Source organism: Mercenaria mercenaria, chromosome 6, assembly GCF_021730395.1.
Source record: "Mercenaria mercenaria strain notata chromosome 6, MADL_Memer_1, whole genome shotgun sequence".
NCBI lineage: Eukaryota > Metazoa > Mollusca > Bivalvia > Venerida > Veneridae > Mercenaria > Mercenaria mercenaria.
The window spans coordinates 10,441,192-10,513,280 of NC_069366.1; the positions used below are offsets into that span (position 1 = coordinate 10,441,192).

Here is a 72,089-nt window from a genome sequence, read left to right on the forward strand (position 1 = left end):
TACTTTTTCAGTGAAATATTGCATTCGAAATTTAAAACATATGATTATGCCATATCAATAGGGAAGCTGTTTTATAAGTCGGCATCAACAAATTATAAAGACAAACCTATTATTCGGTTGAATCTTACAAGCAGATCATTAAATCGTTTCTGGAAATAATGTATCCGTGGGTAGACCTCCCAGGAGGAAAACACATGTTGATATGTTGGATAGACACTCATCTAGAAAATATAAAAACAAGATTTTATAACATAAACCGGTAATTCAATGATATTTTATTATTTATAAATGTAATATCATGCGATAAATACAAGACATATATCTAAAATATGCCCTTAAGTTCAGATAATTATATAGAATATAAATCCCACGTATATTTAGACTTTTTCCGATTCGAAGGCTTTGTGAAACTATTATTACTCATATACCATTGTATTTTTTTTTGAGAAAAAGTTGGTTTAATTTACTATTCAAATCAAGGTATATGTAGAATAAAATGATACAACTTTTGACTTAATATTACTTTTAAAAAATCAGCATTCAGGATTAAAAACAAACAAAAAGATTTACCTTGCTTATATCCTTGTCACATATGATTTAAACTTACCCATAAAGCGCATTTCGAAATTCGGAAATACCAATCTATTTTTAGTTAAAAAGACGCATAACCACCTGCTCTTATTTAAATAGACTACCAGAGGCGTAGATTGATACGCACGTCAATAAGGGCGTATTTCCCTAATCATTATCAATTGTTTTATCTTAAAGCTGTACGGTAGCTCTGCATGTAAGAGTCAGTGTAGAATTTGACTAAACACTGAATGTTCAAAACCTCAGAATATACTTAGAAAATTCGGCAATTAATAATAATGAAAAAATAAATCGACTGGGTTGTGTGCTCGATTTATTTTTGTTAGATTGGGTCAAAATTCAGCTAACATCAGGTTAAGGAAAATTCTGGAAACAAAAGTCCTCCAATCGATATTGTTTATGTACAACCTATGCTTTTATGAGCCGCACCATGAGAAAACAAACCAAGTGGCTTTGCAACAAGATGGATCCAGACCAGCCTGCGCATCCGTGCAGTCTGGTTAGGATCCATTCTGTTATTGCAACTGGAGAAACCTTTTGCGAACAACATGGATCCTGACCAGACTGCGCGGATGCGCAAGCTGGTCTGGATCTATGCCGATCGCAAAGCCACTATGTTAGTTTTCGCATGATGTGGCTCATATGTTTGCGATGAACATAATTATGCGATTACCTTTAGAAATTAAAGGTTGTCTGTCCATATTGAAGTATTTACTAATGAACACATACTTTTAAATAGATCGTTTTAATATAAACACTTGAGCGTCAACGCATTATTTATGTATGTGATACCGTGTGCACAAATGCGTGCTAATTATATTTGATAATGAACCCCCTACTGTAATGACATGCAGATAATATTGTTGCGCGCGGTAATGCACATCGTAAAGAAGTTTTAATTCCGTTTATCCTTATTTTTAAATCTCTTAAGAACAGGGTGACGTCAAGTTTTGGAGGTACATTACCTTATTTTTATTTCCAATGCCTTTGAAAAAGATCGTCACTTGGTCACGGTGAGGATTTGTTAGAGTCTCTGTCTTAAATCAAACAGATTGAAAAATCGTGTGTTTTTTTTCTTTGCTCTGATATCTGAAATAAGAACTTAATCTGATTTATAAGGAGGTCGCAATAATTATTCTCCGGATTGCGGCGTCACGGGTTCGATCCTCGATCCATGTGTAATTACGATTTGATAAAAGGCATTGTGTCCTCCCCCTCTGATTCTTGTGGGGATGTTAGCAATTACTTGCGAAGAACAGGTACAGAACCAATGATCATTGGTTAGGTTAACCGCTCGCCGCAAAATAACTAAAATAATGTTGAAGCTCGGCGTTAAATCGAAAACAACAACAACAAAACCTGATCACATATATATTTATATATTACTCTAAGAACTTCATCCATTTATTCTACATCTACTGCAATGTATGTCTTGTATTCTGCCCTTAATTCTGTTTTAATTACAGATTTTATCTCTTGTACACAGGAATTCATTTATCAGATAGAATTGGCGTCTTATTTTAAAAGAAACAAGCAGAGTTAAACAGCTTCCCTATAGTAATTAAGTTGAAATACCATGCATGCTCAACAAAATTATTTTAAGTCGGCAAGTCATAAGCTCTTAATATAAATGATAGTACTTAAAATGGCCGCCAATTTTAATTTGCCACGGACAATAATTGGCAAAAACGTCAAGTACTTCTACAAAAGCTTTGAACTTTTAAATGGTACTGAATGATAGCCCATATCTACCATATAGCAGCCAACAACTTTCATCATTCTAGTCTTATTATTTTAATAAATATTGCTATTATAATATTCTGTTTCCCATGGGAAATGGCCGATTTCCTATGGGAAACGGTCATTTCCCATGGGAAAATGGCTTTCCCATGGGACGGTATTTTCCCATGGGAAACATTTGGGAAATCTTTCCCATCGGAATTTCCCATGGGAAAACCTTATTTTTTTATTTTCATATAAACTATTAGAAAAACATCATAGCTGTTTTATAAAAATACTTTTATAGCACTGGCTAGTTTATTTGTTTGAAAAAAAGATAATTTAGTTTTCCCATGGGAAAGAATACCTTTGGGAATCCCATAGGAAATTGTTCCCTTGGGAAAAGTTTCCCATGGGAATGCTTTCCTGTAGGAAACTGTTCCCAAGGGAAGCGTTTCCCATGGGAATGCGTTCCAATAGGAAATATTTTCTGTATGAATTTTTTCCCTAGTGAAGAGTTATGCAAAAAAAATGTAGCCAGCCTGCTTAGTTCAAAAGTGACAGCGCAAATCTACAGATCGCGTGGTCGTGAGATCGGTCCTCGGGCGAGGCGCCATCCGCACTATCTTCTCCATGACGATTTGATTATAGACATTGTGTCTAAAAGCGGAAGTGTTATAAATTTAATCCTTTTTAGGCTTGCTGAATAAAACAAATCGTTGACGCTTAAAGATATAAATTTTCTATTGGGGTAAAATACACTTTCACTTTCAATAATGACCTTTTGGGCGAGTTCATATACTAAGATTGATCTGGTAGTCGGATCATCTCGGCTGATGATTCACTTGAGAAAATCTAACAAAGAATGCACAGTGCATAACGTGTAGGTTCGAACCCATGATGATTTTTTAGTGTATTAGCAATTATAATTCAATTAATACGTATCATATTATATTGTTTTGAATACTATATTCGAACCCATACCTACAACAAAGATATGGTGTTCGGCGTTCAGTCTAAATCACTGCAACAAGTTTAGTACATTAGATTGGTTAATGTCATTTTAAGTATAAAACATGTATTCAGATAACTATAGCACCCTTAATTACACAATTTGAATAAAATAATAAAATGAAAGGCTCTATGGGAAGAATTTTTATCACAGGCAAGATTTATTATGCTGAAACATCAAAATTTCTTCTTTCTTTGTAGGGATAACGCATGTTTTTCGTGTTGCAACATATGCAGAATCCCGAGGGGTTCTAAAGATGTTATTACACGAAATGGACATGAGTTAAAACTATTTAAGCATAAAGCGCATAAACGAATGCAGAATGAATATATAAACTCTACCTCAACGTAATTTAATTTCAATGAAATGCGCAGGGATATCTGTTGATTTTTTTCACGTTGACGTTATTTCAATTGAAATATAAATCCGTTATGGGCCGTAATACCTTAGCGCTTTACCACGGAACGTGCATATATTAGAATGTTTTATAACAGCACCTGAATCTCTCTGTTAACACATGTTTTATGCTAGAATATCTACGAGCGACCAAGTAAATCCGAATTAAAATGACGCTGACGTCAGAACTGTATTACACTAGTTTATTTATGGCTTTATTACATTCACATGACGTCAAACCATCAATAAAAATGTATGTGTAATTGCAAATGTGTAGGTACATACTTATATATTAATTTACTCGTGTACGTTCATATGTGCATGCATATTTGCAAATATACAATCACTCAGAATAAAGCGTGCATGCATAAAATTAAACGCCCATTATGGAACACGTATATGCGCACGAGTATATATATACAATCACATAGAATTTCGCATGCGCGCGTTAAATTATACGCGTGTGTAGATATAAATTTACGCGTACACTTTAATTAATGTATAAGTAAACGCGTATATCTAGTGCAGTTAGAATGTGCGTGCACGCTTAAAAATAATATGTCCACCTGTCCACCCGTGCGTTAAAATGTTGGTGCACGTGAACATGGATATGTCTATATAATTTCTGGCAGCAGGAAATCTTTCGACTTGCTGTTAATTTCATTTTGGACAAGGAATCGACACTAAACGAAAGGGGTGTGGGAACGCTAAATGATACAACTTCGCTAAATGAAACAACTGACGTTAAACGATACAAAACTGACACTAAATGATACAATCAACGCTAAATGATACAAAATCGAGTCTCGCTAAAAGATACAAAACTAACGCTAAATGATACAACATTTTAGGCTCGCTAAAAGATACAAATCGTTTACGCTAAAAGATACAAATTTTCTATAGGGGTATATGGAGAATTTCTACATTTGTTGACGATTTCATGAAATTATTATCTCATTTTATGAAAGATATGTGTATATGTTTCCCGCTAAATAAACATATACATGATCCCAACTGTATTTTTCTGGAGTACTCACGAGTAGCATCCGTGCACTCATTGTATTCATAAAACTAGTTACAAAAACTAGTGAAAACTGAAAGGAAGTTGAAGACATAGGCATATGAGCCAGAAATACAGGTCATATATATCATATTTTGTCAGTCCGTCTTGCAACAAGAGAGGACGACTGAATTTACAGACTGCCTATACATAACTTTAGTGTACAATCTAGGTCGAAATCTGATTTGCGTGTGCGCACATTTCAAAATACACGTGCAATTATATACACTGTAGAGGATATTACATGAGTGTCCTGTCACATGAATTTATTGCACGAGTTGAATAAAATGATAAGATGAGAAGCTCTGCCAAGCATTTTATGAGTTTAATAAATTCTATGCGGGAATATTATTCTTATCACATGTAAGCATTTTTCTGCTTCCGAGGGATTATGAAGATGTTATAAAACGAAATGAACATGCGCTAACGATATTCTGGCATAAAGCGCAAAAATACTTGAATACACTCTACCTCAACGTCATTAAATTTTAATAAATACGCAGGAATACCTGCGTTGTTTTTTCACGTTGACGATGCTTAAATTTATAAACAAAATAAATACATATCTTAAACATACCACGGTAAGTACGCACGCATAGAATGTGTGTTCTTGCCTTCCTAGAGGGGAAAGTATACATTTGTCCGGGCACGCGCCGGGGACAGATATTCCTGTCTTTCCCTAGGGAAAACTCTTGTCTGAAATAGCGCGCACTAGGGTGACGTCACATAGTACTGGCACTATTGTGATGTCACAAAACTATATTATAAGGATCTTACATGCCTGCCTGTGTAAGACGGGGTTTTCAGTACCCGAGGGACAGTGTGGAATGGAAAACCGAGCGTCAGCGAGGTTTTTTATCCATGCTGTCCCGAGGGTAGGGAAAACAGCTGTCTTACACAGGCAGACATGTTAGATCATTTTTCTTGCCTATCATGTTCAAAATAGCTCGTGGAGACGAATAGGTTTAGGTATTTCTTGACATTATTTATAAAGTTTATGACGTCACAATGGTACCAGTACTATGTGACGTCACCTTACTGCACGCTATTTTAGACAAGGTTTTTCCCTAGGGAAAGACAGGAATATCTATCCCCGGATAAATGTATACTTTCCCCGCTAGGTAGGCAAGAAAAATGAAAGCTATCAGAAAATATCTAAATCCACTTGTCTCCACGATCTATTTTGAACGTGATAGGCAAGAAAAATGATCTAACATGTTGCCTGTATAAGACAGCTGTTTCCCCAACCCTCGGGACAGCTTGGATAAAAGACCTCGCTAACGCTCGGTTTTCCATTTTACACTGTCCCTTGGGTACTGAAAACCCCGTCTAACACAGATGGGCATGTAAGATTCTTATATTCTTGCCTTCCTAGCAGGGAAAGTATACATTTGTTCGAGCACGTGCCAGGGATAGAGAGATTCTATTCCTGTCTTTCCCTAGGGAAAACTTTGTCTAAAATAGCGTGCACTTTGGTGAGGTTCTTATATAATTAAAAAAAAGATTGATCCGCTCATATGAAAATCCCAACTCAAATGCGCGTTTAAAGGAAATTTAATCTGCCGAATAGAATTCTGTGGGATTGAGTTGGTCCGGAGAGATCTTCATGTCATACGTCACATGATTAACACGATTAGGTATATCAACAACTCACCAGTAGAATGCAGAGGAGCACAGACTGCGAGAAACTTGGGACGCTAGACCCTGCGGCCGTGGTAATAGCTTTAACACTTTCTTGAAATTGGCGTCTTCACATCGCTTTAATGATAATGTGTAAATCTGCAATTAATCTTATCTCTTAGATTTTTGTTTACTTATCTATCCACATATTAAACATAGTAACAGGAGCTGATTATTAATAGAGCGTAGCCTGAAAAGTCCGAAAGAGGTTTTTATTATTATATATTTTAATAATTTATCTTATATTATTTAGTTTATAATAAAAGTATATATACATGTATTTCTTATATTGTTTTATAATAAATAGCTTAAAGACCTTTACTGTAACTATCACTTAAAATCTTTAAACTAGAATAATTTTTCAAAAAAAGAAAATTGAAGAAAACATACGTAATTTTAAGCCATTTTAAGGATAATTTTAGACTACAATTTTAAAACTAAGAGACATTTCCTTGCACCCACTTTACATATCGGCAATGATGGTCACCTGTTTTTACTACATTAGTTTTAAATATAATTTTATATCAAAATTTTAAAACTTTAGGCACAAGAAAAATCAGAAATAAGAGTCTTTGTGTTTTCGTTCTTCAGCATAGGCCGACTCTGATTTGATCAAATTTTAGCTAGTTTTAACAATTTTAACCAAATTTTACACAATTTTAACATGTAATAATAGGAATCAAGAAGTAACCACAGATAGTAAATATTATTTAAAATAAAGTTAGGCCATCATTTGTATATATAATAATGTTAGGGACATATGGTGAGATAAACAACATGCAGACCGAAGTAACAGGTATAAGTAAAAGGCCACCATAGGATAAACTAGTAGTAAATCCAGTAGGGATGACGTGTAGTAAACAAGCAGACGACGACAGGCAACTGTAAGCATGCAACAGGTAAACAGGTAAATTTTAGCTAAAAATTATATCTCGGAATTTAGGTGTCCCGTACACAGGAAACGCGTGTAGAGCTTTTATTATTCAACAAATTTGCTTTAAACTTTCAGCATTGATAAAGGACAAATATAGCTAGAATATCAGGGCATTTTCATTAAGATATAAACATTAGATTAAACAAAAGTACATAAAAACGGCCGATTTGCAGTAAAATTACCGGGAAAATTTCATACAGCGCGATCGTAAATAGTTAATATGTTTTAAAAGTAGATAACTTAAAACTACTGCGATCATTTAATTTAGACTTTTGGCTGGAAAAGGCAAAAAACAGAATAGAAAAATCTTTAATAATGAAAAAATGCCATCAATTTAAAAACATACAGTAAGGCGAAATTGTTAACTATAGTGCGAACAGTAAAGTGCATAGAGTAACATATTTATCGATATGACATAGGCGTGGCGTGTAATCTAAAAATAAACCTGTGTATGGAAAAGTATCGGACTTTTATAAAGTTGTTTATAAAATACGGTGTTCCGTTTGGACAATCGTGACGTTTTATCTAATACTAAACCGCGATGCACGATGGTACGATGATGAAACAACAATGATATGATGGTGAAAACGCGATGGTACGATGATGAAATCGCGATGGTACGATGGTGAAATGTCTATGTAATATCGCGTTTTCACTATCGTACCATCGCGTTTTCATCATCATACCATCTTGTTTTCACCATCGTGTCATCGCGTTTTCATCATCGTACCATCGCATTTTCACCATCGTACCATCGCGTTATCACCATCGTACCATCGCATTTTCACCTTCCTACCATCGCCTTCCGGTGGTCATGCGCAGTGGTACAGTATATGTGTCAGTAAAATACATATAGCTCGAGTCCTATGGCATTTTTAGTAATATATTAACGTAAAAGAAAGCAAAATTGCATAAAAACGGTCGATTTGCAATTAATTTACTTGTAAAATTTCATACAGCGCGATCGTAAATAGCTATCTTGTTTTATGAGTAAATCAATCTATACCGCTACGATCATAAAAATTAGACTTTTTGCTGGAAAATGCAAAAAAAGACAGAATAGAAAAACATTAAAAATTGACAGAATGGCAACAATTTAAAAACATAGAATAAAAACGATACCGTCAAAGTACATAGAATGGTATATAAGAAGTATATAGAGTAAGCAAATTTATCGATATGTATATTAAATAAACTTGTGTACTGGCAATACTACTAATCGGTCGTAAATAAGTTGTTCTTATAAATGTTTTTTTTTTTGGATATATTATAATGGTTTTAAAGTTTATAAAACATAGATAAGATGAGTATAGACGTAGTTCACGGACAGTGGCAGTCTTTATCTTTGTGTCTTATGTGTAAGTCAGGAAGGGAACCGCAGTGAGCTTACAGCGCATAGAGCTTAAATGTGAGCTCTATGCGTCAAACAGTGACGCATAGAGCTTACATGCGAGATAAGGTCTATGCGTCGAAAAGGCATGATCGTCACGTATAGAGCTTACTTAGGATGATGATGCGCTATGTGAAATTATGCCTAGGTAATACGGTATAAATGATTTTATTGAAAGGAATCAGGGAGCATCGCTATGTCCGCCCATCTGTATGTCCAGAGCTCTTTTCAGGTATGTTTCCTGCGGAACTCCACAGGAAACTTCGCTGTCACAAATATATGCGAATATTACAGGCCCGCAGAACGAGGTACTAGGCACGCGATTACCCAGCACCACTGCCAAACCAACGTTTGCTACATACAAGATGACTAAAGAAATTACCGTTACATCGGACTGATAAACATTGGATCTGTGGTCTAGTCTTTAACACATTGGACTTTCATTCAAGGGGACACGACTTCGATCCCCCGCGAAGATAAGTGTCAGTTCAATCAGTAAAAAGATATAGATATAGTTGTGCCAGTGTATGATCACAGTGTCATAGCGATGTCTTCATAAGTACAGGGTCTAAGTGTGTTTTCTGTCTTTATTTAAAAGGACTGGCGAATATGGGCTCAAACCCATGGAATTCATTAGCCATACATGCTGTGTCAACCCTTACGGTACACATACCTCCAATTGGAGCGCGGCAAAATTGCGCAATTCTTTGCATGTCCGCACCAATTTAGAATATAATACGCACAACATACTGACTAAAGGTTAGAATTACTATCACTATGGTTACAAAATATAAAATCTAAGATATTTTTTGTTTATATTGCTTGAATCCGGTTTAGATCTGATACCGGAGTCTGTAATATATCACAGGCGCACCAGATTTGTTTTTAGTCGCGGCCAAAAGAATCTTGTTGGCACGTTTTATGAATTTATGTAACTGATCCGGGGTGCCCTGTTTCTCATGCAGATAACCAGTCTGCGGACTGTACATAAACCGGAACCGGAAAAAACATCTAAAAATTGCCTCAGTATATGCAGACAACAAAGATGAATAACTATATACGGACGTTACCGTCTCGGGATTTTCATCCCTTTATATGAATTAAGACACCGCCTAGAATGGGAATTTATATTTTATATATTCGCCACTCATAAGAAAGTGAAACATCGCTCGAAACAGTTAACATTTAGTGGTATCATCCTTGTTACAGCAAATAACATACTTTGAAAAATTTACGGGCAGCTGGTGTGACGGTGACGTCATTCACCGCGTTCCCGCACTGTCATTAGGATTTTTAGTATTGTTTGCACTCGGCGCAGAAACTTGACATCCTTTACACTTCCCTACTTTTTTAAAAAAGGTGTTTTTTCCGTTGCATATATACAGTTTTCATTACGAAAACATGTTGGCACGATTTAGGAATATCTGTGACTGATTCATGGTGCTGTGCTGTTCTTGCAGACAACCAGTCTCCGGATAGTACATAAACCTAAACCGAAAAACATCGAAAAAAAAATGCCTCCGTATATGCAGACAACAAAGAAGAATAACTATATGCGGACGTTACGGTCTCGGGGAATTTCATTTCATATCATCTAACCGATGGTCTCTAGACTTGCTACAGTGCTTTGTTGCACCTCAAAATGGTAGCAACGCATTTTGGTAGTCGCTACCGAAATTCGGCCGAGTTTTGGTAATCACTACCAAAATGCGTTTCACTCAACGCAGTTTGGTACTTTACAAAAATATAGTACCAAAATACGTTGGATATATGAACATCCAACGCAAAACGATATTAATAATAATCTCATGATTTACAAAAAGAATATTTTGTGACGAATGGACAATATTATTTCAAAGAGAGTCATGATGGAACTTAGTGGCTCATCCGACCTTGGCCTTTTGACCTTGAAAATATAACGACCCTAATTCAGTCCGAAAGGGCCATTGGAACACACGTGAGAGAGGTCAAAGCAAATCTAACTTTGACATACAACGAGAAATACTGAAGGAACTTGGCACAACTGTTCACCACAATTTACTTAGTGAAACAGGCTTGTCAATTTTCACACACTCAAACAAGAGTGCGAAACTGTCACAAAATACGCCCGTAATGCAGGAAGAATCACAAACACACATTAAAACTATCAAAAAGCTAAAGGGAAGTGCTTTTTGCTGCCGGTCATTAAACTTGCGCGAGATATTATGCCCATAAATATTATTACCAAGTTAGGTGAACATTGGACAAAAGAACTGCTCAAGTAAGAGAGCGGAATCTGTCATCATTCGCAATTTTGAGTTATTCGAGTGGCATAACTCCAGAGCTACTGAGATGATCTGACTAGTTATCGATCTCGGCCGAGATATATTGCAAATCAGCATCCTGACCAAGTTTGGTGGATATTGGATACGAACTGCTCAAGTTAAAGAGCGGACGTTGTCAATACTTGCAATTTTAAGCAATTAAAGGGGTGTACCTCCAGAACTACTAGACAATCCAGCTGATTATCGAACTTGCCCGAGATGTGAACATTCTGACCAAGTTTAGTGGGTGAACACTGGATAAGAACTGCTCAAGTTAGATAGCGGACAACTTTCGAGCAGCCTGCTCGCCGCCCGCCGCAGGTGTTCTCATAATACGTCGTATACAAATGAAGAAAAAACCAAATTCCGCGATAGATATTTATAGAAAATCATTCGCATTTATATATGTAGATAAAAAATATGATACATGACATTGAATACCTTTTTGCAGAGGAAGCTTCAGTTCAGAGTAAATGATATATTTCTAACCCATCTTAACACACAGAACCCACCATTTCCATGCGTTTTCCGGGGAGGACCCAGAACACCACTCGCATGTATACACCAAAATAAAAATCTAAATCTAACGTCGGAGAATTCAGTTTTTGGAAAATTATTCAAGTAAGCCCCCGGCCACATTCTACCATTCTTATACGTTGTGTTTCAAAGATATTTGTGGTGGACTCTCGAAACCCATCGCCTTTAAAGAGAAAAAAAATCTTTTTGTGTCGGAATAATAATATCAGTCATGTGTTTACGAATCGGATAGAAATATCCGTCCCGAGGGCACCTGCGCATTGGGCGGTAATGAGGCTTGCATATCGTTTACATTCTAGCATTTTATTCTGGCAGATGATTTTCCTTGCATACCGTATTTTACAAATAACATGTAGAAATACTTAGGCCTACGCAGCACTATTTCTTATAGTAGAGAATGAACACAAAGCGCGGGAAATTAACGTCCGTAAGCAGAAGTGACGTCATGATGTTTTGCGTTACGCAGAATACTAGTAACAAAGTTCCAGTTTAGTTTTATTGTTTGTTGCGTAACGTATGTTCTTACGGTAAACCAACGTATTTTGAATCAAGAAATATACTATAAGGAATGGAGAGAAACTATCAAGGTACCTGCTTTTTTCGTATTTTTGGTTGTCATTAACAGCACGAGACTCATCTGGCATGGGGGTGCCAGATAGGTTTTGCCGGCAGACTGTGACTCAATGCAGACTTGGAGCGCCGGTATAAATTACAGACTCCGGTTCATACCGGATTAACTATTTTTGAACGAAAAATATCTTAAATGTATATATTTTGTAACCATGCTGATACTAACCCTAACCTTTAGTCATTGTTTTATGCATATTGTACACTAAATGCGTGCGGACATGCAAAACTATGCATATTTTTGCCGTGCGCTACAATTGATATTCAATTTCGGGCATGCGCAGAAGACCGCTCCAACTCTGCAATGAGTTACATCGTTGCCGGCATGGGTGAAATCACCGGAAACGCCAGTCCGGTGTGTAAGAAATATTTATCTAAGACCCCTAAAACACGCACAGAATTCACCATTTATGTTTATGTAGGATGTTTTTTTTTTTAAAAAAACCTAGGTGGATGACCCACGTGTCATTCTCACAGTTATACATCGTTTTACAGAATTCAACATTTTCGTGCTTTAAAACTCTCGGTGGGTTATCCCTCCGACAACAATAGCACATTAAAACAACAAAATAATACAATGTTATTGCATAGGAAGCGCTTTTCAAACGCCCAGGAATCTACATTTTGGTTGTTTTTATACGAAAACTATATCTCGGCAGGGGAACTCCAAACCCCCTCCCCCACCATTTTTATAGAAGACATTCCCTCCTTTTATCTCTCTCTTTTGTGCATTATGTAAAAATGAGCACAGTCCCTGATGTAAAAAAAAAACCCTACCAAAATACGTTTCAACCCATGGTCCTTAACTAATCATATGTACCCTTGCAACGCATTTTGTCACTACCAAAACCCGGCCAAATTTGCTGAGCTTCATTTCTTATAAATATGTAAGAACTCAAGACTGATTGTGAAGCCTCGATATTAGGAATACATTGATTCTTTATTGGGCGTAAATATTGAGAATTAGATTTTTTTTCGATACAAGTTATAATATGTAATCTCCGAAAAAAAGTACTCCGTGTTATTTAGAGATAAAAAAACTGGCCGCACACTACAAACGTAGTACTTTTGCGAACGAAATAAGTATGTTTCGGATTATAATAGCAACACATATTTAATAGAAGATTTTAAATTAACAATTTCTTTTTAGATTTAATTCAGTACACCATCTGCGTCTAAATATAGATACTTATATTTTGATATGTGATAATGACAGCAAATCAGCATTAATGTGGATTTGTTTTAATCGTGACTGTTGCACGACCCTGTCACAGTGCAGACTCGGCCACTACTACGATCAAAATAATTTGAACAGGAGTTTGATGAAGGATGATACTCAATAGAGCCTATGTCAGTTTTTTTGCTTTTTTTTTTTTTTTTTGTTTTTTTTTGTTTTGTAGTTTTACAGTGTATTTATTGTATGCTAAACACTAAAAGGGGTTATAGGAAATATGCATAATGAATATGAGTATGACTTTGGGATTTATATTAAAGCTGGTGTTTGTTTTATTCGCTTTGGAGATTTTATGGCATTAGAACGTATAAGGAAGAGAGAGAATATTAAACTCTATTTTAGCCCTTACCCCGTTGAATTTCTATAACGAACTTGTCCATCTTTCACTTTGGACAGTACAATTAACTGTTAAAGGGGGTGCTTACAAAAGGATACCGACTGAATGGCGAACAGTGCAGATCATGATCAGACTGCACGGATGTGCAAGTTGATCATGATTTACACTGGCCGCAAAGATAGACTCAAACGTGTCCAGTATTATTAGGGTTAGTACGAGAAGTAACTCCAGATCACAACAGTGTGGTTTAGATGTAATTTTGCAGTAAGTAAATGTGAAAAGAAATATCGCCTGTAGAAGACACATGACCATACTCTATTTCCCATTTGACATACTCTATTTCCCATTTGATGCCAATTTAAACGATAGTATCGAAGACTTCCGTATCTAAAAAGGTATTATTCAGTTTAGAATATTCAGTTTCTTATAAAGTATTTTTCTGTGGAAAATTATACACATGACTTATTTTATATTAAATATTCCCACCGGAATTCATTCCCGTCGGAAATATTTCCCATGGGAAATATATCTCATAGGAAATATTTCCCATGGGAATAATCTAAAAGTCTTCCCATCGGAAATATTTCCCATAGGAAATGATTCCCATAGGAACATCCTCCCATGGCCGAAATATGGGAACGGTTTCCCATGGGAAAATATGTAAAATAATAAAATGACAAATAACTTTTTCCAAAGTCATGTTATGATGTGCCTGGTGTAGAATAAGTTTAAAAGATAATGATTTATCATTTTAAGAAACAAATATATTTCCCATGGGAAATTCCCATGGGAAATCCACTTTCCCATGGGAAAATTTATCACATGTTCTTCCCATGGGAAAGTTATTTTCCCATGGGAAAGTGGATTTCCCATGGGAAAAGACCGCATTCCTATGGGAAAATAGAATTTCCCATGGGAAAGTTAAGTTTTCAATGTTGCCTCTGCTTTGTTGGTGGCATAAAATCAAACTGAAAAGTATGGCGTGCATCAGAATTTGAAGTACTTTACTTTTGCGAAAGAATTTTTAAGATAGCGTGTACAGAAGTACTTGCTGTTTTTGCCACATATTGGCGTGGCAAATTAAAATTGGCGGCCATTTTAATAGGTAATCATGCAGATAATGGCGGAAAGAAACAAAATCCTCCATTTATTTCCTGTTAAAGTAGCATTTCTAGTTCATGTTTTATGTAAAAGCCAGTTCCTGATTTTATTACAATGTGGACCTATAGTTGACATTTGGATGGCATTTTCAAGGAGAGTCGTTTTTGTTTGATTTTTATTTATAGAAATGCAAACAAACCTTATTACTCATGTGTTAATACTTACATTTAGCTGTCAGTTTGGAAGATATTCCATAGTGTTGACCTGTTATACAAGAAATATCTCTTCGAAGATACATGACGCCTACCTTTCTTCTTTTTTTGTGGTTAAAGAACATAGGGCGAGTAATTCTTTTTTAACATGGGCCTGGCTATTTGTTACAGCCCTCTGAAAATTGTTAATTTTACACAGAACATATAGCAAAATTATTTGCTACTTTAGTCTTTTACAACCAATTACAGCAGTTCCAACGCAAATTACATAGATATTAGCAAATAGCACTATTTTTTTCAATATGTTTCAAAGACGCGGTTGATTTGATTTGATTTAGTTGGGTTTAACGTCGCTCCGACACAATTCAGGTCATATGGCGCCTTTCCAGCTTTGATGGTGGAGGAAGACCCCAGGTGCCCCTCCGTGCATTATTTCATCACGAGCGGGCACCTGGGTAGAACCACCGACCTTCCGTAAGCCAGCTGGATAGCTTCCTCACATGAAGAATTCAACGCCTCGAGTGAGGCTCGAACCCACATCGATGAGGGGCAAGTGATTTGAAGTCAGCGACCTTAACCACTCGGCCACGGAGGCCCCTTCAAAGACGCGGTTGAGAACATAGCATCACATCCTTTGAAATAAATCTTTGCCAGGTATGATCAAATTAAGGTTACATCATAAGATGTACGGGACAAGGAAGCACTCACGAACATTCAAAAGCATAGGCGATATGTACATTACATTGTAAGAAGTGTTCTAAAAAGCAACCTATACAATCGGATTCATATTTTTCGACTGAAAATCAGTTGATCCGGTGAGAATACACATAAGCCTAAACAATTAAGTGAAGCGTTAATCACGCAATAGCAAAACTCTATAAGACAGAAATATCACCGAGGGTGATATCGTTGTTTAATAGGAAGAAAACTACTTTTACCTGTATAGATATTGGTTATAAGATTTGTTTAAAAAAGACATATCTCAAACAATGATTTGTCGTTTGCAAATTTTTACTGATTGAGCTATGAACGTTGTACAATCGCTTTCAACAGATTGTTACTAAACGTTTCATACTTTATTCAGTATTTCCTTTTTTTACCTTTCTAATCACTCCTTTGAACCCAGCTGACGGCTCACTAACCGGCCTCTTTTCAGTAACACGACATGCATCCAACAGGACTCGAATTTTATCCATTTTATATATATTGAAAAGGGTAGCATTTTACTTTCATGAAACATTAAAATGAAGAAGTTTTAATAAAAACTCACAAACCTTCCGAGCTCATGATACTTATAAGTAAGAAACATTTTTAACGTTCTGTACCGTATTTCGAAATTAAGGAAAACATCTTAAATTGAGTCTTAATATCATGGCTTCATCACAGGAGCTCGAGGTCGGCAACGCAGATTTTACTGCCTTATCCAGCCTTTATGTATTGACAGAGCTTACAGCCTTTAAGATTATGATCCAAATTTTCCACAATCTCAACCTTTAAAAATTACTCAAAAACTCGGGTATACTAGATTTTTTAGCTGGACACTGGACGTGTCTTCGCACTTGGACAAAACATTTTTAAGCATAAATCTATATAAAAATATATTTCTTCATTTCCCCTTGCCTGGCTAACTCTTTACAGAATATTTGGAATTATACCTTTTGCAGTACTTATTAACTATATTTTGAAAATTAACCCATTTTGTAGATTTGAAGGCTGATGTTCAAATATGTTGTTAGCTGAATTGTGAGCATAGCTGTATGGGATATGTGCGTAAAGGGTTGGTTCCTGCTATGAAGTTAACACAATTATAAACATGACGAGTTTAATTTCATTTGTTCAACAATAATGGCATAAAACATTTTGTGCATTTTTGGATGTTTTATTAAAATATACATGTATGAAGTCCGTGCAACAGTTATTTTTACTTTACAAATATTTTCTTCAATGAGCAGCTTCGTATGACTTTCACACAATATCCTGCATATAATTGTCCGATTTTTTTTTAGACGTTGGCCACATTTTTCAAAATTATTAAAGTCAATACATTCAGTATATACACATAATATGCATGAAACTAACATGCAGTAAAAACAACAAAAAATATTAACTACAATGATAAATGTAGGTTTTTCGCTATCTTCATGATCTTTAGCACTGATGAAATATTTTTTTTTTTTTTTCATTGAAGTTGGAAAGTTGAAACAATATAAGCATATGAGATTGATTGACAACATTAGAGACATTTTAATTACCTATCGTTTACTTCTATCATCTACTGTTTTATTTGTTTAATCTTGTACGCATTTTGTAAGTGATATTCTCGCATCAGTGATTGGAGACGAGCTGCTAAATTTGGAATTGCATCCTCATTTTCTGTATCTCTCAATAAGTGGATCTCTATTTCTCCATAAATTGTTCCAATACCATAGACACCATCCATTCTTAAAAAAAGATTTAAAATTATTTTATGTCATTAAATACAAATCAATTACGACAATAATAAAACAAAAGCTAAAAATTTTAATATTCATTGTCTATAATTAGAAAACACATGCACGCAAAATGACTTCTAGGATTAATATTTCGAGACATAATGTTTAATTACTTTCCTTTGTCGTAAGCTTCATTTGATGGGTTTGTTTTGATTCTACATTTGTTACTTGAAATAGTCACGCACAATAAAACTTAAATTAGTTTCAATATTAAAAATCAACAATCTTGTTCACTTTAATTAAAACAAAAGACTAACTACTGATTGCACTTACGCCAGTATATCACGTCGCAGTCTGTCCGGTATATTTATGGTAGGCTCTTTATTAGGAACTGGAACATACTGTACAATGGATTGTTTCAAGTACCCGTCTATTTCGTAAATCATTTTACCCATTACGTTCAATAAACGTCTCACAGAAGACATTGTACTTTCTGTCTTCGATGCTGCTTCCTTGAAGTCTCTTTGAAGAGGATATTGAATAAAATCAAATGAAAAACAATGCGAAACATTCCAAATTGCTGAATCAGATACATGTTTGCCATTTGTGATATTTCGTTTAATCGTTTTAGCCGATATACAAATACGTTCCAGTTTACACAAAAGGTATCGAGATTTGTTTGAAATTGATTTAATAAGAACATCTTCAAATTTTATTTCATTAAGAAGTTCAGCACATAACCAATTTGGCAGCATATGTTTTGAAGCTACGGGAGGTATTATTGTGCATCTAACATGCCTAGCCAAACGTCCAACTATCTGATTGAGAAAAGATTTGTTACTAGTAGTATCTTGTATGCACATGAAATCACATATGCTAAACCCATTTCGAAGAAAGTTTAAGACTGCTTTTAACATTAGTTTATTCTCCAGTACGTCGTGTTGCTTTTGAGCTACTCGGCGATTTTTCGTGACAAATAGACTTAGAAATAAACGTATCTTTACGAACACTTCGATTATGCGTGCTTCGTATATAGATGATATTTTACTTTTGAGATCGCCAATCTCAGTCGAAATAATTATATTTGATGTGTTTACGAAAAGACCGGTAGATGATTCAATTTCCCGATTTACGTCATCTCGAAATGTCGTTCTTTCTTCGTCTGTGAACGTTCCCTTGGCTTTGCCAAAAATGAGGACTGAATCTATCATACCGATGCTTCTAACGGTTTTTGATATCTGTTGAGCGACCAATACCATTATCTATAAAAACAATATAAAACTGGTTATGAAATATACTGAGTACATCTAGAAACGCAACACTTGGTCTACAGTCAATATATTTTAACCTGATAATTGACAAGAAAACTGCACTTATTTGATCTTTTCATTTGGTTTTTGTTGATTGGATGATGGTCAGGCTTCTATACGATTTTACAATACTACTATTAAAACTTCAAATATACACGTACAAGGAAAGTATGAAAAGATTGAGGGGGAAAACGTTGCGTTTCTAGATTGTGATGTATTGTCTTATAAGTTGGTATATGCATCTACTCATAATATTGTTGTATGTTTGTATGTATGCTTGGTCAGTATATAATATACTCTAGAGCTAGTCACTCGGTGTTGTTTCTTTCTTCAAGTACATGACATAGATGTACATACATATTTAGAAATGTCACCTATCAAATTTATTCATATTTTTGTCATCTTTCTATTTCCAGATCAAACATTTGAAACTTTACTGAAGTAACATAAAATGGATTAATTCTGCTTTTGATACATAATGCTTATACAGAAGTAAGGGTATTTTAAGGCAATATTAAGTAAAACGTTCCCTTTATCACCTTTACACTTTTCTCGTCCAGCGCATCAATAACAGCATGGCAGATGATAACAGTCACACAGGACGAAGAAGACACGGTTTCCATATCATCTATACACTGCGTTGATATGCATAGATCTTCAAGAGGAACAACGTCTTCTCCAATTACAATTAAATTCATTTTCTTGTCAATGGTTTTGTTCAGAGCCTCGATACACTGCGTCACATTTTCGTCACGTACATTGCTAGGGAGTTTACCTAATGAAACAATTGGAAAATGGTGAAAAAAGTTATAAAACTAAAGAAAATATGCAGAGTAACCAGTGTTTATTGAAATCTTGTTTTTTTTTTTCAACAGGAAATTGACCCAACAAAGTATCGGGCTCATTATATATTTCTGGCTAATTAACAGCAACATAATCATTCCGCGCTAAATATGACATCATATCAGTATGTATTAATGGCTGTGACTAAAAAAAGAGCTGGTGCGCCCGTGATATATTACAGACTCCGGTATATACCGGATTAACTGAATTTGAACAATCAATATCTTAAATGTATATATTTTGTAACCATGGTGATACTAACCCTAACAATTAGTCAGTATATTATGCATATTATACAATAAATGCGTGCGGACTTGCAAAACATTGCGTAATTTTGCCGTGCGTTCCTATTGATAATCATTCCGGGCATATGCAGAACACCTGCACCAGCTCTGTAAATTAATGAGAAACATCGTACATTAATAGGTTTTACTTGCTTAACATCAGCATTGTCTGCATATTCATATACACGTGGATCTAATGTGTTTATGCATATTATAGAGCCGCATCTATCCAATAACATTATACCCAAATTACTGAAACAGCGTATTAAACGTATTAAACATACCCATTACTGTATCAAATCTTTTCTGAAAGTCCTTTATCCTGGCTTTGAAATAGTGCACTCTTGGGTACCCCTCGAAAGGAATGACGATGCTTTCATACCGGTACTTCTTTTCTTTAGTACTCATCTTCAGCATGCAACGAAAAAAAAAGACATCCTTACATAAGCAGTTTAGTTGCCTGGCTCTTTAAATGAATTTTTATTTGCATTACTTTAACTGATTTAAATCTAATGACCACTTGATAACATTGTTGCTTGCAAAAAATAAATCAAAATATAAATAAAGCTTTGATCCGCAGCGGACGATCATCATATTCATATCAAGTCATTTTAAAGGTTTTATGCAAATCAATTTATAACATAGATACAGTAAGATACAGCGTACTTTTCTCGTAAAATGTCAATTTAGGTAAATCTTAGTTACAAATGTCTATCATTATCATTGAACTTATAATATTAATAACACGTGCGTTCAAAGTACAGGAAGCAAATGGATAACATGAGGGACAGTCCTCCCCGACGTATTCAGCTAGCTAGATATATACATTAAAACTGCCACGCTAAGTTGAATTTCTACTGAATTACCTTTCGATATTTTCTTTTGTTGTTGATGCAACGAAATGTTGAGACAGGCTGACAAGCTATACAAAGAAAGTTAAACTGTGTGACGCTCTCGGCAATATTTATTTTCCATAACAGTTACTACGTTTACAGCTCAGTCTGTAAACAAAGAAATCCATAGCATCGTTCCTTTTTGCAGAATTGTGTGCTTTAAATTTATGACATATTTTATACTCTGATAATGTACTCTGATACTGTAATTTGTTGTACTTACGCCGGTGCAAAGGGGACGTGAGAGGTGTTGCACATTTCATTACCTTTCATGAATAGACTCAATCGAACCGAGTCTGCTCTTACTATTCTTTGTTACATTCTTTGCTTCCAAAGGATCTTTTTACAGACTTTATTAACTATCAAAACATCATTTTTTCAAGTGCCCTGTGGCGGCTGTAAAACGTCTGCCCGTTCTTGGATTCAGTGTTGTTATATTTTCTGGTCCATTGGGACAATGGAGTCCATTCAACATATGTGTAATAGAGTTGAGAGGTGCAAACTTTCTATGACATATTTATACTCTGATCCGCTTACGCCGGTGCTAGGGGGCTTTAGAGGTGTTTCGCATTTCATTACCTCTCATGAACAGACTCAATCAAACTGAGTCCGCTAATATTATTCTTGGTTGAATTCTTTACTACCAAAAGATATTTTTGCAGATTTCATAAGTTTTTAAAAATAGCGATTTTGATATTTTTATACTAACAAAGTAGAAAGTAATGAATATGTTGTATTGAGCAGAATTGAAAAAAAAATTCCAATATGAGAATTAGTTGAAATAAGTAATTTCGTTTAAAGTAGAGAACACTAACTTTGCTCAATGCCTAAGTGCTTATAAACGGAAATGTTTTTGTTGTCATCAACTTCAAAGCCCAACAGATATTACACACTACAACAGAAGGAATATCTTTATTTCTGAAAACCATAGTGCACATATGCGATGTTTCCATTACTTAGTAATAACTTGTACGTCTGAAAAATTATTTTTGAGCAATAAATTATTGGACAAATAAATAGACTCATTCGATACAAAATGCTGTCCTCTTAACACACATCCCTAGGATGCGCTAAGCGTTATACATAATTTAGACCAAGTAATGGAAATGTTTTCGGGTTGCAACTCAATGTCTATGTGTGACAAACAGAGAAAATAGTATATTAAATTAATTTCCAGCTTGACCCCACAAACTGTTTAGCGTTTCGTTTTGAGCGTAATATGTGGGAAATGCTATTGTCCATTGAACTGAAGTGTATATGTTAATGCTAAAATGCATATGTAAAACATATTATGTTTTTATACGGTAACTGGTTCATAAATGTTATAAATGTTATTTCGATTGTCCATTCATTACAAAAATATGTGCACCATTTTTTTTCTGCTATACATTTCCGCAGGATTCTCTGAAACTGGTGCAAAAATGTAGGTCGAGTGAGGATAGTTTATAAAAAAAATCATAATAATTATAAATACAAAAACTTAAATGTTTCTCATGTGCGACTGGCCGCCTGTGGAGTAACCTCTCCTTAATTATCGAACATGCTTGCGTAATAAAAATCACAAACGTTTGCGTAGATGTTTATCATGGAAAACGTGAAAAATTAAAAGTATTAAAAATTCAGAAGCCTACTATTGTTATTTTCTGGCAATTGAACTTTATACATATTAATTCCTATGAAGGATTTTACTGACGTATATAATTTTATGAGTCGTTTCATAAGCGACGAAGTTGATATAATATAATAGCCAACATTCCTTTATTTTTCAAATCTGAACATATGAAGAGATTTATCTGCACTATTTCAAGACTTACAATGTCACCGAAAGACGTCACGTTAACGTCCGACGACGTCAATGTTTCTGTTGCGACCAAGAAGGAGCGCTACTTTATTTTATCTACTGTTCAGTGCATATTAGAATTGAAATAATGCATAGCAAAAGTGTGTTTTAACACTATTTATACACTCGGGCGGTACTACGTTTCATTCGGGCTGCGCCCTCGTGAAATTATTACGCCCGACGTATAATTATACACCGCCCATCGTTCATAAAAAGTGTTAAAACGCTCTTTTGCTATAAATCATCTCTTAATTAAATGACGTTGCCGTGCATGTAAGTATATATCATGTCATGTATACGACAAAGGTATCATACATTTGAATATTTAGAGACAGTCTAAAATGATTTTACTGAAAATAATTTAACCTTTTTATTTATAAATCTCTGTATTCTCGTGGCGGATGGGTGTTTTAGAGTTTATGACACAATAAACAGTTATTTGTAAAATATGATAGATTTTGTTTTGTCTAGTAAGATAACTGAATTACAATATACTAGTAAAATTCATCGAGATAAAAAGTGCCTAGTCAGCCTACAATGAAGTTTTAGCGGAGTTGTCTCCATTGTCCAGATATTTTATCCAGGACTTGGGCAATTATTTTCAATGATACTTAATTTTTTCAAGATTGATATCTTTGATGCATTAAATTACATAAATTATACATCTTAAATAAGTACATGTGTACTTACCTTTCTGCAGTTTGTGAAATCAGCAGCTTAAATTTAGTAACATTTGAAAGCATTTCAGCACAAGTTCTAAATATAGTAAGCTTGGGATAATACATTTAAATGGTAATAAAAAACCAATTCCTTATATAAATAGCGCAAAATGCAAACTGCGTCGTTATAAAACATAAAATTAACACAATATATTAAGATTTCATTACATCAGAACAACTTTCAGAACGCACTTATTCGCGGTTTCTAAATATAGTAAATGTTGGGACAAACCTGTTCTAAATATAGAATATATTACAGTTAAAAATAGAAATCGACTGAATTTTCCCGTTGTTAAATATAGCATAAACATGTTAAATCAATTTTTATCAACCATTGTGTTTACATTGAGTTAGACAGCTTAAATTTGGCATGTTTAAAATATTTGAAGGACTAATCTAATGAACAGAACAGAACGCTATTTTAAAGATGTTTTGTAATCAGTGGCCGTAATCATCAGACTATAACATAACATAGCATAGCATAGCATAGCATAGCATATAGAAAGACTGTTGTGATATCATATTGTCCGTAAGTATTGACCTGGCACTCATGAATATTCCGTATGTATCCGTAAATTAATGTTCGGTGTCCGAACCTAAACAACGATATAACTGTTGAAAACCCAATTATATACCATCATGTATCATGTGCGGACATAGCTGTGCGGGCAAAGCGTTTTGCTTTGCAACCTCAGGGGTTTGTGTGTTCGAGTCCACTGTCTGACCAAATTGTTTTTTGTTATTGTTTTTTCGTTTTATTTTATCTGCAAAAGACGGAAAACTTGTCACACTTATCATGATTTATCAACGAAATACTCTACTATCAATTACCATTCTTCTGCGTACATAAAACCGTTCTAAAATGTCGTTTAAATCTTCAGGACTGTACACGCATCCTTTCATTTAACGGACAATTCAAAGAACTGTTGTTAGCGAGACAAAATGAAATGTTTCATAAAATAATATAATCATAGTTACAAATACAAACACAAGGAATTGTATTTTAAAAAAAACAGGTCAGAAAATAATTCGAACCCATGGAAATAGGTTTCTAAGTCGGAGAGCTTACCCCTACACCACTGTGCCATTGGTTATTTACCTTGATTATTTTGATAAATCTAGATATTTTCAGGACACAAATATCGCGAAAAATAACGAAAATGCCCGAAAATATTGCCGAAGATTAATGAGTGCCAGGTCAATACTTACGGACAATACCTGCACGGTATGATTTCGTGCGTTAAGTAAGAGGATTTATATAACGAGTGATATGAACTGTCCTACCTTGTTATTGACAACACGGTCCAACGCAACTTCAGCTGATGCTGAATATTTCTGGTACATTTTAGGCTAGACGTATTTTCTTGCTAGTTTTATCTACAGGGTGTTTACAATCGATCGAGGGTTTACAAACCGCTGAGGTGTAATAATCCATCGTCCTTGTATTATAAAATCCACTATGTTGCAGCTACGTTTACGTTACTAATCTAATTTATACAGGAAATTCAAAGATAATCGCTTAATTAAACATATCGGTGTTACAGGTATTTCCAACACACTTAATTTCCTACGAGGACTTTTTCATTATGTTCATAATTCGTTATGTTAGCCGAAACTGTTCAAAATCTAGTGAACTTTATTAATCATTGTTGGTAATATACATTTCACCTATTCTCAGACAAATGCTGATGTGAAAAAAAAAATAGAAACCAAAAAAAAAAAAAAAAAAAAAGCAGAAAAAGAAGTAAAAAAAACCAAAAAAAAACAAAACAAAAAACAACAACAACAACAAACAAACAATATCATCATTTTGTATTATTACTTCAACAGATAATAGATTCAAGGTCGGGGATCTTATGGTATACATCAGACATTATACGGAGTTTCGTTTTGGCCATCGCATCCTCTCTGAAAGTGACGTGAAATTACGAAAGCGAAGCGCGAGACCATGATGGCAAAGCGCGAGATCACGATGTTGAAGCGCGAAATTATTTTGCAGTTTCGCAATTGTGATGTCGCGCTTCGCCATCGTGATTTCGCGCTTCGCGCACGATCACAGTCAGAACGGAACACCGTTAACATTATAAAAATGTCAGTTCTGCAGCCAGTATATTTTAGCAAGACTTAGTATATACAATAAAACAAGTAAAGATGCATAAACTATCGCCCCATTCTTTATACTCAAAAAGTCCGCTACACAAAACAGCAGGTTTCGCGAAAGTGCTAGACAGATTGAAATTCAGTCGGACAAACTTTCAATATTTGTCAAATCGAGAAAAAAAATCGATAAATAAGTAACTGACGAAACAAACCCGTTTTAAGTTTGATGGCATATATTATTTGCTTCACCCCTGAAAGAGCAGAATCCTATTACAAAACAATTCGAATATTCATTAGAAACGTAAAGGTGGCAGGAATTTACTGCATAGGCTGAAAGAAACAGAAATGTTCATATTTTGAGCAGACAATCATGTGTGGTGTAACAGGGTCTAAGGTTCACTCTAGCTATCAGCAACAACAACAACTGTTCTCTATAATAACTACTATTTAATATAGTACTATGTTCTGAGTTAATATATACAACAATGTCTTTCTTCACAATTTCCTAACATAATCTCTATTATTTCATTAATGTCTAACTCTAACAATAATAATTCATTGCTAATTGCCCCGGCTCTAAACTATCTTAAATCGTATGGAGTATCGGCATACGTTACTAACATTAGCACGGGCAGATTGATACTGAAGTTCTATCTAGAATTAAGCGGTATTTAAGGAAAACTTCGTAGGGATGACTAAATTGTTTTTCTCCAAAAGGGCACGCATTTTGACCATAATAATAAAAACATGTCATTATTTCATTTAGTCAACTGTCATTACAATTAGTTAGAAACAAAACAACAATCATGACGCAGCGAATAACGTGGCCAGAGGGTAATTAACCTGGACGAGATATCTTAACCTGTCATTTTCCAGATGTAAACAAACGCTGAAGTTATTTAAAGTAGCATTCCGAAATTCTTTGTGTATGACTTTTTACTGACCGGTGACATTTGCTGACCGAAAAACAAGATGATAAAATATGCTTATCTAAATAAGTATAATGAATTCATAAAGTCATTATACGACACTCGTTATAAGTCCCGTGTGGTGTAACAGGGTCTAAAGTTCACTATTCTAACTACAACAACAACAACAACTCTGTTCTCTATGATAACTACTGTTTAATATAGTACTATGTTCTGAGTTAATATATACAACAATGTCTTTCTTCACAATTTCCTAACATAATCTCTATTATTTCATTAATGTCTAACTCTAACAATAATAATTCATTGCTAATTGCCCCGGCTCTAAACTATCTTAAATCGTATGGAGTATCGGCATACGTTACTAACATTAGCACGGGCAGATTGATACTGAAGTTCTATCTAGAATTAAGCGGTATTTAAGGAAAACTTCGTAGGGATGACTAAATTGTTTTTCTCCAAAAGGGCACGCATTTTGACCATAATAATAAAAACATGTCATTATTTCATTTAGTCAACTGTCATTACAATTAGTTAGAAACAAAACAACAATCATGACGCAGCGAATAACGTGGCCAGAGGGTAATTAACCTGGACGAGATATCTTAACCTGTCATTTTCCAGATGTAAACAAACGCTGAAGTTATTTAAAGTAGCATTCCGAAATTCTTTGTGTATGACTTTTTACTGACCGGTGACATTTGCTGACCGAAAAACAAGATGATAAAATATGCTTATCTAAATAAGTATAATGAATTCATAAAGTCATTATACGACACATGGAACTGTTAAAATTAAAAAAAGCACTTCTGAAACAATGGTATCAAAGAGCTTTAAACGGAAAGAAATACAACATCAATCACCGCTGTCAAGAAATTTAATTTACGTATGCGTTTTGTCTTCATTTTGAGAACATTACATACGTAAATCGGCAATTTGAATACAAATATTTTTTTTCGTTTTGTTTCGTTGTTTCGCGATGGCATGCACGCCATTAACAAAGATCTCGTTTAGGCATGTTGGCACGCGCGCCAAGAGTAAATATAATGTTTCTTCATTTCGCGTTGACATGCACTTGGCTATATAGCACATTTCGTCGGCCTGGCGTTTAAAATAGTGTGAGTAAATGAAACATTGTATTTCGTTTATTTCGTCTTGGCGAGCTCACCAACATGCCAAAACGAAATCTTTGTTAATGGCGTGCATGCCATCGGGAAATAACGAAAATGTTTATTTCGTCTTGACGTGCAAGCCAAATGCCAACACGAAACTTTTGTTGAAGACCCGTGCGCCAGCACAAGAAATAAAAATGTTTCGTTCTGCTGTGTTCTATGTTTCATAATGTCGCGTTGTTAGCTTGATTTGCCGCGCTGGCACTAACGCCAGACGGCAAAATGAAACATTTTACATACACAGTGCGCATGCCAACGCGACATAACGAAAAGTCCGAAATCAGCCACCATAGTAACCAACTGTAACGAGATAAAGTGTGTTTGAATTGGCTACAAATGTACAAGTATGTTTTGCAAGCGTACATTTTACGCGAATAAGGAATTAAAGGAATAGTGAAAAGTATTAACTTGATTAAGCTTTCAGTAGTTTTCACAATGTAGAAACAGTGAAAAACCAAATCGGAAATAGCGATGTGATTATACGACATCCACAATATCTGGGTATACACGCCGCTGTTATTTTTATTTATTTTTACCCCTCAAGGGAGTTTACGAGTCTGTAAGTAATAAATAGTTTATATATTGAAGAGATAATTCGTCTTAGATTTCATCAACAAGTGTGTTTCGTACCGACATCATGGGCCAGTTCGTTTCACTTTTGCGGCGTACGCCGTTTCGCCGCGTGCAACCGGCTAGGCGTTCGCTTGGCTTCTCGGCGTACGCCGATGTGCGCCGGTCTTGCGAGATAGGCAAAGCGGCAAATCATATATTTTCGCGATATAAAATCGGGTAAACATTTGGAAATTTGGGTTAGTACCAGTAGATGTAGAAATATACTGCAAGAACTATTTGCTAACTTATTTGGAACATGCCGCAAGAGAAAATCATAATAAACTGGAAATTTATTTCTTTTGTATTTTCAGCTCACGTGGCCGGCGTACGCCGAAACGTTCGTTTATCAATAAACCGGCGAGATTTTTTTTTCTTGCCGCCCACGTGACCGGCGTGCCCCGGGTTGAGTGAAACGAATTGGCCCTATGTTACCGTAATCAAAAGTAATCACTAATTTCTGTTGGACGTGCATATGATTAATATTACCGTATAGCAGGTTAATTCTGCGGGCAAACAATTCTGTGGTTTTGTCCTTAAATGGGCGTAGTTTATTTCTGCGTTTTTTATTTCTGCGGCCTTCGAGAAAATCAGGAATTAATTTTAGCGGTTTGCATAAACCGGAAGTAAATTCTGTGCATGGGAAATAGCTGCCACATTTACTACGTCATAAGTAACGACTCAAATGCATATCGTTCTCGTTAGTTATGTCTTGGTGGCATTATTTAGGTCGGAATCTAGGACTGTGAAGTTTGCGTACCTGATTTAGGTTTAAATCTGATTTCTTTTCATTCCCGTGCATGGTCAAAAATCAGATTTAAAAATAAATACTGTAGGTATAGTACCGATAATTCATTTTGAAAGACATTTTCATAAAATGTAATACTACTGGTAGAAAAAATTACGATTTATTTACAAATATATACAAATGCAAAATCTAGTACATAGTCCGTTCACAGTCCATTCAGTTACAACAGTTACAACACACATTAATTACTTTGTTTTACTTTTCATATGCCTATAGTGTTTTGTGATATACACTTGACGACTGACTGCCTTCTGCCTCTTTGAAAACTGTAGACACATTTCTATGCTTTAAGTTCATGCCCTTCCATAAACTTTGTTATGAGACAGTATGTTTGTGTGTTTGTCATCTATTTGATTTTGGGAGAGGGCTAAGTGGCTTTCTTTCTCTTCTTGGGTTAATCTTTTTATCAAATGACGAACACGCCCTTTAAACACTGGCTCCACCTCATTTTCGTGTATTTTAGCCTTCAATATGAGTGGTATTACAAAATATACATCATGCTTGGGATTTTGAAAATTTAAGTCATTTTAAAACACTTTCTCATCTTTTTTTTTCTTTTTTCTCAGGTTATAATTAAGCAGCTGAATTTTTTCGAGTGTCATTAATTTGGACTGCTTAATTTGCCCAAGCCTTAATTTTTTAGTTTAAACATATCTTATTCCCAGTAATACATGCATACATCATAGTTTGAACAAGGTAAATAGGAAAGGATAAACACAGTCTTATATAATTCTTCTCTTTAAATGTTTCGAGTGTCATTAATTTGGACAGCCTTACTTGCCTAAACCTCTGTATTCGTTTGCTGAGCACCGGCATTATGTAATAGAAAGAGCATTGAAACTCGAGGGTAAACGATTTGTACGAGGGGGCATAGCCCCCAAGTATAAATCGTTTACCCGAGAGTTTTAATGTTCTTTCTGTTTTGTATCATAGCCATCCATATATGGTAGTTCAGTAGGCGTTCCACATTGCCATATACAGCAGTTCAGTGAGTACTTAAAATCCTTGCTTTACAAATGTGTAAAACCCAGGTAAAATAAACCAATGGGAGAGCAGAAAATCAATAAAATACACTTCGCTGTCTGCTGTTCCAGACACACTGGCATACTTTCCTATCCAACAGTGCGGTAACTAGCGTGCGGGTATTTAATACCTGCACACTTTTAGTTACCGCACCCTGCACTCAGTGTATATGATTTACCTGCACCAAATTTGTTAAGAAAAACACCGAGCTATGATACAATTGGTACTTTTTCAAGGGTGATTCTAATTTACTAGCGGATTTTGTTATTTCTATAGTTGTTTTTTTCTTCTTTAATTGGTATTAACATTCTATTGCTATTGTTAACTTCTTTTAGGATTACTTGAAAATCTTTGTCTTATTTTTAATGTTGTCGTATGTTTCGATTTTTATTTCTATGTTTTCTTCAGTTTTGAATGAAGTTGTGTTGTAATGTTTTCAAAGTCTGGTGTCGTTTCTTTGCAAAAATAACACTTGTATTGCTCCATTGTACCTAAATCAGACATATATTAGAATTTAATAGTAATAAGTAATAACAATATGCCGTTCAATATGGACAAAAATCGTATCAAAATATTTACAATAAGTAGTACAATCTTGTGTGTAAAAATCAAAATAAGTCGTTCACTATCATTTCAATAGGGTGTACAATACAATACAATACAAAGCACCATGAATATGTGTTTTTAACGAAATCTGCGATGAATTAAGTCTGAAATCGTGCTCAATGAAAAAGAAAATATACGGAATTCTTATAATGTAACATTCATTCACAAAATTTGCCTCATTTTTGATAAAACTCATTCATTTTTGGTATGTATCATCTAAACATTCACCATTTAATCAACTAACTTCACCTTACCTACCGCTCATGTAAGTCATTTGGACTTCTACTGACTGGTGAACACTTGAAAAATGCCTTTCAAAAGCATCTCAATGAATAAACATACTTTTATTTGGTAATTATCCAAGTATCAGTAGAAAACGTAAGACCACGTTTACCACATCTCAACAAATGGTTGAAATCATATCGCTATTTCCATTTTGGTTCTTCAATCGTTTCTACACCGTGGTTTTGGGGGCAAGGGACAGTAGATTTGAAAACAATCCATAATTCTGCGCTGATACCAGTGCGAAAAAAAAAATCATAAAAAATCCAATTTTGATAACTTCAAGGCAAGTTTTAAGCAAATGTATTGCATAGACTTAGCACTTCATTATGTGACATTTTCAGCCTGCCGATTCTATTGCTTCTGTGACAAAAACGAGTAAAACGCAGGTTTCAGGACACCAAATTTTGAGGCAAAAATGGCCCAAAATGCACACCTTGCGCGACCTGTACCGTATTATCTGCAAATGACTGACCTAAAACACATGCATATTTTTAAAGCATGTGTTCAGGCGAAAATAATAGTGGGAAGAAAAGTGTCTCATAACCGTTTACTTTTTCCGCTATTTTGAGCTGACTCTGGATGGATGAATGACCATTTCCATTTCGTCTGAATTCGATACCTCAGGTAAGACATTAGACCCGGCCGTCTACACGGAGCTAGGAAAATCGATTCAAGCATCTATTTACTTTACACAATAACTACTCGTACGCAGGAATCCTCAGTTCAATAAACATCATAAATAACCAGTTAAAATATAAATACCTTTAAAGTGCATCTGTCTATTATTTCTGCCACTTTTACGAACACGAATATACAAGGTCATTTGTTTTTATCAGTGAACACACTATTTATAGTATAACGATATTAAAGATAGTGTATGGTTTTCCAACGGCAGTTAACTTAGGTGAGCTATTTTTTTTTAATGAAAGGATATATTGGTATGAAGGTAATTTAATGTTTATATAAATATTTGTACTGATTTATAACGCGTTGTAAAATCAATATGTTAACATAGTAGCTAACGAACGGATTAAAATATGTCCTACTTTCGATTTCGCTTACTCGTCCTACCCTCTGTTATACGCTTGCACGGAAGACTGCTAGTCTTGCTACCGACTAGGTAATCTTTTAACAAAACAATAAAAATCATTTCTCTTATATCACCCTTGTTATCCGGATAAAACGAAATGCTGTGATAATTCCAAAATGCTACAAAATGACAGATGAACGCTTCTGAAAATTTCATGTTTTTCGGTAAGTTGCTGTGGCTTGATAAGAGATTTTAACCACCAGATGTTGCTAAAAGAACGAATGGTGATTTGTTTCCATGGAACTCAAACTATGTTTTTTTTTGTGAATACAATACACAGTATGTTAAATAGTTTACAAAATCCATGTAAGTTTAGTTTGAAAATTCATAAAAAATATTTAGAATTTTTGTAATTCACTGTATATACAGCTCTACCATTTCACTATCTGACATAGTTTAGAGTAAGTAGTTTACGTTTGCCGTTTTTATGTCAAAACCATTTATATTGGTCATTGTGTGAAAAATGGATAATAGCCGAAAATGACCATGGATAATGCCCTACATGTGTTGTCTTTGAAAGTGGATAATAGCCGTCATAGACTTCTTTCATTTACATACCATTACACATTGACCAGTTTTGTGTGTGTGGACATGTTTTGGTGAATGAGTTTGTAACAACATGATTATATGAACTTGTTAACGATTTTTAGCTCGACTATTCAAAGAATAGTAGAGCTATTGGACTCACCCATGCGTCGGCCTTCCGATTTTGTTAAGGTTTTGTATGTAAGCAGGTATCTCAGTAACGACTTGTGGGAATGGATTGAGACTTCACACACCTATTCACTGTGATAAAATGACCTACACTGCACAGGTTTCATAACTCTATTTTGCTTTTTTACAAAATTATGTCTCTTTTTCGACTTAGAAATTCTTGGTTAAGGTTTTGTATGTAAGCTGGTATCTCAGTTCTCACTGATGGGAATGGATTGAAACTTCACACACTTGTTCACTGTCATGATTTGACATGCACTGTGCATGTCCCATAACTCTATTTTGCATTTTTTTTTCAAAATTATGCCCCTTTTTCAACTTAGCAGTTTTTGGTTTTAAGTTTTTGTATGTAAGCTGGTATTTCAGTGTCCACTAATGGGAAAGGATTGAAACTTCACACACTCAGTCATGAGCTTATAAGCACTGTGAAGGTTCCATAACCCTTTTCCCATTTTAACAAAATTATGCCCCTTTTTCGACTTTTGTATTAATTCAGTTGACAAGGCTGTTGAAAAGTCGAGTGTTGCTGTCCTCCGACAGCTCTTGTTATACTGGTAACAGGCACAGCAACCTAATAAGCAGAGCATATGAAACCCATCGCAGATTAAGAGTTTTTGCCTCATATGTTATCGGAAAGAAATTCTAACACTCTCTTTCCATGAATGTAATTCTTACAATTACAAAGATAGTCCGAATGATAACTTTGGATAAAACCCGATAAAGAATGCCGAAAAGATATGGCCATATATTGGCGCTTGTTTGAGTGCTGGTGGGGGGTACCCGGCAGTGAACCTTTGGCTCCTTAAGAAATGAATTTTGGAGTTTGGCTGGAGGCTATCTTCAACCTACCAAGGTCTACAAGACGTATAATACTGTCTTCAAAAATGCCAAGGATTTTCAACATCAGAAAACATACCACAGATTTTGAACAGCAGTCAAAATACCATGGTTATTATAGCCCAAGGAACAAAGCAAAAAAAAAAAAAAAGATCTCAATTACAATTCATAACACCAACCTAATGTATTGAACTTACAAGAGAAGAGAGAATGAGATATTGAACAAATATTAAGTTAATGGACGTAGATCTTATCCTATACACTGGGACCAACTCTTTATATTTCAGTATAGAAATGCATGTGAGTCTTGTATTGCAGATGAAATTTTGGTAGGGGGACAACTTTGTATGGAAAAGTTAACAAGTGTACTCAATTATTAAGTACAATATCAAGCTATTATCAGTTAAGGGATAAAGGAAATGTACTTCTATGAATTCACAGCAGTATTCAACATATTCCAGCAAACCTGACCTGTTAAAGTGCCATTATTTTCACACTCTTAAAATGCTATTCATGTGTTAAATTTACCTGTTCTGGCTTATTTAATTTTTTATCAAAATCTAGCAGAAAAGATACAGGCGTGTAAGCTTTAGAACCTTCTGACAGCAGACTTGAGTTTTAAAACAGAATTTTACAAAGATATAGACATTTACCCTTCAGGAACATCTGGTACTGACCATGTGTATAAAACATTACCTTGGGCATGCTACAGCCATTAGTTACCACATTTTATGAGTATACTTTTTCAATATACAATAATCGGTACCTTTAGAACAGCATATACAAAATTTCAAACTACAATATTGGCTATTATCCTCATAGAATTTCGGGCTTTATCTTCGAAATTTCTATAAACACTTGGGTCAGTATCCATAGACTACTACGTATGCTTATATATTTGTCAATGTGGGTTATTTGATCTAAAATAAAAACTATTGAACATGTTCCTTTTCATTGTTTATATAATAACTGAATAATACAAAATAATATTCATTACCGAAAGTCCATTAAATGAGGTTGACAACGCTTTGAATCGCCAAACTCACTCTCAAAAGCAAAATGTACACATTGTTTAGGGCTCTCCATACTGAACAATATGACCCATATTCAAATTGTTAAGTGCAAATGGTGCAGCTTCTAAACCATGTTGAATTAGTTATAATACTTTAAACAATCAGATGAGTAATAAGAAAATATTGACAAAAACAATGTCCATACCAAGTTTGACATTAAATTTTCCTCCAATTTGTATCATTTTGGAATTATCACATCATTTCGTATTATCAGCATAACAATGGTGTATATGTTTTGACCGATCTTTCTTAGCTCTGATTATCCAGTGTTTTGAGAAGAAAAGGGACATAATTATACAAAATTTGAATAGCCTTTTTAGTAGGAGTTATCTCCTGTGAACTAAACACAAGTTAGCAAATACATAGTGCGTACACTAAATGTGCCTGCACGCAGAGCTCAGTAGGCAGAGCGCAGTACCATGAAATGAAAAGTTATGAGTGTGATCCTTTCCCGTTACGATTTGGCCAAAGACAGTTTTTCCATTCTATTGCTGTAATTTATGTTGGGAAGTTATCATTGAAATAAAAATATTAAGGAAAGGTTGTGCCTAATCCTTGTATCAGGATTCAGACTCAAGAAACACTTTATTTTTTAGTATTTTCGAATATGGTTCACAAACCGTTGCCATCATCATGGCCGAGCAATCTGAATCCTTGTAATCGTCATCGTTCAAACTTTATGACGAACATTCATTTAATTCAGAAAGAGTAAAATACCGATTTTAAAAGTAATAATCATTACACGTACTAGAGACAGTGACACCAATAATCATAATAGTACATCCTCACATTAGTTATAAAAGGCTGACTATATTTCACATCAGTGCTCACTGTTTGTACCCAAAATTAAACGAATTAAATGTTGTCATTTCTGAACAAAATGTTTATGTTCACATTCCTATATAAAAAGTATATAGACATTTAAGTGCAGTTAGGCAACTGGATGTTTTATCTCAAGGATAGACTTACCAGAGGGATTTGGTTATATATGTTAGATACAACATTTTGTGTGTAAAGATCGAAGATTCGATCTAGAAAGACTTCCTACTGTGTCTGACTGGTTATAGTTCAAACAGCAAATCACTTACACATATAGATCACGATCATCTGAAGTTCAATGGCACCAACCAATCCAACAGGATTCTGCAGACGTTATAACACGAAAAAGAAAATGCGCTAACGCTATTCTAGCATAAAACGCGAAAACAAAACTATTAAATAAATACATTCTACTTCAACGTCATTAAATTTCCATGTAATGCGCGGGAATATCTGAGTTGCTTTCTCACGTTGACGTCGTTCCATTTGAATTATCCGTTTTGGGGCCGTAATACGTTTACACTTTGCCAACGAACGCGCATATATAAAAAGGTGTTATAACAGCACGTGAGCTCGACAATCTCTCTGTTATCAAACGTTTTCTCTCTTGTTAAAACACCCTCGATAAGCGACAATAACAGCAGTTCTGTAATATGATATTAAGATTATATATAATCCATAAGCCATCTCCATAACTGATCAGTATTTCCGTATGTCTTACACGTAAACATACAAAACAATTCAAGGTTCAATGTGTAATACTATTACATTTAGGTCTCCAAATCACTTTGATGAAACTCCTTTTTCAGAGCAAACCTGGTCAGTAATCGAGCTAGACAGCTATTGATGCGATTTTATATGTTGTACCTTTACGGTCGAAATTATAACTTGCATGCGAGTAAGTTCTTTGAAATACACGTGCTCGTACAAACGTATGTGTGCATGCTTGAATATAGAATTATAGGTGCACGCATACATGGACATGCATGTATATGTAAATAAGAGAACGCAAATGCTTGTAAAGTTATACGTAGACGTAACTTGTTTTTCAGTTAATTATTGAAATATTAGAGTGAAATATATCTGGTATTTTCACAGCGAAGAGTATGAAGTATAATTCCTCTGGTAATAGCTGTGAAAAAATAAATTTAGTCAGAACATGAAATAGATAGAAAATTGTTTCTTTAACATGTAATATCAAAATATCATTCACTCATGAACACTATATCTAATATTTTTATTTGCGGTAATTCCACTCGTGAAAATATTGCATCTGGTGTTCATTGGTGAAAGATATTTCAATCTTACACTGAATCAAACAAAACCCTTTATATAATTGCCCGGTACACTTGTAAATTTATAGTTGTACACGTATGCTTTTCAGGTGAGAGCACAGGGATAAGTGACATGGTAGTAGGAAAGCCTTGCAATGAAGAGATGAAGCATTTCTGTTGAAAGGTATTCGTCCGAATTGCAGATGAGCATGAGTGTGTCGGAGTTTCGCCACCAGTTTAACACGTGGGAGGTTTATCCACGCGTGTACCACTTTCAGAAAAGATACAAAGATGTTTACAACAGGTTTTGCAATATAACGGGTAAGTATTTGACAAAATATTGTTGTGCAAAAATAAATTGAATGCTTTGAATAAGGTTTCTTAATAACATAAATTATTTAACGGTTTTCTCTTCCGTAGAGCGATCATTTTTAATTTAAACTTTCCATCCTTTCTGTGTCTGCTCCCAGTTTATTACATTAGTCTATTTTTGACACAGCTTTAAATTTGTTATGTAGTGTTATTGACTGTAAACAAGTTGGCTCTTATTCCGTTTTTAGCTCGCACAGATTGGTTAAATTCTCACGAACGTTCACTTGCAAAGCACAGGTTCAATAACTAAGTTTTGCTTGGTAAAACAGTAATGCCCATTTTCGACTTAGTAGTGTTTCGTTAAGGGTTGCATGTTAGCTGGTACCTCAGTAATCGTAGTGAAAGTGGGGCTTAGTCAGTGATGATCGGACATGCAGTCCATAGATTTCACTTTGCTTTACTTTTCTGCTACATCTTTTGCCTTTATACAGTATCATGTGTAGTTTTTATTTTCACAGGTAAAGGACCATATTCGTTCATTTTCAAGAAATCGGATTTGTTTGACGACTTAACCAGCTTCAAAAGTATGCTGGAAAAACCACTACAGATATACGTCATTGGCCGAGAAAATCTTGACAAAGATGATTTAGTTGTAACGTCCGAACCACTTCAGCGTGCAAAGGGTGCTGCCTTGTTTCCACAGCAAGAAAAATCAAAAATGATGGTCGAAGACTACGGAATAACTCTTGTTGTAGCACACGTGCAGATAAAAGATATTAAAAAGAATGGAAAGAAGGTATCTAAATGTTGATAAGTGTAAGAGAAAATGCACTTACTGTTTTATTAAATTGTAGTGTGTTTAAGGCACGAAGTCCTTATCCGTCGCCATTTCTTGTTTTCCGTAATAAGTCATTTGAGTTGACATACGGATATATGCTTGTGTAAAATGGGCACTTGTATTTTAGTTGATGAAGTAAAAGGTCCACCCGTAGCCTGTATTTGTCAACACTTCAAATCCATTATTTTCCTTTTGCTCTCACATTGTTTAAATATAGTACGGACTGTAATGATACTTTATAACCTTAGGACACTTGGCACATTTCTACACATTTGCAAGACCTACTACGTTTGTTACAACACCGAAAATGGTGTCCGACGACCTTCAGCTTTTCTCTGAAGTAATGAAAATGAAAGAATACACATACTAAACTTGAAAACGAAAGTCGCATTTGTAGAAGTCTACATTTTAAGTACCCCTTGCCGGCGGGGGTAGAAAATGACGGCTGTATCTCCATGCAGAGGGGTACGACTCCCCCGAAAATGGAGCCGCCCGTTTGCCGTGGGTGGCGGCCCGTAAGCCGGAGAGGAGGGTCCTGGGTGTTAAGGTGCCCAATAGCACCCCGGGGAGGTGATGCATGCTTGTTTACTTGTATGCATCCCCTTTTCGGGGATGTGGGTGCCAACACACATTTTTGGCCTCTAATTCGGTCACACGTACATACATTTTTACATTACTGTTTTTAGATATGCTTTACATTTTACATGGATGTTTTTAGATACGTTTTACATTATTCATAATGTTCTTTACAATTTTTACATGGATGTTTTTACGTATGCTTTACATTTTCACATCAAAGTTTATGCTTTACAGTTGGTGTTATGACCATTTTGTGTCGCTTCGCCGTCAAACCCAACTCACTCACTCACTACATTTTAAGGGTTCATGCGCAGGGGTCATCCTGTCTAAAAGTTTGCATGTGAACTTCTGTTTGTTTCTTGCTGATGGGGAGTCACATTTCAACCCTTTCCAGTCATTTTTGGTCGTCTTTTATCTATAAAAAACATTGCAGGCGGAAAGAAACACAAATCCAACAGGTTTGGCTAACGGAACAAGGTAGTACGGACATTCTATATGTAGTACATGGCTATGTCACTTTTGTCAAATTCAAATTTAAAGTACATACTGTAACCCCCCACCATAAAGAAAATTGTGAGACACATCAAGTTGACTTTGTTCGTTCGTCTGTCCGAAACAAAAATGTGTCAGTCAAAATATGAGTGGAACCGATAAGTTTATTTCGTGTTTATCTAAAAATGCCACGAAATGTTACAAGAAAGTTATTATATGGTTTTATTTGGGATTAAACGTATCTCTGAACATTTCGAATTTTATTTTACTTTTGTTCTTTCAGTTTCTTGTATCTTATAGTATCCCAACGACTCCCCACCTCAGCATCCCCAGTTTTGGTTTCTTTAATATCAAAATTAAGTTAAGTGAGGGCCGAGAACGAACATCTAGATTTTTTATAAATGGTTGTAAATTATTTAAACTTATTTCAGGAAGTTCTAAACTCGATTCGACACTTTACGTCCAATCTTTGGAAAACAACACCAGTATCTGTCGACTCATTGCTCATCGTATGTCACACAAGTATGATATACAAAGCTGCGGCGTTGGAAGACTTCCGTCTGGACGTTCAAGAGGAATTGGAGAAGACCTGTGGACTAAGCCTTACAGCCGACCATTTCATTTTCGCAGCGAACAGCGAAATGGTCAGTACGAAAATCTCAGAAAAAATAGAAACACGAATCATTGAGAAATTCTACACGATGAAAGAACATTTGCAAAACTTCGTTAGAAATAGAAGTAACTTTAAGATGGAGAAAATTGACGTTGTAGAGACAGAACAACTAATAAGTGCAATACAGGGTTTTTTGAAAAACGGCTTAGGATTTGTTGATATATTAGAAGACAGTCAAGATATGGGCGAACGATTTGAAGAAGTAGTTCTACGTCATCTTATGTGCATTATAAGATGCGCTGTCCTGGATCCACTGTCATTAAAGTTTAACTTAACACAAGACACATGTAATCAGATTGCTCATCAAGTTAAATTGGAAGATAGAATGAAAAGGAGTGTTTCCAAAAACACTCGATACCACTTGAGTAAGCTACAGCACCCCTGCGAAGAAATGCGTAAGGCGATGAAGGAGAACAACAAATGGTATAGGTTTCCGGGAAGAAATTTCATGTTTATCGCATATCCATTGCGGGACGACATTCGACAGAACATTTTACAGTTGGAAGAGGATCTTGGAGTTTTGCGACGTACCGTGACTGTGATGAAGAAGATGATCTTTGAAATTAACGGGAACATCAAGCAATCCATTATCGAAGATGAAGTTTTGAAAAAGCCTAAACGGAACAAAGCTTTAACCGATGAATTAAGGAAAAGAATATTGTCGTAAGTTTCCTTTAGTTCTTACAGAAACGCGTATATACGTTTATTTTCTGTAATGTTTTTTATTGTATAATAGATTCTTGACGCATCTCTTCACTGTTTTCGGAAATTATTTTACGTCATTGTACTGAAAATTAGAATAAAAACATATGTTCGGTATTTTGACTGGTGTCCCTGAACTAAGCTTCTCTTTTTAAACAATTTCATTTAAATACGTAAAATTATTCATGAAAAAAATGACCTCCGTCTATATCTTTTAATAGAATTGATGGTGTTTATGGAACTGGAATAATATATGGCGAGTGGGAAATTCATGTACAAAACGAAAACGCTAAAATATCTGTACAGGAGCTTATGACGCACTTCAAAGTCAGACATCCAATTCGTGTTAGGAACGTACTTAAGGAGCCAAAGGACCTAGCAGGTGGTCAGGTGGAACATGGTGGAGTATTAGAGAGTGAGTGCCCTGGTGGTACATTTCGATCAGGTACGTTGGGTACATTTGCAGACAGCCATAACGACGACCTTTACGCCTTGACATGCGGTCACGTGGTTTATGCTGATGATGATAGGGAGCATAATATTTACATAAGGAACACTTCCAACGAAAGGCAGCTGTTTGCTAAAAGCAATCCATCTTTGACTGTACGCTGTGGTAACCAACAACGCGCGTTAATTGATATTGCAGCAGTAAAAGTAATTGATCCTGTCCGACCGAACTGCACAAAGTTTCTTAAGGATGCCGACGGAATGCTGAAAAGTGCGGTACTAGTGACGGAAAATATTATTGGTTTAAATGCGCCATACATTTTTAAACATGGTGCGGCTTCAAATTTAACAGAGGGTCTTGTCTGCTCTGAAGACTATTCAATCGCAGCTGGGTTGGACGGCTATATAGTCCTTATAGCTTCCCCTCCAGGGTGTGCTGATGATGAGACATATGCGAAACCCGGAGACAGTGGCTCCGTGAACTGCATGCCCGATGTCGATAAAAATAAAACAGTTAAGGTTGTGTCGATGCTAAGTGGTGGGGGTTTAGAATTGGATGAGTTTGATGAGCAACTGTATTTCTCGTTCCAGCTAAGTGTGGGCCTAGACACTTTAAGAGACAGGGATGGTGGGATAGAATTAAACCTTCCGTCTACACATAGTGATAGACCAATGTTTTGAATTTAATTTGATTAACAAGTTATGAAGCAATGATGCAATGCTATGCTTGAAAATGGAAACTACATGCTATTACGAAAAATGGTGGAAAGAGTGTTGAATTTAAGAGTTTCTAACACTTGGTAAATTCTTAAACTATAGTAACTGTAACAGTCTTTATGATAACGAAACCTTCGACTTTGGCTACATTTTGACACCTGGTGACGCCTTTGAATAAACAAAACTAACGTAATGAATTAAGAAATAAATTTAATTAAGTAACAAAAATGGAGCAATTTTTATTGAATACATTTTAAAATATGACTATTGCTGGCTAATAAACTGAACTTGCTATTTCTTCGCTTACTCTAATCGTGATCTACATCAAAAATACTCACGTTCAACTTTTTTCAAAATTACGTAAAGTTTGATATGAAAGTTGTACACTTTCAGGTATAACTTCAATTTCGCGGACAGGTTTGCCTTGTGCACCCATGTCAAGGACCCGGAGGACAGGAAGGCATATACTGTTTAAAATTTCCGTCCGTCTTTCCGTACGTCCGTCATTCACGCTAGTTTGTATTCTCATCTGCAACAGTTTCCATTCAGTTCGAATAAATTAAACTTAGTTTATATCATCAAAATGAAATGGAGCTACGCATATTTAGGAAATTTCATGTCCAATTTTCTCTTGAGTTATGCTCCCTCCTTAAATATTACAGTACTATAATATTATAACTACATGTGTATAACTCATGCATTCTGAATTTCCACAACAGTTTCTGTCAAATTCTTCTCTTGAGTTTTGGCCCCTGTCTGGACTTAGAAATATTGTAAATACATCTTTGTGTATTCAACTCCGCCTTTAGTTTGATCCCATTTAAAGAAAAGTGGATATACTTTACCAATATGAACTGTACATGCGCATATTGCCGGGACATTTTTAATCTACATTGCACTGACTTTTATACTCATCATTCTATATTTTCCATCCAATTCCAAAGAAACTTGGTAAACAGCATCAACATCAAGTGGACATAGAATATCGTCGGAAGTTACAGGTTTCTTTCATCCTTTTTGAAATCAATTAAACGTTTTCAGGGCAATGTGTCATAAAATTGTACAGTTACTTTATAAAGAAAATGTGTCAACTCCAATGCGTTATGGGATTATCATGATAATAGTACTGTTTTATTTTCAGCTGACATTAATTTTGTTCAAGGTTTTAAGTTTATTCAAGATTGACTATAAGTATACTTACTAGATGATTCATCATTCGCCGTCTCGCACCCGGTGTCATCATTTATACTTAAACATCTTCTCCTCGGATTTGTACCGGACTTGGTCAATAGTATCAATTTTCTTTAAATGGTTCAGCTTGGCCCTATTTAATGCCTTTCAGAGCTAGAAATAGAAAAATGATTTAAACGATATCTACTCAAGAACCACTGGATGTATTTTCACCAAACCTGTTCTGTAGTATCCTTGTAAGGATCTCTCTCATATCGATACAAATCATCTTGCTTGGCTTTTTGGGACCACCTGAACTGAAAATAGAAAGACAGTTTAAACGAATTCTACTTATGAACCGTTAGATGGATCGTCATCAGATTTGGTCTGTAGAATCCTTGTATCAACATCTCTCAGTTTTGGTCTAATGGTTATGCATGATTCCTTAAGGGACCGTCTGAGCTGTAAAAAGAAATTCAACATTTAACGACTTTCCTTATGAACCATTTGAAGGACCTTTAAAAACCTCGGTTCGTGCTATGCTTGTATGGTCCTCTCTCAAAATGTCAAAATTGTATCGCTTAGTCAGTTTTAGGGGCTAAGGATCTACACCAAGCTTGTTAAGAAGCATCTCTCAATTTGTTCGAGTGGTTTTAAAAAAAGAAATAACCTTATGAATCAATTAGTGGATCTTCTCCAGACTTGGTCTGTACCATCCTTGTATGACCCTTTCTCAAGCTTATCCAAATGGTTTCGCTTGTCACCTTTTTGTTTTCATTGCCTTTATAAATGGCAAGTTTCGTATAGCAAATGTGTTTAACTGTTATATTCCAAATCTGTATAATTTGCATCAGGTTAGTGAAATATGCATTTCGTTTTCAGTTTACGACAGCAAAGCAATTTGGCATAATTTGGTACACATCTTCACCGATAAAGCTAACTATAATCAGACATTTTGTATACATTATGTGCATCATACACTTACTGTTTTATCGATACCTGTCGATATTAAATGGAAGAAGAACAACGTTTAATTATTAAGCTTACATAATCTGCCTTTACAGGCTAGTTTGTTTCAAATTTAATGTCATTTCAGATTCTGCCAACCCATTTTCCTGTATGTTATCGATGTTATTTCATAATAACACTTCTTTCCTAATAATTTAGTAATAAATATTTATGTTATGCGTCGGACATGAAAATACGATAAGCGCTATGATGTCTGTATTCGGAGTTCCGGTCATGATGGCGGGGCAAGACGGGATCTTTGTGACATTGATTTTATTGTTTTTAACATATTCAGAGCTTACGTTTATATATTTTACAATACCTACGCACCAGAGTTCATCATTATACGGTTTGTGAAGTATTGACATACTTTTCGTACTCAAATGGCTTCGCATAAAAGGAACAATCGTGGTACAAGGCAGTTTTCAAGAAATCTGACAAACAAACTATATTTTTATCTATTTTCTACAATGTGTAGATGTCCAACCACATCCAGGACCTTCTGCTAAAAGAAATACATGTAATAATAATTCATCACAACAATCTGATAACAGGAAAGGGAGACAACTGAAGTAACCGTGTACATTTTGTTACAAAGGAGTTATCTTAACTAGTAAAGCTGGTATCAACGACTATTGTAAACAGTGGACACACGTTAAGGTAGTTCTGCACGGATCGAATTTCTCTTCTACAAATTGTAGAATTTGATGAAACTCCAATTTTTCAAAACTTCAAAATATACCCAGAAATTCAGCAAATAAAAAAGATAGGGTCGTATGTTAGATTTTTTTGCTAGACTAATTTAAAAATTTTGGACCCCAATAGAAATCTATGGGAAAATCATGACTTTCATAACATTTTCGTGAATAGAAAGTTTTCTACAAATAAGATTTTGATGAAATTTCTCACATTTGTAACATGTGGCTTATTTTGTGGTGAAATACAATGTATAGGTCCGTGAGCTTATGTCTGAGATATTTAATCATGATTTTAGTTAACCGAATATTTCACGCTAATTTTGAGACATTATTTTGAATTATTCAACGTGTCATAAGTTTCAATATCATATTTTGACGTTAGAAATATAGTAACAGTGCTATTTTAATAAATTTACTCACATGTTGTCATTAAATTCATAAAGTTATTTCCATACCCCGGGTATGAAAATAATTTTATGAATAAACCTGTATGCCGAATTCAGGCTTCATTCTACGTTTTCCGGATAAATTGATTTATCCAATACTAGTAATCAAGACATTGCCTTCTTAACATCCATATATTCTCAATTCTTTGTTTTGACGTACTTTTGCCAGCCACAAAACTGCGTCCACCTGAGAAATTGTCATTTTGAGCGAGTCTGAAATTAATTTGTAAATAGCGTAGAGTAAAATTTTTCTGTTCCACGATCTTTTCGAATGACTCTTGGAACAATGCCGCCAAAATGCGTTATAATATTAAGATAATAAAGTGCGATCAGTCTAGGACTTCAAGTCACATGATTTCCTACTGAAACCATCGACGCAACCGTGAATCGCAAAACGAAACGCTTTCAATTAAACATTTCCGTTTCAATTTGCAAGGCAAAATTGGGTCCGGGACACGAGTATTCCCGTCTTCTTCTCATTCATATTTCATATTTTTAACTTTTAACTTCACGATTTCGATACCAAAGTTGAGAAGTTTGAATTGAGAAAGTGAGAAATGTGAATTTTCACATTTCCTATTTCACGATTTCGATTCCAGAGTTGAGAAATGTGAAGTGAGAAATATGAATTTCACATTTCACACTTCTCATTTCACAGTTTCTATATGTTTTATTGTGTGAACTAAGAAATGAAAAATAGAAAATGGGAATACTGAAATATCAAGTCATCACCGGGCTTTCGTACAAAAGTAACATTATTACCTATCTAAACATGAGACATGATATTTGGGAAAATCACATGATCAAAATACATGTAATCTCTAAACCAAAATAAGTTAATGAATATTATACGATAATATTGAAGCAACTTTCGTTGTAAATCTAACTATAGCCTTTCTTATGACAACATAGATGTATCGTAAAACTACATATATTTCAATAACAATTACTTTCTGATTATCTCAGGAACACTTCAAGAAACTGACACTTTTTATTTTTCTTAGTATTTGTAATTACGTGATATTTATCATTATTGTCAACTACACAATAATTTAATAAATTTCATTAGTCATGTTAAACTATGTTAAAATTTCATATTTTATCCTGGTATTTATTCATGTTCTTTTTAAAATATAACTTTTGTTTAGAGGTTATTTTGATTACATGTTATTTTCCATAGTGATTCCAAAAAATGTCTTAAAATCAGCTCGAAAAGCTAAAATCTGTTAATAATTTGCAAATATCTCGAAAACAAACACACGGACCTACACCTTTCATTTCAACTTAATATTTTAAGTCATATGTCTATTAATGACTGAGAAATTTCATTGAAAACTTCATGCGAAAATGATTTCAAAATTGTGATTTTCCATGTAAGTAGACTCCCATCATGAAAACTTATGTCGAGCAAACCATCTAGCAAAAGACGCTACTAGTACCGTTGTAATATGCCAAGTTTTCTAGTACATTTTGGCGTTTTGAAAAATCAGGGTTTAATAAAATTCTACATTCAATTTGTTGAGACAGAAACGATCCGAACGTGCAGAACTACCTTAACTACCAATTTCGTCATATACTTATCAATTGTGCTAACTCAATGACGTTGGACACACTAATCATAACAAGTAACCCCGAAAACAATAAGACTTAAATTCATTTAGCCATGACAGTTCCAATAAGTTAATTCTAAAATAACAAGAGATTTCCGAGGACAGTAACAACCGAATATTCAACACCCTTGTCAATTTAATAATTTAATAGATATAAGTCGAAAAAGGGGCATAATTTTGTAAAAATGCAAAACAGAGCTATGGATTTTGTAAAGAGCATGTTAAATCATCACAGTGAACAAGTGTGTGAAGTTTGATCCATTCGAGTTAATGGATACTGAGATATGAGCTTACAGACCAAATCTTAACTCGAAAAAGGAGCATACTTTTGTAAAATAACAAATCAGAGTTATGGAACCTGTGCAGTGTACGTCAGATTATCACAGTGAATCCATTCCCGCAAGTGGTTTCTGAGATACTTGCGTAGATACAAAAGCTTAACCAAATCGGAACGCATATAATCCTGGGCGTTGAATTCTTCATGTAAGAAAGTCATTGACGGAAGGTCGATGGTTCTACCCAGGCACTCGCGTGTGATGAAATAATGCACAGAAGGGCTCTTGGGGTCTTCCTCAATCATCAAAGCCGGAAAGTCGCCATATGACTTATGTTTGTGTCGGAGCTCTGCTGGGGAGATCTTGCATGATTTTTGTGAGAACGAGAAGAGTGGGTAAGTGTATACCAAGAAATATGCGCGGTCGATATACAGAAAAAATTACTCCTTTATGTGTATTTTGGAACGGGGGTTGGGGAGGGAGAGGGCCATAATATCATTCTGCAAAAGACCTAGTGTATATTCCTTGATATAAGGCTGGTAATCATTTTGTCACATGAAAAATCTTATTATCCTAGAGCTATTATTTTATTAATTTATTTACATGTTTTATCAAAATACAACGTCATTGAACACTGTGTTTAATTTGCATTGAAGTTTGTCGATATTTGCAGAAGATTAACTTTCTGAGGTAAAACAGACACATATTATGGTTTGCAATGTAAACAAGAATTAGTTAGATTATTTATGAAATAACCCTATAAGACTTGTATGCCACAACAATATGGATTTTCCTCAAAATTTAACGATTACATATCACAATTAAACGCTTCCAACTATTAAATAAAAAAAAATACAATCATTTTTAAGTAGAACTTTAAAAATGTGTCTAGTCTATCATCTGTCAGTAGAGAAAAGGCACATCTAATACAAACTGCGACTACTGACTAAAACAACTTTAATAGATAATACCAGACTTAAACAGTTTTGGAACCAGTCAAATGTCCAACGCATACTCTTGCTTTAGCTTTTCCAATGCTACATTCAATTTAAAAGACAAGCATTTCGGACCTTCGTTTCCTTCAATTTTGAAATCGCCGGCAGAAAGCATTGATACAGCTAGATAAGTAAAGCTGTTGTGGGATACATCATGTGTACAGACTACTGATCCACTGTCTCTGCTTTGTGCAAACACACTACAAGGCGTTTCTGGTTCACCTAATTCAGAAGAAACAGACTGAACGTCTCGAATATACACTAGACAATTTCCATTTACATCATCCGAACCACATACTTCAAGCCATGGAGAATCAGAGCTGGACTGCTTGTCTTTCAATCTTACTTTTCCACTTGTAGGGCAGCCGGATTCTAATGTAATGCTATCGCAATTGCCAATATTAGAACACCTATTATATATTGTACCTGTGCTCGTTTCTTCAGGCTCATTACTTGCTGTCCCGTATATTGGCGTTCCTTTTAAGGTTGCCTCATCTATTTCCATACTGCTTCCGTCTTGTTCAAACAACTGGGAAGGATAATGTTTGTAATTTTGGGTTGTTATAGGACTGACGTCGCCCGTCATGCCATTTGGAACGTCTTGCACCCTAGAAGTTGGTGAAGTCGTGCTGTGTTTAATCATTTCTGATGGGAGTGCACCGGTTTGAGTTTTTGGAGAACCGAAGTGTTTTGTAGTGTCACTTTGATCGCCTGATACGACTTCCATCCCTGCATTATTCCGGTCTTGATCAGTCGATTTTGACGGACATATATCATTCTGACGGGTAATAGGACTAAAGTCGTATGTAGAGTCATCCGGAACGTTCGGAACGATATCTATCATGACTAAGTACTCTTTAGCTTCTTCATCAAATCCTTTGTACACATAGTCATCAGACACGACAAAACCTTTTGTTTCGCCTGTTGCGGCTCCATACTTGTAAACAATTTTTCCATTTAAAGATGCAGGATGGTCATTAGATATTTTGGCAGTTGTTATGCGTCCGACACTTCTCTCCAATGACCGTTTACATTCTTTTTGTAATAAAGGAAGTACTTCTAAAACTGCAACATCTATGTATTTAAGTTCCCCATTGCCAGTTTTAACTATTTTTGGACATTTGCTAAATGGTTCTGGTCCACCTTTGTCGATAAATATTTTTTTATTTTCACCTACGACATGACCACATGTAAGGCCATGAAGTTTTTCATCTTTGGTGACGATAAATGCCCCTAGAGTCCCGAATACATATGTTCCGTTTTCTCGACGAAGCAACTTGTCACCAGGTTCATAACTAGCAGCCATTTCTTCTGGTTTCTTTAGGATGTATTTAACTGTGTGTTGCCCATTGAAATGATTTTTCTGCAATTCTAAGGCAATGTCTGACTTCAGTTTTGATAAGTATATCGTTTGCTCGCATGACTCAACACCGTCTGAAGACTGTTTGGAGTATGTTGTTTCTCCACTGCTCCGTTTACTTGCACCATCATTATCTCTAGCTTTGTTAGGTGCTGTCATTGTATCTGCTGAGTCCTTTACTATATATTTATCTACATGAATCTCTAGCTGACCGTATATTGTGCCTAGACCGTATACACCTGGAATGCTAAAATCAAATTAATACGGATTAAACAACTTTGTATTTTGACCTAAATAACGATGAAATCATATTTATCTAAGTATATTTATCTAGGAAACCTTTCAAGGCAGAATACTGAAAACGATTACTGTGTAACAGATATTTAGATCTGATATATGTGTAAAACTGTAAAACACAATACTAATGTTTTTCATAGCTTTTAACTATAAAATATAAATCTTATCGCTCTTTATTTCTAGTGTACTAGACTTTGTTATGTAAGATAAGATAAGATAAGATATTTTATTATAGTCTCACACTGCATCAATACAAAAATAATACAGTTACATTTACACATAAAATAAGCAAACATTTTTAAACAGAAATTTAAGAGACTAGGAGGACATTGAGAGTTACACCTTTTATAAGCTGGTATAAATGCTGTTGTTGCTGCTACTGTTGTTGCTGGGGTTGTTGTTGTTTTTGTATAATGCAGACAGAATTTTGGGTTTGTTTCGATGATGGTTTAATAATGTCAGTTATGCTGCCGATAAAAATCGACCACGTTATGTACAATTGTTTGAGATGTTTGAACTGTTTGATTTAAGTATATATTTTGTGAAAGTATTTCACGAGTATCCATACTGAGTGCAAAGAAATTCGCGTAGACATGTGGGCAAATTACCATTTATTATTTATTATTTGATAATCACATCTAAATAATGTTTTAGTAACGCTAGCCTTGTTCGTTTCTTGATAAATCTCTATAATTTCTTTGGTTTTAAGCGATTATTTTCTTACTACAAGAATTTTATTATATATATATCATACATTCTGGCCAGCTTTGAATCACAGGAAATACGCAAATGTTATCAATCACGTTTATTACTGTAAAATATAATTAAAGACAAATTTAGCTCATTGGAGCAGGCGCTAGAGTGGTATGAGGGACGTAGAAAATTTAACAAAATTAAATTAAGAAAATATACTTTATGTTGACATATTTCTACGGAGGCTACGCTTTAGAAGTTGCAGCAATTTTTTCCGACAAATCTGTCAGTTTGATGGTGTTTTGAAAATGTATAAAAGTATGTATATTGAGCAGTAAACTGGTAAGAAAGGCTGGCCGAAACCTGCTTACCTTAATAAGGCGTGTCTTAGTTCTTCAGATAACTTGGGCTCCTGTGGAACAATAAGTTCACTTCTGTCTCTGTTTGTTTGTTTCAAGTAGCCTTGCGTTTCAAATGCCATTCGCCGGATTACCATTGAAAGGCGCTGTAATGAAAGAAACTTTTTCTCAACTTTATCTATTACAGGTTCCAGGTCTTTCTGTAGCAGGTAACAAATGAAATCGAAGTTGTAGTATTTCTGTGCGTCGTTTTTACCACACCGTTTGGTTTTATATGTAAATGCTGCAAGATTTCGAAAGTGATGCGTTGTATTTTTTGAGATAGCTTCCGCCAAGGCGTCTTCGAGTCGAATCTCGTGCAGGAGCCCGTTGCATATCCATTCCTTGAACCCGAACTTTTTTGCTAAGGGAACAACAAGTGTACATCGGACCAAGCGACACAAGGAACCAATTATATGCTCAAAAATCACACCGCATTGTTTTTCTTCTATATCTTCTTTCAGCTCCACTTCGACATTGTTATGAGCATTTCGTAGGAAGTCTTTTATAGAAGCAACTACTGTATCAGAATCCAATACATTCGTCTTTCCTATGCCACTTTCTCCGGTCACGCACTCAAACCTCTTAAGATGGGAATGTATTCGCAAAAAAGCAGCAGCAATACTTTTCTCAATTGTGTCAGAAATGTTTGTCTTCAGGTCATTTTTATTGAAAACGACTGAAATATCGCTTTGTTGAGAATAAAACCCTTTCAGATCATCGCCTAGCACTTCAAAAATTTCCCTTCGGACATCATCAATTTCGCTTTCTGTGTAGTGTTTGTTTGAGCCGCACTTGATGAATACATAAGCATTCAGTTCTGACCTTGCAGTTTCTGTGGCAAAAGCTTTCAGTTTCACTGCAATATCCTGGAATAAAATATTTTAAAATTCATTTCAAACAAGGAAAAAGCATAATTAGCTTAATTAGGAAAAGTCAAATTCAGAGAACATAGCCACATCTACAGCATGCCTGTGTAAATATATTCACGTGCATACTGATTGAGCATATATACAAACACAAATGAAAACAATATTTTAAAGGTAGAATAAACAAACAGACATAACAAACATGAAAAACATACAGTAATTAGAGTATCGTCCTCGAACGATCAGTGTCAAAAGCACCACTGCCCCTGCGGTATTTAAACTTAGTTTACAGACCATAAGCAGCTGCTATGTTCATATATTAGAAGGAATAATAACTACAATTACTTCGCACCAGGTGAATCCCTTAAACTCCTTACAGTGTCCACAGTACCATATCGTTAAAGAAAAATTTAAGCATGAATAAAACTATATAGACTCAATGACTTTGCGGAAGCTATACCAGGAAGTGAAACATCTGTTAATGGCACGAAAACAGGGCAGTGTATAATTATCATACAGGTCCACCCCTCTTGCGGTAAGGGTACTTAAAACCTAACTGTCATGGAGTACACCCGCCTGTCCCGTCATTACTAAACCTCAACGATTCCAAAACATATTGCACAGGTTGTACAAAACAGGATAAAAAGTTGTATTTTGCTCATGTGGATTGTGCTAGGGCTGGAACACATGAAGCCGATGCATTAAAAGCAATTAATGGTGTTTTGATTGTAATATATATATATAGTAAAGTTAGGGCTAATGAAATGTCATTTACAAATAAATGAAACAGGTAGATGCCCTAATACAGAGCTTGAAGTACACTTGCGGTTATAATTGTTCACCTGAACGTTCGGAATCGGCAAAAATGTTTTCTCCTATTTTCGACATACTTTCAGCTTAAAACATTATCAGATAATCCATGATGTTTGAGTTTATTGTTTGGCAGGGTTGTACCAAGTCCTATACTTTTATTTTATAAATGCGAAACATGTCAGTATATAAGACGCAAAAAATTCCAAAACTTAGAAGTAAAATCGCAAATCTCATTCATAAATAGAAACAGACAATCCTTATCAGCTATTATGTTGCTTGGTTGCATTTTGTGTTTGCCTAGAATCTTCTTATTTATCGCTTTCATTCAGTGTCTATGTTAATACGTATTTCTTAAGTAAATTTGTTTTTCAAATTCATAAAAGTCTTCATACTCTTTGTTGAAAAGTACTTGTAAATAGAAAAATAAACGTGAATGTTCCAAAAGGGTTGCTTATATTTTAGTATATTTGAAATACCCAAGAATATTTACAAACTATGAATATAATTTGTTAAAACAATCGTTTATAACATTCAACATTAGTATTTGTGGTAAATAGAAAATTAGATAATCTTTATTTACATGTCAAACCGAAAATTATTTTAATCATCATAAATAACCAGAAGTTAAATGCCTTTCCATTTCATTTAGAAAATCGTCCAGGCCAAATCTCTGTTACCTTAAGTTGGTTAAGTCACACGTGTAATCAAGGGGAGGCAACAAATTTTCTTCTGTTGTATTCATTGAGTAGTCATTTTTCGTGGCAATTATGAAGCTTTTGATAGTAATGTCCCGAGATATTTAAATGAAACCGACCTGGATACAAAGAAAACAGTAAAAATTAAAACCAATTTTCATCAAAATTACATTGGATGGACTTGATATTACATTGTGTAAATATCAAAGAACTGATTTATATAAAAGAATATTCAATTTGGAAAATGTAATTATGCATCACAGAACTTTTAAAATTTACAGATGGCCTTGGCAAAATACTGAAAGCGGTCAGTCAAACAAATTACCGCCTTGGGTGGTTGCCTTTGTACGTAATTTGCCTTTGAAATTGCATGCCATGAAAACGGCGCTTTCAAAATCCAAAACCCTTTATAACTGAATCTAAAAGTATCATAATTTACTTTGAGCATAAATATATATGTCGCGTAAAAATAAATAACCTGTAATTCTTTTTGGTCCAATGTTTTCGAACTGAGGTGACATACAGCAACTGCAGTTCTTGGTTCTTCAGCTTTTGTCGTTTGTTTTCTAGATGTAGAAGTATTGAAAACAAGGTCGCTGTCATTGATATCATTCAGTCCTATCACATGTACACATATTCCACATTCCAGATCGCCTTCTAGTCGTTCAAGCAAAGACAAAAAAGGTTTATCACGCAAACATCCTGGAAGGGCACCTAAATGTGAAGATGAAACGTTTCGATAAGTAAAATATTTTTTTTTTCAAAACTACTAAACTAAATATACAAAGGAATTTACTAATTTTCTCACACGTGAGCTTGAATGCACAGAATGAATATGCAGGTTCAGTTATATGATGTTCGCCTTTTATTGAACCCAAGTGAACTTCGTGCAACCGACCTTTGCCGTTTATAAGAACGTGCAAGGCGCAAAGACTTAGTACATAAGTTCGTACTTTCGCACTTCGCCGTCGTAGCACCACTGCTCGTGTATACAGGGAGAAGGCCCTTATCATAATGAGACACCGTAGTTTTAAAATGAATACTGCACGTTTATATATAGAGGTCGTTCTCTATAATTCACTCTCAAGTTCTCAAGCTGTATAGTTTTTAGTCGTATCACCGACCGTTAAAAGGCGAAGACTGGCATTCTTATAAAGGCATCCAACGAACCAAATGAAAAATGTCTGACTGGACGGAATCGTCAATTTGTTCAGTGAAGACAACGAAGATTATGGATAAATTATAAAAGATAGAATTTTACCATTGTGCACGTGGTCTCATAATTTACCATAAATTTCATCATAAATTTTGTAGACATTGAATACTTCTTTGAGCTAATGGGTTTTTACCTGTGACTCTTCTGAATCTTGTAAGTAGATCTGCAAAGCGTCTTTGAAAATAATGTACACGAGGATACACATCCAAGAAAGGGAACGAGTGAACATATTCAGTCACTGTGTCATTCATCTAAAATGTGAAGAAACATAAAATATGCAAATATAATGTAAAGATACTGTCATTTTCTTTCCAAACAGACTAGTTGAAAGGCTTCCTGAACGTACCTGAAATAAGATCAGAGAAAAATACCTCAAGTGCTTTGAGCCGCACTATGAGAAAACTAACATAGTGCGACTGCGACCAGCATCCGCGCAGTCTGGTCAGAATCCATGCTGTTCAAGCCTCTTGCAATTAGAGAAACCGTTAGCAGATGCACAAGCTGCTCTGGATTCATGCTTGTCGCAAACGCACTATGTTGGTTTTCTCATTGCGCGGCTCATTTATCATCACGGTTAATTTCATGAGTTTGGGTAAATCCCCTTACATGAAGTTTCAAATATACTTCAAATAACTAAATTGTTTGGAACAAGACTAAAATAATTTTGACTGTCCATAGTTTATAAAACTTTCTCCCCTAAAAGTCTTAATAGTAGTTTGTATCATGATATATGAGCCGCGCCATGAGAAAACCAACATAGTGGCTTTGCGACCAGCATGGATCCAGACCAGCCTGCGCATCCGCGCAGTCTGGTCAGGATCCATGCTGTTCGCTAACAGTTTCTCCAATTCCAATAGGCTTTAAAAGCGAACAGCATGGATCCTGACCAGACTGAGCGGATGCGCAGGCTGGTCTGGATCCATGCTGGTCGCAAACCCACTATGTTAATTTTCTCATGGCACGGCTCATATATAGATATCCTGCGTTCTGACTTTTGTTTGCAATTAGGGCCTTACCTGGTGAATATAACTTGTGGACTACGCTCCTACCTCCCCGCCAACGTTCACCCTGGATCCTACGCCAGTGGATTTTAATATACCATAACTGTGATGTAACTATTCGCTAATAAATGGTGCTCTGTTTCGATTATTAACATTTACAATTTTTGCAGCTCCGTAATAATGAATTCGCAAGTAAAAACAATAAAAGATATTAAATTCTTACCTTTGTTAATATTAACGCTTAATACCGAAACTGGAAAACCCAGGGCTATATTTAAGCCCATTATGACGCAGTTTATGATAGCTCTAATCTGGTATCAAGATACCATTGAATGTTTGGTTGAGTAATTCAGTAAACAATCCTATTTTCTTCCTAACTTTTATCAATTTATGATAAACTTTCACGAAGAGAGCGTGCAGGAAAAAGTAATGTTCTATAAACATAATGAACAGTTATGTTAATGTACATTTTTGTATATTGTCTTGTTTATATTTATTTTAACGATGCGTTTAATTTCATAAATATAATCATTGTTTTGATTTCTGCCTTTTTCATCAAACAGAGGAAATTATTAAAGGTATTCATAAAAGTACATCTATTACTGAATAAATGTCAGGGCTTAAGCTAGGCTAAGATTTTAGGGAGAAGTCACTTCTCCCTCAGGTAAGATTAGGGAGAAATGGAGAGATTTTAGGGAGAAGTGGCGAGATTTTAGGGAAAACGTGGAAAGATTTTAGCACCATGACATGCAAGCTGAAAAAGGAACTAAATATGCTTAATATAACGTTACTATTTTCATTATTCCCTGTCTTTGTTTACAAAGTCTAATAATTTAAAGTAAATAACAAATCCACTGAAAATGTCAGTGATTCTGTTTTCTTATCATTTTTGGTTGCGGGTTTATCCCGCGGCCAAAGTTAAGTGTATTTCTGTCAATCATGTAGCATCTTTATTTGATTCCAAATCACATCCAAAGGAATTTGTTCATGTGCTACACAAAGTAGTCCCATTCATGAACAATGCGGATGAATTATCAATGATCAAGCAGTTCTTTTTCATCCTCTATCCTTTTACACTGGCCATTTAGATTATGTAAGATCTGTCAATGATTAGGTATTCCAGCCCATGGTTACATCACTGACCTCCAGCTGTTCATGTAAGGTCAGGCAGAGTTTACAAATGTATCTCAGATATGAGGCACATTAGTATTTGTTTCTTATACATGTATATTTATAGATTGGCATTTAAAGTGAAAACAATATTTAGCTTACCAAAAGGTTCCTTCTAGCGCATATAAACTATTCTTTTTATGGATTTATTGTTTTAGCATAATGTTACAAATGTTTAATGATGCAATGAGAAAAATATTTTCTGCCATTTTTGGTACAAACTTACCTATTTAAGAACAAATCTAAGTATTAACAGTTTTATCATAACCCAAAGTTGCTTTTTTAATATAATCAAGTGCAGTATATATTATGCTATTTGGAAGCATGTATTTCACTTAAGGATTTTCATCACGCGACTATACCAGCGAGTACCTGCACACCTAACACAAAGAAATTTCATACATGCATTTACGATTTGAAAAACAAATCAGGAAGATTAAAACTATACGCAAAAGAAAGCACTTGCAAATCTGATACGTTAGAAGCTAAAAAAATCACGTAACCAGGGACAATTTCATTACGTATTTTTTTTTAATCTCGATTTTTACTATGATATATTCAGTCGAGGAGTTACAGAATTTAAACTTAATTATTGCGTACTATTGTTCTGTTATTTTACGTAGCTGTATTGCATTAAAGACTGAAATAAAGACTGATTATGGGTAAACACTTATTGGGCTACAGGCTATTTGTAATGAATATGCATGGTCAAAGATGGCGGCACCCTACGGGAAATCGGATTCTTTTGACGATATCCTTGTATCCATTACATTCTCAGTCAAATGTGACATGTTCACCATAAGTGTTCCTTCCCTTGAGAAGGAACACTAACTCTAGCAAAACCCGCAACCATCAGACATCTCAAGGCTTTGATTAACCTTGTGAATCTAATGTGATTAAACTGCAAATTCAAGTTTTTTTCACTCTTGCAATGAGTGTCCAAACCAAGAAAAACCTTTAAATATGAATACAGTTAAAAAAAGTTAATTCCATATCAGCAGAAAAAAATAAATCAAGCTCCCAGTGCTAATGCACTCAAAGTCAGTCACTTTAAATAACAAGTATGTGAATTAAATACATGTCAATAGCAGTGACATCACTATGACATCACACGGAATACACATCTTCTTTGTCACCTTCGCACTTCTCCGTAATCTGAAGTAGGCGGAGCTTAAATTATGCCAACGTGTATTCCAGTCAAGTGTCAACAGGCCGATAGCGGATAACTGGAGTGTGGATAAAAAAATCGGGCGACTTGAATTTCGCTTTGATGTTAGATTAGAGCGAAGTAGGGAGCTACAAAGCGACTATTTCGCTCAAGTCGCTCCCTTGTATATATGGATTCATTTAATAGCTCTGGTAAATGCTTGAAGGTCGAATAATACCGAGTGCAAATTAGCGATATTTCGTGTAAGCACTATCAATTTATGCAGAAACAGGTCAGCGAGCCGGAATTATTTTCTTCAATCCTGCCCTTCCCAATAAACTCTCTACTACATACACAAACAACTAATTTGTTCAAAATACATTAATTATTTTCTATTTTCATTCACTGTTTTAGGATAATGTTTTACATTATTATGAGGACCATATGTTAGAGACTGGCTGTTGCCAAATACGTTATCCTCCTTAAGAAAAGTTATCATTATTATCATTTTCATTATTATTATAATAAACAGTATATAATAATAATTTCTTTTCGAATTCACTCGGTATTTCATTTTTCAGTAACTGTAAAAATAGATTATAAGTGTAAACTATATGGAGAAGAAAATTTATGCATGTTTCCGATCTCTTGCTTTTCATGCCACTGTCTTTTCAGTTGAAATTTGTGTAAAAGTATTGTCTCATGCTTTGAATTATATTCTGGAGATGAAAGGGTTGTTTTTAAGATTCCAACCTTGATATGACAGAGTTTTTAGTTAGAGTATATAATTTCATTTACATAATATTAGGCAACTTCATTAATTAGGGTTATAACCCAACCTTGATATGACAGAGTCCTTACCTAGAGAGTATATAATTTTACATACACAATCTTAGTCAATTTTATTTATATTGGCTGTAACTAATAACCCAACCTTGTATATAACAGGATCCTTACTTAGAGAGTATATTACTTTGTTTATTTATTTAGACAATTTTAGTAGAAATAATCTGGAAAGAATATAGTTCTATTTATGTAAGCTGTAACTAATAATTCAACATTTGATATGAAAGAGTATATAATTTGATATACACAATTTTATTCAATTTTATATAACAGGGTTATTAAAGAGAGTGTTTAAGTTTATGTACACACTTTTAGTCAATTTTCTTTATGTGGACTGTAACCAGGAACCCAACCATTGATATGTCAGAGTTATTACTTAGACGGTATACAATTCTATATACACAATTCTATTGATGCGGGCTGTAACTAAGAACGCAACCTTTGATACAGCAGGGTTATTACCCAGAGAATATATAATTTTATGTACACAATGTTAGTCAATTTTATTTATGTGGACCGTAACTAAGAACCCAAACCTATGATATATCAGGGTTTTCGCTTAGAGAGCATAGACTTAGACTTCATATACACAATTTTAGTCAATGCTATTTATGTGGACTGTACACATATCGACGGGAGTGTGTGGCATTATTAGTGAAAACTCTACTTGGAAAGTTTCAAGTAGATAGTGAGAGCGTGAAACAGTTTAAATCAGAGACAGCCAGTTTGAAGGAGTCCAGCGAGGTGACGAGGCATTACATTCCGCAAAATTGTGACATGCGCAAAAAAATGAAATGATCTGAACCAAATGAACCTTGTGGAGACAATATAGATGTATCAGGTGAGTGAGTACTTCCACCCTCCCTCAATTGACACCCTATTCGAGTTAAGGGAAGTTGCTCGTGTTCATCCTTTCCTTTGTTTTCCTTGGCTACATTTCCAAGCCTTCTCCTCCCTTATTACACTACCCCAAGTTACTTTTTATGTATTTTCTTTCATGCGCCTTTCTTTTTCAATTACTATTTCTAAATGCGGTTTCTAATTACACATTCAAACTGCGACACACAGGCACACGCACACGCACACACACACGCACACGTCTATCGTATATGAAGATGAAAATGTTTACATCTTTCTTACAAGTCGAAACATTTTCTGCGGCCAGAAAATATACAGACCAGATATTGTTTTTGACCACTCGGCCTAAAAAGAAACTTATGGGTGAATATCGTACTTGTTTTTAGTCATATCAATACGCTTTAATGTAGGAAATATTACTCCAGTCTACATGTTTTACAAGTAGACCTATGAAATATGTACTTCTTAATTTTGAAAATTATTGTTCTGAGCAAAAATATCTGTATTTCCCTTTCATGTATAACATATTTTTAGCTCAAGTGGTCACATTCCTCGACTATTGAAAAACTTTACTAGAGCTATCACAAATGTGATTCATGCCTTCACCTGGACTTCGTTGACTTATAGTCTAAGAGCAAAACAACACAAGACCATAATCCAGGAAATTAAAGATCAATTTAAAAAAATCCTTTATGCACAACAAGGTATCAATATTGATCATTGCTGAAAGGTTTGAATAAATCATATGACTTCTTGGCACGCAGAACTTCAGATTACACGGTGTACCCGATAGCTGAAAAAAAAAAACAACAGCAAAAGTAAAAAGAAAGAAGCAAAAACAGGAAAGGCTTGAAATAGCCATGTTCACTGAGGTGGGAACAATTTAAATACTATGTAGAGGAAGACAGATAATTTCTATTTATTGAAAATTTAATTTTTAATTAGTATACTCTTGAATATATAAAAACATAATTGTACATGTTGAAGCCATACCACTATTTGTAATTTCTAAATATTAGTTCGGAATACTCAAGGAAGTGAAAGCAACAAAGGGGTCTATTTTTATTGAGTGATTTTCATTTTTTTATATCTTTATTTTTTTTATTTGTAAGCAATGTTTTTTCTGTCCTGTAAATTGATATTGAAAATATTGAATTGTTATATTGTTTAGATTAGCTATTGTGGTCTATTTCCATTTGCGGGAAGCATCTGGTAAGTTCAAACTGGATATTTTTGAACTTTCCAAAACAGTTGCCCTTTCATGGGTACTCTTCAAACTCTTACTGAATGAATATATATGCCGCTTATTTTATTTAGAAAATAGACGCATACTATAATACAAAGCTTCTCCCTGCCACTTAATGATTCATCCATATGAAATTTTTATTTATTTAGTATCTATTTATGTAATTACATTTTGAAAGTGATCAATGTATATTAGTTGATGAAATACATTGTTCTTGTAGTATTTAAAGTAATTACACCAAAGAATGAATTCATATCAATCCGTGCTTTAAATACCTGACTAAACAATGCCTAAATAAACTTGTTTTTGCGCTCCGCCAGCACTTGGGCTCGAAACCTAGATTTGGGTACAGAACACTATCCTGTAAGGAAACCATCAACTTGAAGCTGGCTTACATAAGGTCGGTTATTTTACCTAGGTGGCCCCTACCCCAGGTAAAAACTTTGATACACCAAATTATTACATCAAGATACTTACTTCAAGCCTTTACCTAAGGAAATTTTAGAGAACCTACTCTGAATCGACTAATACACAGAAACCAATATAAAAGCCATGATGTGAAATAAAAGAGAATTTCAATATGCCAATTTCTCAATAACCGCTTAGGAAGGCAATATATGACCTCAATTGTTTAAATCTCTTTGCCGTCTATATAGAACATGTACATTTCTCTGATGCCCTACACTAAACAGTTAATTCATATGCTATGCCTCCCAAGGCCTATCTGTTTAGTTACATCGAAATTAAACATGCAACAATTTAACACCGGGCTTGGACACCAACCAATTGCCCGGATGTTAAAACAAGGGAAACATATCATCTCTATAATATAATAGACTCAAAGGATCACACGTTTGTGACAATATATACAAATGTACTGCAGCTATGATCGTCTACATTGTTCCGGTTAGCGCTGTGTATTCTTTAGGTTCACGATTATTTTTCCCCAAAAATGATATATATATATATATATATATATATATATATATATATATATATATATATATATATATATATATATATATATATATATATATATGTGCTAAGGATTACAGATGTATAAATGACTGTTTGCAGAAAATATTCATATGAATGTTTCTTTAAATTATCCAAAGCATTGCAGTTCTCAATTATTTAAGTTTAGAACACATTTCTTTGCCGCAACACGCAATATGTCTAATACTGTGACACAATCAGAATAAAATATACTGTTGTAATTACATTTTGAAAGTTAGTTCTCAGACGTAGACAGTTTTAGCTCAACACCACCTGATTCTTGCAATCTTTCTATCCCATTATGCAACAGGAATGACAAACAAATTTCATTGTCATGGCCTTCTAATATACATCCTCCAGCGGTTATCATTGAAACTGCCTTGATTGTGCCACTATGATCTGTTATATCAGTTATGCAGTTAATAGCGCCACTGTCACCTTCTTGCGCGTATTTACCTGCGTCTATCGATGGTAGACTGTCTATAAGCACAACTAGTTCTCTTGCATCCGGACCAAACAAACTGTAGTCGGTCGAGACCACGATGCCTTTCGTCAGATCTGAAGTAGCTCCGTACTTGTAAATGAAATTTGAAACAATTGTCTCCGGCTTCCCTTCAAACACTTGTGCTCTTTTTTCCTGTCCGTGCTCATCCTTTAGAGAGCATTTTGGCTGACATTCTTTTGTAATTTCTATGGCCGCAATGTCAATAAAGGCGATACGGTTCGTATCGGGGAAAACTGTCATTCTTGGAAGACTTCTTCCGATCAAGACCATCTCTTCTGTTTCGCTTTGGATAAAGACGTCGTGTACATTACCATTTCCATGGACAACATGAGCGCAGGTTAGCCCGTACAACTTGTTGTTGTTACTACGAACAAAGCCACCCAAAGTACCTTTTCGGTAGGTATCATTTTTATGCGGGTTTAGACTCTTTATACCGCGTCCAGACGTGATAGCAAAGAGATTTCGCGGCTCTTGTAATACGCTGATAATACGGTACGGTTGGAGGAACTTGAAACAATTCATCACTTCCGAAACTTTATCCTGTACTTCTGTTTTCATCTCCTTTTCCATTTTCCGCAGGTGTATTTCGACTTGCCCATAGATTGTTCCCATACCATACACACCATCTAACCTGATAGAAAGAGAAATCTAAAAACTAAGACTACTATTTAGGAAAGACAATAATCTAGTAAAGCAACTCATGTATCTGTACCGGGGAATAATAAAAGCTGAAATATTGCAAATGGCATCTAACGGTAAATTAAATACATTTTATCAGTATTTTGTCGTCTACAGTAGAAGAGTTATACTGCGTAGCATCACGATGCCTTTATCGCAGAGTTCGCAAAATATTCGCTGAACGAAATTAACATTATTGTTTAAAAGAAGTGGTATATGCTTAACATATTTTTCAATAAATTTGAAAATTTAATTTTGTAACTGCATTGCTTTGCAGCTCTGATACATGCTTAAGCTGGAACTGTAACACTTACGTCATGATTTCTCTCCTAAGATTGTCCGGGATTTTTGTACCTGTCTGATTGGCTTCCGTACTCCCGATAGACTGAACGAAGTATCCGCCGATTTCGAACAACATCTTCCTCATAGTGGATGCAATACGTCTCACAGAAATCAGTTTCTGTTCCAGTTCATCAAAACCTTTTTTGATATCATCACGCAACGGATATGCAATAAATACGAAACTTCTGCCTGGAAAGTGGTGCGACGTTTTACCTGATTTTGTTGCTTTTACCATTTCATCACAAGGCTTTTCGAGCTTTGACAGGTGGTATCTTGTGTTTTTCGAAACGCATCTGATTAACTCGTCTTCAAAGTTGGTTGCATGAGCAATGCGATTGCATGTATCCTGAGGCAAGCTGTGTTTAGCAGACAATGGCGCCATGATGGCGCATCGGATAACACGAACGGCACTGCGGAGCACTGTTTCTATGAAAGGTTCGTCTTTCCTTGTCTCTAGTATATCTACAAATCCTAATCCATTTTTCATAAAGCCCTGTATTGAGGTGATTAGTTGCTCCGATTCTAGTATCTCAATCGCATCTGAAACAAAACATCTATCTCCAACGAAATCTTGTAACTGTGTGCTCATGTTGACAAAGCCATGGATGATTTTTTTTTCTAGAATTTCGGAAATCATGCTACCAAGTGCTGTTTCAACTGGGTCAATGGTGATATCTCCAGCTTCTAATTTCATACCAAGTGACGTCGCTGCTGTAGAAATTAAACTGGAAAGGAACTGGTCAGTTTCTGATATGTTTCTGTCGTGCATCATTCTCGTTTGGCAAACAATTAGCGGAGGAGCAATTAAACATGACCTCAATTTCTCTTCCATGGATTTGAAATACTCTAATGCATCTAGAATTTCCTGAAATACAAGGAGATGTATATAACGATATCTTACCGAAAAATGGACATCATAAACTGAGGTAATATTGTTATAAAAATGCTGTGTTTTGAAAAATTATCAAAATTTCGTATCAGAGCGACCATAGATTAGCTTTCTACTGAACCGCTTTAAAAGCTATAGCTTAAAAGTAGATTTCCCAGAAGCACAGAACATTCTAAACGCAACCATAGACCCATGCATCGCATAGTAGGCCCGCAACAAAAAGAAACGGCAATGGAAATTATATCAGACTGGTTGTTTCAAAAACATATAATAGATAGGTAAAAGGGCCTAACATTATAACTCATTTTTTAACTTCACTCCTAGTGTTTATTATTATACATTGTATAGATCTGATAAAATGATAATAATTTTCATGCCTTTTCACTTTTTTAAGATCAAAACAGTTTATACGCATATGTGTAAAATAATTAACTCCCCTTCTTTATCAGCCAAATCATAAATACTATGAAATATTTTATCATAATGACATGTTGTTTAGTTGTATTCAAATCAGCGTTTTATGAACGCGATATTGAAGCGTCGTACAATCACCCCTAGCTTGCTTTAAGATGCAAGAAAATCAAATACATGTTTCAAGAAAATATTTAAGAAAAGAGATTTTTCTCCCTTTTTGTCCCAATTTATCGCAGACCACAAATGGAATTTATTGTTTACTTCGTTTTGAAGCATGAATGGTTTTAATTTGTTATCAAAATATCACTAATCTTGAGTAGATTTCCACTTTTTTATTTTGTTATCTTAAAACTAAATCAAATGATCCTAACTTACCTTCAACCCTTCGCTATCAAAATGATTTATCACTGCATAACAGATGACAAGCGTTGTGGTTTGATCTTCAGGCCCTGATTTTGAGCCATCCAGCAATGGAGAATAAGTCGGACCTTCTGCACGTTGAGGTGAAGAAATGAAACATTTTGTTTGAAGATCGTTCCGTCCTATAACGATAATTCTGAGGGTATTTCCCAACTGACAATACAATTTCTCCAACGGTTCCCTCAGTTTTGAATCTTTAAAAATAGTTGAATGGGGACCTTCCGCTGAAAAAAAACAATGTCTAAATTATTATAACCGCAAGAAATTTTGTTCACACTTTAAGAAAACTACTTCTTGTGAGAAACAAATGCATCTTGACATAATCCAGCGCACGTGAGTGGCCATTGAATAGACCTATACGTCCTCACAGATTTTCTAAGTAATGGGAAGTGTAAATTGAAAGTGGTTTTCCTTTTTATTCTAGAACAGCCAAACCTAAACTATGGAACTTACTTGCTATTTTCTTATATCTTGTATAAACGTCATTGAATCGTGTCTGAAAGTGATGTGCCCGTGGATATACCTCCCACGTGCTCAGCACGTGTGAAAAGTCCGATAAATGTGTAGTCATCTGAAAAAATATATATGTAAAATGACTTTTTACTTGAAAATAGAATACCAGTAACTGTTTCAGTTTTGATACTGAGCATTTTCGCCTGAAGGGAGACAACCCACTGAAAAGATGCATGGTAGTACATAGCTACAGAAATAAAAGATTTAATTAGTACAATGTGGAGAAACCGCTTTCCCTGCACAATCAAAACAACAACTGTAGTATGAACTGTCTGTCCCCGAGACAGGTAGAATACTTAGTTTTTATATCTAACTTAAAAGATAATGAAATAACTCGCTCTGTAAGTACATAGTTGCTTTGAAAGCTGTATGAATTGGTATCGCACGAATATGATGTCACAGAAAATAATGGCTTATCACAAAAATGCAGATCCCTTCATGCAAAAGGTAACCGAAAAGAGTTGTTAACTGTATGCATGTTTATGGTGTCCTGTTGGGGCCATCGCGGCATAGAGTCATTACATTAAGTAAGTCGAAACAACGATTGTGAAAAGCAAAACTACGATAGAAAAATGTCAAAACAACCAAACGATAATGGTTTCGAATTTTCACCACAGTGGTTTCAACTTTTCACCATCGTTGTTTTGACTTTTCACCATTATTGTTTTTTCCACTTTTCATTATAGCAGTTTCGTTTTTCGACTCTACATAATTTAATCAACAACAATGATGAAAAGCCGTAATTATTTCTTCATTATTAGAACAAACTGTATAAACTCAATTTTGCCCTGTATGTATTATTGTCACTACTGGCATAAAATCACTTTCCTACCTATCAACTTAAATCGGTTTGGGTCAAAACACAGCAAAGCATTGTTCTAGGTACAATACAATATAATTATGTCTTTATGCAAGATATCTGAATACGTATCAATAAATGTTTACGACTGTTTAAATCACAAGTTTTAAATCACAAAGACAGTCAATCTTTTCAAATTGTACGGCGATCAATAAAGCGTTTGATCAATAAAGTTTAGCAAAATCGATCAGTTACTATTATATGCACAAACGTTTTGGCAGAAGAGAAGAGAAGAGGAAAAAACAACTAACATCACGATTTTTATTAGTCTTTTATAAACTACTGATAATACTCGACACACTGATAGTTCAGATACATTTTACATATCGTTTTGAAATTCCGGAACCTGGTGCGTTTGCGGTTTTTGAAGTGCTAAAAGAGATTGTCGATTTTAGTAATTTCATAGCACTGAAATAGCTCGATGAAAAAGATGCTAATGTTATTCTTAATTCTAAAATGTCAGACTGATTACAAACCTGAAATTCGTATAAGTTGGCATAAAGAAAATGAATTCTACCGACTTATGAAGTAGCATGCTTTCATTTTGTTACGCCTGAACACTAATTCTATGTGGCCGAATTAATGCCCCTTTCCACGCTGTTTGATACACTAATCAACCAGGATATTTAATAGCTGAAGCAAAATACCACATAAACACATAACACATTATATACATTCCTTCCTGTCTGCATTGAAAACAGATAAAGATTACTCTCAAAGTAAAGCGCAAACAAGGTACATACATTTCAATCACACTACCCATCTCTCTGCATCAGTACCAAAAGGTATGGTGGCTGATTTAGGACATTTCGATATGTCGCGTTGGCGTGCGCGCGGTTTATGTAGCACATTTTATTTTGATGTCCTGGCGCGAGAGTTTTTAAGTTTTGTGTGTCATTTTGGCGCGTTGTTATTTTCGTTTGTGCGCCAAAACCACCGTGACAAAACAGTCAAATTCGTAATGGCCCGTTGACGCGGGCGCTAAGACGACCGTGACAACGATATGTGCTCAAGAAAGCCGCACACACGCCAACGCGAAATATCGAAATGTCCTAAATCAGCCACAATAATAAGATGCACTACCTGCACAGGTTAAATACTACTTATCAATATGGATTTTTATAAGATTATTCCCGAACTTTTCATTAGGTTATAAAACCACCACCAAAGTGGATTCGACACCTCGCATATCCACGGTGCCTATACCACGTGACTTTTATGGCTATGTGTGGGTATAAAAAACATAAACAGCCGTCGATTCAAGGAACAATTTTCATGATAACTTTCTTAATCCTGCACCAATTTTATTCAAATAAAGACGAGGGCCCGGCCATAAGAAAGATACAATCACGGCCCATCAGTTTGAGAAGAATGAATTCGTATTTTTGTCGAAAAGTGCAACCGCACATTTTTCAGTCAGATTGCCGACGTGCTATGTGTGGGTGCATTCTGTTAAAATCGTTTATAAAACTCTTAAAAATGCGTTCAGCGACAGGGCAAATGGAACCGAGAATGTAATTTTACCTTGTTTGACAGTTGCAAAATGATCGTTAAGAAATATAGCGTATTCCTCTCGTTTTTTAAATAAATAAAAACATGCTATGTGTGGGTGCCGCTACATTTATGCTATGTGTGGGAGTAAACTCATAAAAATGATACCGTTGCTTGAGATACTTGCACTAAGTGAGTTTTAACTTACTCGTGTTACGTTCATAGAAATGAGTATCCATCTAGCATAACTGATCTTTTTTTTAGAAAGTCGCTGTGTTATAGAGAATAGCGCGTCAGATTCATTGTTGTTATTGATTACGAGCGCGTGTTATCAAACATAATTATTTAAACGTTAAAACTCGGATATATGTTTGAAATAAAATTTAGGAAAACGTTATTTCCAATCTCCTTCAGTTGTATTAAAGTGTTGTTTTTTTATCTTGATGCATAAATGTTACGTTTTTCATAAACACGCAATTGAATGATCGTCCCTAAGGTAGTTTTAAAGGGCAGTATGTGTGACAATATAGTGTAGAGCATATATCGTAGCCGTGGATGCTGCTCCATTGTAAATTCCACTGCTCACCTAGTTCGTGGTTAGTTGCAGCTAAAATGGTATTTATTGTAGCTTTGCGCTATACGTTTGAAACAACACAAATTACTACTATTACAGGGTTGTAGTTCAAACCACTTTTCAAGCTTAAGAAAGGGCTTCAATCCCTCCAACGAAAGTAAAGTACCTGCGGTAGTGCATGTAAAAAACTGCTATTAAATTCATACCACACACATAACGCATGGAGTCATTTCATCAGAGTCGTTATTCATACTCACTGTAAATCATTGTACGTCAGTATTGCGTCTTAACTGTTCACACGAAAATATAAACACATAGTTAAGAAATGATATTTTGACAACAGTTTATATACAGAAACAGTAAAAAGGTCAGACAATATGGTGAACTCTTCCGTGCCAAACAACAAGGTGAATCATATTGCATGGAGAGTTTACTTACCTGACTTACCCATTTTACTATTGAAAATATTTTGTATATAAACAATGTTCAAAATATCGTCTGTGAATATAACTAATATTAGGATTGACATGTATGTTGTGATGCAGTAAGTTTGTTTGTTTGTTCGTTTGATTTCAACGCCCTTTTTCAACAGTCGGAGTCATATGGGGCGGGCAGATCACCTAACCATCGTTCCTGGGAAGTACCAGTATACTAGACTCCAGTCCTCCGTAAGCAACTGCATACTTTCTCACATGAAGAGACATAGTCGGTAACTGGGGCTCGAACCTACGGTCTTCTATCAATGAGAGGTTACAGTGGTTTGAAGTCGGCGACCTTAACCACTCGACCACGGAGGCAGGTCACAGTAGATAAGTATAATGGAGTGTCCTTTATCACTAACAAAGTAGCAGACAATCAAAATATTGGTAAAATTATGTCTGTTAGATCATTTTAAGAGAAGTTCCTTGGACAGTTCACCCCCTTCATAACAAACAATTTTATTCTTAATTTGCTTGATAATTTCTTTGGAGCCTTATTTTCTGCAATGGTCTTGTTAGAATGAATGTAGGCGCTTACAAAACCAACACAAAAAACAAAAGCTATGATAGATATTATCTCACAACAGACCTGGGACGAACACTTCTAAAATCACAAACTGAAATTTTAATTATCAAGAAATGTAATTGATTGAATGTTTCTTTAAAATTATTGGCTGTACTTTTAGCGATAGACGCGCTACAGGTTGGTTTTGTAAGCACTTGTACATTCATTCTAACAAGACTGCGCCCTCGTGATATAATTCCTTTGCATCTGAATTCCAAACAATGATTTATTCAGCGACAAATCACTGGATGAGATATATTATTTCTTAAATAGGCTAGCGACTCTGATGAAATGACTCCATGTGTTATGTGTGTGGTATGAATTTAATAGCAGTTTTTTTACATGCACTACCGCAGGTACTTTACTTTCGTTCGAGGGATTGAAGCCCTTTCTTTATGCTTGAAAAGTGGTTTGAACTACAACCCTGTAGTAGTAGTAATTTGTTGTTTCAAACGTATAGCGCAAAGCTACAATAAATACCATTTTAGCTGCAACTAACCACGAACTAGATGAGCAGCGGAATTTACAATGGAGCAGCATCCAAGGCTACGATCTATGCTCTACACAATATTGTCACACATACTGCCCTTTAAAACTACCTTAGGGACACTGATTCAATTGCGTGTTTATGAAAAACGTTGTTGAAGGAGATTGGAAATAACTTTTTCATAAATTTTACTTCAAACATATATCAGAGTTTTAACGTTTATTCTAGCATAAAACTGCTGTTATTGTCACTTTTCGGGGGTGTTTTAACAGGAGAGAAAACGTGTGTTAACAGAGAGATTCTCGCGCTCACGTGTTGTTATAACACCTTTTTATATATGCACGTTCCATAGCAGAGCGTAAACGAATTACCTGATTACAGCCCCAAAACGGATAATTCAAAATGAAATGACGTCAACGTGACAAAACAACGTAGACTTTACCGCGCATTTCATGGAAATTCAATGACGTTGAGGAACAATATATTCATTTTTCCGTTTATAACGCGTTTTATGCTAGAATAGCGTTAGCGAATATTCATTTCGTGTTATAACATCTTCAGAATCCTTTGGGAATCGTTGGTACCCTCGCCCTAACCAATCCCTCGGGGTTCTGCAGATGTTATAACACGAAAAAACATGCGTTATCCCTACACAGATGTTTGATAACACGCGCTCGTAATCAATAACAACAATGAATCTGACGCGCTATTCTCTATAACACAGCGACTTTCTAAATAAAAATAAAAAAGATCAGTTATGCTAGATGGATACTCATTTCTTCTATGAATGTAACACGAGTAAGTTAAAACTCACTTAGTGCAAGTATCTCAAGCAACGGTATCATTTTTATGAGTTTACTCCCACACATAGCATAAATTTAGCGGCACCCACACATAGCATGTTTTTATTTATTTAAAAAGCGAGAGGAATACGCTATATTTCTTAACGATCATTTTGCAACTGTCAAACAAGGTAAAATTACATTCTCGGTTCCATTTGCCCTGTCGCTGAACGCATTTTTAAGAGTTTTATAAACGATTTTAACAGAATGCACCCACACATAGCACGTCGGCAATCTGACTGAAAAATATGCGGTTGCACTTTTCGACAAAAATACGAATTTATTCTTCTCAAACTGATGGGCCGTGATTGTATCTTTCTTATGGCCGGGCCCTCGTCTTTATTTGAATAAAATTGGTGCAGGATTAAGAAAGTTATCATGAAAAATGTTCCCTGAATCGACGGCTGTTTAGGCCTATGTTTTTTATACCCACACATAGCCATAAAAGTCACGTGGTATAGGCACCGTGATATCCTTAGGACGCGGGCACATTTTTATGCAATCTCGCCAGGCATATGCATGTGTTTGACAACACAGAAAATGACGTCACTCGACCTCAGCTATTTCCAGAAGTAAAGAAGATGAAGGCAGACATGCCAAATTTGGAAACGAAAGTCGTATTTGGATTCGTCGAGCAAGGGGTCACGCCGTAAAAATGTATGCGCGTGGACTTCTTTTTTTTTTCCTTTTTGCTAATGAGGAGTCAGTTTTCAGCTTTTTCTAACGATCTGATATTACTTGAGCTTTAGCGCCACGACATGTCAGCTTTTCATCTACGGAAACATATTTGAGCTCGAGATAAACACAAATCCAACAGGGGTCCGTAACGGAGCAAGTGTACATAGAGATTTTTGGAACTTGGTCAAATCGCTCAAAAGGTCCTTTTTGATGTTGTCTCAAAGTGTCAGTATATGCCTCGGATGTAAGATATTTCCGTATTTGAGAGCTGCAGACCCAGACATTTCAGAAATATTTCAAAAATGGATTTCGTGTAATAAATGTTGATTCTACGGAAGCGTGAAAGGGTCAGACGCTAATACGTTTTATTACGTTACCACCGCGTAAAGGATATAGGGCGTAGAAGGCTAACGGAATGACGGTTGTTCTATTTATAATCTAATAATCTAGTAGCCATACTAATTTAGCTTATCGGAATTACTTATTTTATGACCTGTCATCCCTCTAGAAGGGACAGTAACAGTCAAAAGTTACCAAGCTGTCCCGAAATATCCAATTATTTGGACTATTCTATCTAGGTACCCGTCCATGCTGGAAATAATGCCCGCAAAGTCACCTTAGAGGTCATATTACCTAAAATTTTGTCAGTGAAACGACTCTTTCAGCCTACTTACATGAACAAATTAATAAATCGTGTTTGTATAAAAATGCAAGCAAGCTACACTGCCTTTAATCTGATATGTAAAGTTTAAAGATTGTTGATCCTTAATATAATCATATAAATTATACTATCTGATGCGAATACTTGTTGAAAGGGTGTACGTTCATAACAGAAACATAATAAAACACTCACCTCATCTGCATTATTCCTAATGTGCCCAAAATAGAAGGGTAGATGGGAAAACCAATACTATTTTTATCTAGTTCGCACTATTTATAGCGCATTCTTTTTATTTATAACCTATATTTAAAAGCAAGGGCGGATCCTAGGAG

General features: G+C 35.1%; 5 protein-coding genes across 7 annotated transcripts in view; 1 reads left to right on the plus strand and 4 right to left on the minus strand.

Moving 5' to 3' along the window:
- LOC123549685 (uncharacterized) overlaps nt 1–608 on the minus strand; it is a 9,597-nt gene extending 8,989 nt beyond the window's left edge. Inside the window, exons 1-2 of one of the 2 annotated variants that reach the window (XM_053545062.1) lie at nt 571–608; nt 107–221 (exon numbers count right to left, since the gene is read on the minus strand). In XM_053545062.1, the coding sequence (XP_053401037.1) occupies nt 107–221 (115 nt within the window). In that variant the 5' untranslated portion in view covers nt 571–608. The remainder of the gene's footprint in view (nt 1–106; nt 222–570) is intronic. The other variant, XM_053545061.1, reaches the window with a different exon arrangement.
- A 16,341-nt stretch (nt 609–16,949) lies between these two features.
- On the minus strand, nt 16,950–20,974 carry LOC123549684 (uncharacterized). Its single transcript, XM_053545063.1, has 5 exons — nt 20,869–20,974; nt 20,287–20,410; nt 19,415–19,650; nt 17,899–18,827; nt 16,950–17,574 (listed from the first exon to the last, which is right to left on the minus strand). Exons 2-5 carry the CDS (start codon nt 20,408–20,410, stop codon nt 17,406–17,408), a joined length of 1,458 nt encoding a protein of 485 aa, XP_053401038.1. The 5' UTR covers nt 20,869–20,974; the 3' UTR covers nt 16,950–17,405.
- A 10,775-nt stretch (nt 20,975–31,749) lies between these two features.
- Nucleotides 31,750–41,785, plus strand: LOC123549682 (uncharacterized). 2 transcript variants are annotated; one of them, XM_045337963.2, is made up of 5 exons: nt 31,750–31,890; nt 36,904–37,114; nt 37,624–37,901; nt 39,446–40,350; nt 40,611–41,785. In XM_045337963.2, the coding sequence occupies exons 2-5, from the start codon at nt 36,997–36,999 to the stop codon at nt 41,515–41,517; spliced, it is 2,208 nt and encodes a 735-aa protein (XP_045193898.2). In that variant the 5' UTR covers nt 31,750–31,890; nt 36,904–36,996; the 3' UTR covers nt 41,518–41,785. The 2 variants fall into 2 exon arrangements, with proteins under 2 accessions (XP_045193898.2, XP_045193899.2); XM_045337964.2 differs by having other exon boundaries at nt 31,780–31,924.
- Nucleotides 41,786–47,340: 5,555 nt separating this feature from the next.
- Nucleotides 47,341–55,419, minus strand: LOC123549683 (uncharacterized). The gene is made up of 5 exons (XM_045337965.2): nt 55,321–55,419; nt 54,230–54,347; nt 53,359–53,594; nt 50,477–51,372; nt 47,341–49,362 (listed from the first exon to the last, which is right to left on the minus strand). The coding sequence occupies exons 2-5, from the start codon at nt 54,345–54,347 to the stop codon at nt 47,757–47,759; spliced, it is 2,856 nt and encodes a 951-aa protein (XP_045193900.2). The 5' UTR covers nt 55,321–55,419; the 3' UTR covers nt 47,341–47,756.
- A 5,961-nt stretch (nt 55,420–61,380) lies between these two features.
- LOC128557572 (uncharacterized) lies at nt 61,381–71,969 on the minus strand. Its single transcript, XM_053545064.1, has 5 exons — nt 71,950–71,969; nt 65,062–65,179; nt 64,564–64,832; nt 62,858–63,750; nt 61,381–62,496 (listed from the first exon to the last, which is right to left on the minus strand). The coding sequence occupies exons 2-5, from the start codon at nt 65,177–65,179 to the stop codon at nt 61,596–61,598; spliced, it is 2,181 nt and encodes a 726-aa protein (XP_053401039.1). The 5' UTR covers nt 71,950–71,969; the 3' UTR covers nt 61,381–61,595.
- Between the last annotated feature and the right edge of the window lie 120 nt (nt 71,970–72,089).

What these genes read in the sequence shown, in the direction of transcription:
- LOC123549684 (XM_053545063.1), bottom strand. Translation starts at nt 20,410, where the DNA reads ATGAGTACTAAAGAAAAGAAGTACCGGTATGAAAGCATCGTCATTCCT. An exon ending in AAGATTTGATACAGTAATGG is followed by an intron (nt 19,651 to 20,286) that starts GTATGTTTAATA and finishes TTGTTTCATTAG; the next exon opens with GTAAACTCCCTAGCAATGTA. An exon ending in CTGCGACGTGATATACTGGC is followed by an intron (nt 17,575 to 17,898) that starts GTAAGTGCAATC and finishes TCTTTTTTTAAG; the next exon opens with AATGGATGGTGTCTATGGTA.
- LOC123549682 (XM_045337963.2), top strand. Translation starts at nt 36,997, where the DNA reads ATGAGCATGAGTGTGTCGGAGTTTCGCCACCAGTTTAACACGTGGGAG. An exon ending in TTAAAAAGAATGGAAAGAAG is followed by an intron (nt 37,902 to 39,445) that starts GTATCTAAATGT and finishes AACTTATTTCAG; the next exon opens with GAAGTTCTAAACTCGATTCG. An exon ending in TTAAGGAAAAGAATATTGTC is followed by an intron (nt 40,351 to 40,610) that starts GTAAGTTTCCTT and finishes ATCTTTTAATAG; the next exon opens with AATTGATGGTGTTTATGGAA.
- LOC123549683 (XM_045337965.2), bottom strand. Translation starts at nt 54,347, where the DNA reads ATGAATGACACAGTGACTGAATATGTTCACTCGTTCCCTTTCTTGGAT. An exon ending in AAGATTCAGAAGAGTCACAG is followed by an intron (nt 53,595 to 54,229) that starts GTAAAAACCCAT and finishes CTTCACATTTAG; the next exon opens with GTGCCCTTCCAGGATGTTTG. An exon ending in TGGACCAAAAAGAATTACAG is followed by an intron (nt 51,373 to 53,358) that starts GTTATTTATTTT and finishes ATTTTATTCCAG; the next exon opens with GATATTGCAGTGAAACTGAA.
- LOC128557572 (XM_053545064.1), bottom strand. Translation starts at nt 65,179, where the DNA reads ATGACTACACATTTATCGGACTTTTCACACGTGCTGAGCACGTGGGAG. An exon ending in TTGATAGCGAAGGGTTGAAG is followed by an intron (nt 63,751 to 64,563) that starts GTAAGTTAGGAT and finishes CTTGTATTTCAG; the next exon opens with GAAATTCTAGATGCATTAGA. An exon ending in CTTAGGAGAGAAATCATGAC is followed by an intron (nt 62,497 to 62,857) that starts GTAAGTGTTACA and finishes TCTTTCTATCAG; the next exon opens with GTTAGATGGTGTGTATGGTA.